Source organism: Equus quagga, chromosome 13, assembly GCF_021613505.1.
Source record: "Equus quagga isolate Etosha38 chromosome 13, UCLA_HA_Equagga_1.0, whole genome shotgun sequence".
In the NCBI taxonomy this organism is placed as follows: Eukaryota; Metazoa; Chordata; class Mammalia; order Perissodactyla; family Equidae; genus Equus; species Equus quagga.
In genome coordinates, this window is record NC_060279.1 from 9,019,404 (window position 1) to 9,091,492 (window position 72,089).

A 72,089-nucleotide genomic window follows, 5' to 3' on the forward strand; every position below is an offset into this window, starting at 1 on the left:
GAATTTTATTAGCAATATCAATGTTTTATCTCTGTACTTGCTAAGTTTCTGCAAGATTATTTATTTATTCACAAAAAAATATTTTCTGATCAACTTAATATGCTTAGCACTGTGCCAAATATAGAAACTCATCATTGTGGTGCTTGAGAAAAAGCTTGCATAAAATCACTACAATGAAAAATAAAAAATAATGTCATCAAAAATTATATGCAGTATAACGGGAATTCAAAGAAAGGAAAAGATTTTTTTTCTTCCTCGTGGAATTAAAGCCTGTATAGAGGAGCTATACAGCTCCTCTTTCTTTGAGCTGAGCCTTGGATGATGATTATACATTGACTTTATTCCACATTATACACTACACAGCTTCAGAAAAGCAATACTATATTACTGCCAACAAATAGTTACTAAGAACAATTTAAATCATATTTTTAATATAGCTTCCCTTTTCTCCCCTACCCATTTTAAAGTTACAATATACCTATGTAGCTATTATATACTATAATCTCTTCCTTTTAAGCTTTATTTTTTGAAAAACCAAATGTTTCATGATTACCACAAGTCCTTAGGTCAATGCCTCTCTAGTTATTTTAGTTGTCTGGAGCTCATTTTCTGATAGATTCTTCAGGAAGGGCTCATGGGAATAATATATCCTGAGTCCTTGAAAGTTGAAAACAATTTATGCCCATTATTCTTGAATGTCAGTTTTGCTGATGTGAAAACTTTGGCTAATATTTTTTTTCCTTCAGTATTTTAAATACGTTTTCCATTTTCTTCTAGCTTAAAGTGTTTGTGGTAGACGTCATAGTGTCCCCTCCCCCATCCATGTCCTAAAACCTAGAACCTGTAAATGTCAGCTTATACAGCAAAAGGGAATTTGCAATGTGATTAACTTAAAGATCTTGAGATAGGGAGGTTACCCTGGATTAGCCAGATGAGCACTAAATGTACTCACAAGTATCCTTATGAGAGAGAGGTAGAGGCAGATTTGACTACAGAAAAGGAAAGAAGGCAAGGTGATGATTGAAGCAAGGGGAGAAAATGCAAGGTGATATGGGGCTACTAACCAAGGAATGAGAAGGGCTTCTAGCAGCTGGAAAAGGCAAAGAAATGGATTCTCCCTGAGAGCCTCCAGAAGGAGACAGCCCTGCTGACATCTTGATTTTAGCCCTGTAAGACTCATTTTGGACTTCCGGACTCTAGAGCTGTAAGAGAATAAATTCCTGTTGTTTTAAGCCAATTAGTTTGCGGTAATTTCTTACAGCAGAAACAGGAAAATAATAGACTGTTAGTCTCAAAGAGTCTAGTGATAATATTTTTGCCAAGATGCTTATTGAATTCTTTCTCCTTTTTTTAATTTTTATTTTTATAGCAGTAACATTGGATTATAACATTATATAACTTTCAGATGTGCATCATAATATATTTCGAATTCTGTGTAGATTACGTCATGTTCACCACCCAAAGACTAATTACAATCCATCATCACACACTTGTGCCTAATTACCCCTTTCACCCTCCTCCCCCTCCTTTTCCCCTCTGATAATCATCAATCCAGACTCTATTGCTATGTGTGTGTTTGTCATTGTTTTTATCTTCTACTTATGAGTGAGATCATATGGTATTTGACTTTCTCCCTCTGATTTATTTCACTTAGCATAATACCCTCAAAGTCTATCCATCTTGTCACAAATGGCTGGATTTGATCATTTCTTATGCCTGAGTAGTATCCCATTGTGTATAAATACCACATCTTCTTTATCCACTCATCCCTTGATGGGCACCTAGGTTGCTTCCAAGTTTTGGCTATTGTGAATAATGCTAAGATGAACATAGGGGTGCATGTATCTTTATGCATTTGTGTTTTCAAGTTCTTTTGATAAATACCCAGCAGTGGGATACCTGGATCATATGGCAGATCCATTCTTAATTTTCTGAGGATACTCCATACTGTTTTCCATAGTGGCTGTACCAGTTTGCACTCCCACCAGCTGGGTATGAGGGTTCCCTTCTCCCCACATCCTCCCAAACACTTGTTTCCTATCTTGTTAATTATAGCCATTCTGACCAGAGTGAGTTGATATCTCATTGTAGTTTTCATTTGCATTTCCCTCATAGTTAATGATGTCGAACACGTTTTCATGTACCTGTTGGCCATCAGTATATCTTCTTTGGAGAAATCTCTGTTCAGATCTTTTGCCCATTTTTCAATTGGGTTGTTGGTATTTTTGTTGTTGAGACTTCTAAGTTCTTTGTATATTTTGGAAATTAACCTCTTATCTGATATATGGTTTGCAAATATCTTCTTCCAGTTATTAGTTTGTCTTTTTGTTTTGTTGATGGTTTCCTTTGCTGTGCAGAAGCTGTTTAGTTTGATGTAGTCCCATTTGTTCATTTTTTCTTTTGTTTCCCTTGCCCAGTCAGACATGGTGCTTGAAAATATGCGGCTAAGACCGATGTCAAAGAGTGTACTGCATATGTTTTCTTCTAGAAGTTTCATGGTTTGGGGTCTTACATTTAATTCTTTAATCCATTTTGAGTTGATTTTTGTGCATGGTGTAAGATAATGGTCTACTTTCATTCTTTTACACATGGCTGTCCAGTTTTCCCAACACCATTTATTGAAGATACTCTCCCTTCTCCATTGTATGCTCTTGGCTCCCTTGTCAAAAATTAGCTGTCCATACATGTGTGGGTTTGTTTCTGGGATCTCGATTCTGTTCCACTGATCTCTGTGTCTGTTTTTGTGCCAGTACCATGCTGTTTTGGTTACTATAGCTTTGTAGTATATTTTGGAATCAGGTAGTGTAATACCTCCAGCTGTGTTTTTTCCTCAGGATTCCTTTGGCTATATGGGGTCTTTTGTTGTTCCATAAAAATTTTAGGATTCTTTGTTCTATTTCTGTGAAAAATGTTATTGGAACTTTGATAGGGATTGCATTGAATCTATAGATTGCTTTAGGAAGTATGGACATTTAAACTATGTTAATTCTTCCAATCCAGGATCATGGAATAGCCTTCCATTTCTTTGTGTATTCTTCGATTTCTTTCAACAATGTTGTATAGTTTTTGTTGTACAGATCTTTCACCTCTTTGGTTAATTTTATTCCTAGGTATTTTATTCTTTTTGTTGCAATTGTAAATAGGATTGTATTCTTAATTTCTCCTTCTGCTACTTCATTGTTAGTGTATAGAAATGCAACTGATTTATGTATGTTGATTTTTTATCCTGAGACTTGACTGTATTCATTTATTATTTCTAAAAGATTTTTAGTGGATTCCTCAGGGTTTACTATATATAAAATCATGTCATCCACAAACAGTGATAGTTTCACTTCTTTTCCAATTTGGATCCCTTTTATTTCTTTTACTTGCCTGATTGCTCTGGCTAGGACTTCCAATACTATGTTAAATAAGAGTGGTGACAGTGGGCATCCTTGTCTGGTTCCTGTTCTTAGAAGGATAGCTTTCAGTTTTTCTCCATTGAGAATGATATTTGCTGTGGGTTTGTCATATATGGTCTTTATTATGTTGAGGTATTTTCCTTCTATACCCATTTTATTTAGAGTTTTTCTCATATCTGGATGTTGTATCTTGTCAAATACTTTCTCTGCATCTATTGAGATGATCATGTGATTTTTGTTCTTCATTTTGTTAACGTGGTGTATCACATTGATAGATTTGTGGATGTTGAACCATCCCTGCATCCCTGGAATAAAACCCATGTGATCATGCTGTATGATCTTTTTAATGTATTGCTGTATTTGATTTGCTAGTATTTTGTTGAGGGTTTTTGCATCAATATTTGCCAGTGATATGGGCCTGTAATTTCTATTTTTGTGTTGTCCTTGTCTGGTTTTGGTATCAGGATAATGTTGGCTTCATAGAATCAGTTAGGAAGGCTCCCATCTTCAATTTTTTTGAAGAGTTTGACAGGATGGGTTTTAAGTCTTCCTTGAATGTTTGGTAGAATTCACCAGGGAAGCCATCTGGTCCTGGACTTGTATTTTTTTGGAGGATTTTTATTACTGTTTTGATCTCCTTACTGGTGATTGATCTATTCAAATTCTCTACTCCTTTTTGTCCAAATTTGGAAGGTTGTATGATTCTAAGACTCTATCCATTTCTTCTAGATTATCCAATTTGTTGGCATTTACCTTTTCATAGTCTTCTCTTATAATCTTTTGCATTTCTGAGGTGTCTGTTATAATTTCTCCTCTTTCATTTCTGATTTTATTTATTTGAGCCTTCTCTCATTTTCTCTTGGTGAGTCTAGCTAAAGGTTTGTCAATTTTGTTTATCTTTTCAAAGAACTAGCTCTTGCTTTCATTGATTTTGTCTATTGTTTTTTTAGTCTCTATTTCAACTTATTTTTGCTCTAATTTTTATTATTTCCTCCCTTCTGCTAATTGTGGGCTTTGTTTGTTCTTTTTCCACTTCCTTTAGGTGCACTGTTAGATTGTCTATTTGGTCTTTTTCTTGTTTGTTGAGATATGCCTGAAGTGCCGTAAACTTTCCTCTTAGAACCACTTTTGCTGTATCCTATAGATTTTGGCATGTCATATTTTCATTTTTGTTTGTCTCCAGGTATTTTTTGATTTCTTCTTTGATTTCTTCATTGACCCAATCGTTGTTCAGTAGCATTTTGGTTAATCTCCACATTTTTGTGGCTTTTCTGATTTTTGTCCTGTAGTTGATTTCTAGTTTCATATCTTTGTGGTCAGAAAAGATTCTTGGTATTATTTAGATCTTCTTAACTTTATTGAGATTTGTTTTGTGGCCTAACATCCTGGGGAATGTCCCATGTGCATTTGAAAAGAATGTACAGTCTGCAGTTTTTGAATGAAATGTTCTATTTATATCTACTAAGTCCATCTGATCTACTGTGTTGTTTAAGGCCAATGTTTCCTTATTGATCTTCTGTTTGGATGATTTATCCATTGGTGTAAGTGGAATGTTAAATTCCCCTACTATTATTGTGTTACTATTTCTCCTTTTATGTCTGTTAGTAGTTGCTTCATATATTCAGGTGCTCCGATGTTGGGTGCATAACATTTACAAGTGTCATATCCTCTTGTTGGATTGTTCCCTTTATCATTATGTAGTGGCATTCTTTGTCTCTTGTAACAGTTTTTATTTTAATGTCTATTTTATCCAATATAAGTATTGCTACCCCCGCTTTCTTTTCTTTGCTATTTGCATGGAGTATCTTTTTCTATCCTTTCACTTTCAGTTTGTGAGTATCTTTAGGTCTGAAGTGCGTCTCTTGTATGCGGCATATATATGGGTCTCGTTTTTTCATCCAGTTGGCCACCACATGTCTTTTAATTGGAGCGTTTAGTCCATTGACATTTAAAGTAGCTATTGATAAAAATGTATTTACTTCCATTTTGTTACTTTTTTTTCTGTGTGTTTTAGTAGTTCTTCTCTGTTCCTTTCTTCTGGTTTGATGACTTTCTTTAGTAATGTGCTTGATTTCTTTCCTCTTACTTATTTGTTTACTTATTATAGATTTCTGGTTTGTGATTACCATGAGGTTTCTATATAATATTCTACATATATAGCAATCCATATTGAGTTGATAGTCTCTTTAGCTGGACCTCTTCCTAAAAACTCTACTTGTTTACTCCTGTCTTCCTACGTTTTTGAAATCATATCTAATCTCTTGTTTTTTGTGTCTTATCCATTATGCTCTTATCATTGTAATAGGTAATTTTAGTACTTTTGTCTTTTAACCTATATATCATCTTCATAGGTGGTTGATCTGCTACCTTTACTGTATTTTTGCCTTGTTACAAGTGATTTTATTGCCTGTTGTGGGGTTTTTTGATAATTTTCTTTACCCATATTTGTGGTCTTCTCTTTCCCACTTAAATAAGTCCCTTTAGCATTTCTTGTAGAACTGGTTTCTTGGTGATAAACTCCTTTAATTTTTGCTTCTCTGGGAAGCTCTTTATCTCTCCTTCCATTCTGAATGATAATCTTGCTGGATAGAGTATTCTTGGCTGTAGGTTTTTTTCCTTTCCACTGTCTTCTAGCCTGTAGGGTTTTGGCTGAGAAGTCCACTGATAGCCTTACGGGCTTTCCTTTGTATGTCACTTGTTGCCTTTCTCTTGTCGCTTTTAGGATTCTCTATTTATCTTTAATTTTGGACATTTTAATTATAATGTGTCCTGGTGTGGGCCTCTTGGTGTTCATCTTGTTTGGTCCTCTCTGTGCTTCCTGTACTTGAATGTCTGTTTCCTTCCTTAGATTAGGAAAGTTTTCAGCTATTATTTCTTCAAATATATTCTCTGCCCTTTTGTCTTTCTCTTCTCCTTCTGGGACACCTATAATATGAATGTTAGTGCTCTTTTTTTTTTTTTTTGAGGAAGATTAGCCCTGAGCTAACTACTGCCAGTCCTCCTCTTTTTGCTGAGGAAGACTGGCCCTGAGCTAACATCTGTGCCCATCTTCCTCTACTTTATATGTGGGATGACTACCACAGCATGGCATGCCAAGCGGTGCCATGGCCACACCCGGGATTCAAACCGGCGAACCCCGGGCCACCAAGAAGCAGAACATGCAAACTTAACTGCTGCACCACTGGGCCAGCCCTATGCTATTGATATTGTCCCAGAGTTCCCTTAGACTGTTCTCATTCTGTCTAATTCTCTTTTCTTTTATCTGTTCAGCTTGGGTGATTTCCTATAGCCTTCCTTCCAGCTCGCTGATCCATTCTTCTGTATCATCTACTCTGCTATTGAGTCCCTCTAGTGAATTTTTCATTTCCAGTATTGTATTTTTCATTTCAGATTTATTCTTTTTCGTATCTTCCAATTCTTTGTTGACATTCTCACTGTGTTCATCCAGTCTTCTCCCAACATCAGTGAGCATCCTTATGAGTTTTTGTTTGAACTCTTTGTCAGGTTAATTGCTTATTTCTGTTTCATTTAGTTCTTTTCCTGGGGTTTTGTCCTGTTCCCTTGCTTGGAATGTATTCCTTTGCCTCCTCGTTATGCCTCTTTCTCTGTGCTCATAGTTACAAATTTACTATGCCTCCTGAGCTTGGAGAAGTGGCCTTATGTATGAGATGCCTTTTGAGGCCCAGCAGTGTGCTTCCCTCTCGTCACCAGTCAAAATGATCTGGGAGTGACCCTTGTTTGGTCTACTTGTGTCCTTCTGCTTTGGCAGGATTCCCCTTTCTGCAGGTACCCAGGGAGTATAGTCTTTCCTCCCTGGAAAGCTTTTGTAAATTGGGTTTGGGGAACCCCAGCACCCTTGGCTGCAAGGTCTAAAGGCACACTTCTGTTGTAATTTTCCTGTTAATTGAGTATGTACCCAGTATAGCTGGTTGCTAGGCTCTGGAGCTTACAGCTGCTGCAGGCCTCAGGGCTGCAAGGCTGTTGTCAGCTCTCTTAGGATTGCAGCAGAGAGGGGCTGGCCCTAGGCATGGGAGCACCCAATTGTTTCAGGCTCCGGAAGGTGGAGCCAATCCTCTTTGTGGCTGATTGTGAAGCACAGGTCTGCTGCTGCTGAGAAGCCCCACCCCCCACAGGTCAAGACACACCATCAACACAGCCCTGGTCCATGCACACTTTCTGACTCCCTGGAGTGTATGCAGTTGCCCCACTGCAGAGGCCCCAACCTCTCCAGCAATGTTCGCCTACAATTCACCTGGTCCTCACATAGGCCCTGACTCACAGAGGTGGACACATTAGCCTGCCTGTAAAGGATCAAGGCTCCCAGTCTGCAGACTGACAAGCAGCCTGACGGCTTACTGTTGGGTGGGGCCATTCTCTAGGGTGTGCTGCCTGCCCTGGCTGACCTGGATTAAATCTGAGCTCTACTGGGTGTAGCAGACCCTTGGGCTATCAGGCTAGTGGAAGAACTTCAATGCCATCGGCTAGTATCTGTGTCAGCACACCTGTACTAGGTCACAACAATGTATGCCACCAAAGTCTCAGTCTCTGGAGAGGTCTCACTTCTCACCAAGATGCACCCAGAGCCTACCAGGTGAGTCTCTTTTCACCAAAGGACTGTGCAGCTGTCTTTTTGGTGATTTTTAGGTTGCTCTCTGAGATGGGTGAATTTATGTGTGGGCCCTGTAATAGCCAGGTTTTTATGGCTTTCTTCTGATAGCTTTTCTGGAGGTATCCCTGTTGCAGTTAATAGCTACCGAAGCCAGAGAGTAGGATACTCGTCTCAGTCGTGCTGAGTCTGAAGGATGTTTACAGTGATAATATGCCCCCACTAAGGTCCCCACTTCTCCAGGGAGGGCTGCATACCTTAGGGTGGCTCCCACCCAGTCAGCTGTGAAGGTCTGCTGCTCACGAAGGTGGCTTTTTTCCTCTTCAGAAGGAATTTCTCCTTCTACGTCAGTCAGGACTATCCCTTGTTGTGGGGGTTCTTTTTATCCAGTTTTCACTTTTCTTTCCAGGGTAATTTTCCCAAGAATAGTTGTAACCTGGTTGTGTTTGTGGGAAGAGGTGAATTCAGGGTCCGCATATGCCACCATCTTGATGAGATCCTCTCTCTTTCTCTTTTCTTTTTTTTTTTTTTTTTTTTTTGAGGATGATTAGCCCTGAGCTAACATCTGCCACCAATCCTTCTCTTTTTGGCTGAGGAAGACTGGCTGCGAGCTAACATCCATGCCCATCTTCCTCTACTTTATATGTATGACGCCTGCCACAGCCTGGCTTAACAAATGGTGCATATGTCCACACTGGGGATCCCAACCAGTGAACCCCAGGCCACCGAATTGGACTGTGTGAACTTAACCACTGCGCCACTGGGCCAGCCCCTCTTTTTGTTTAAGTTTAGTATTTTACTATAATATTTCTTGGTATTAGTCAGTCAGGGTCAGTGTTCCAAGTATGCACTATGCTTTTCAACAAGTGGTTTCCAATCTTTTTTATTTCAGAAGAGTTTTTTTAATTATAGCTTTTACATTTCTTCTGTTTTCTGTATTGGTTTTCTTCTTGAAGGACTCCTATTATTTTATATGTTGGATCTTCTTTGCCTAGTCTCAATACTAGCACTTCTCTTGAACGTTCGACCCATGAAGATAAGCTGGAACCATATCTGTCTCTGGACACCACCAGCTTTGAGAACACTGGTGGCTTGCAGGAGGAATTAGATCCCTTTACCACAGAACTGCACAAATGCCTAGCTCAAAGCTTGGAGAAGGAGCCAGGTGAGGTGTGGGTTTGGCTGTTGCCCCATAGCAACATGGTGAGCCAGCAGAGCAGCAACAATGGTTGTGAGTTGCCACAGTGCCTGGCCCTGTATTCCAACCTTTTGAGTACAAAAATGGGTGCTCCTTCATTTTTACCTTCTAAATCTTATGAAACTTCACCCTGTGACTATGCAGGAAAAAGTATTCTAGGAATTATACTTCTAGCCTACCTAATTTGTACTAGTATGGACCTCCCACAGTTCACCCCTTGCCAACTTGGCATCCTTTAATCATACTTAACTTCGAAATAAAAACAATAACAAAATTATGTTTCCCCTCAATGGTGCAGCCACCCCTGTACCACCAAAAACATGTTAGCTCTCTCCCCCAAATAATATACAAAGTTCATTTACCCACTTTTGGATGATGTTCATTCCTTTCCAACTGAATCACACTCTCTCTTTAATATTCCATAAGTTAAAATATAAGGTGTAAAGTTAACTATCGTAACACATATTATATTAGATAGCAGAGAAATGAGAGAGTGGAAGGAAAACATTAGTTAATATATGCATAAATATAGTCATATCAAAATAAGGAAGAAATACTCACAACTATTACAGTCCTCATTTCCGAAATTGTCACATGGTCATAGATGGTATTTTTAACTTCCTTTTTCCACTACTCTTTGCTACTTCGTTGGCCCCTGCCAACATTTCTGGTTTCAAATACAGTTGCTTTCTTCCAAATTTCAGATCTTGAGTTAAATGTCATCTCCTCAGTGAGGTCTCTTCTCAATTTAAAGTAGATAACCATTTTTTTTTCTCCTGACACTCTGGTTTTTTCTTTTCTTGTTTTTGCTTGTTGTTTCTTAGTTCTTTTTGACTCTCAAAACAACAATATTTTTTAATGAATGAGCAAATGAATTCCTCCTTTTATCTACCACTCTGATTTTGCCAATCACCAGGTCTTATTAGTTTTTTGTTCCTGATAGCTTCAGATCCATTCCTTTCTTTACAGTCATCAACATTCAGTTTCTTATCTGATAACTTGGTTTCCAGATTTTCCCCATTCCAGTTAATACTACACACTATACTCAGTACTTTTTGGAAGGAAACTATTACATATTTTTCTTTATAGTTCCAGTACCTAGTACAATAATCTCATGGGAACACACAGTAGAAATTCAATAATTATCTGGGGATGGATGGGGAAAATATCATTAATTACATAAGGAACATTATATAAGAAAACTACTGACTCTGTCTCTGGTCTCCTTATTTCATGAATTGAACAATCTAAGAATGAAAATTCAAAGGCAAAACTATTTTGGACTTTCAATTGTCTGCTTTTTCAAAAAGTGCTGTGTATTTGACCTCTAATAAAATGTGATTTAACTGTAAATAGAATGAAAATTGTCTATTACTCACCTAAAAGATAAAAATATTAAAATAAAATATTAAATATTTTATTTAATATTAAATATTAAAATAAAATAAAAATATTTGCATCAATTTTCAAGAGTTTAAAATAGCATGAACATGACTAAGGGGATAGAAATAGTATTAATGAAAAAATATAAAAATAATGTGGTACATTTTATCAATGCTTTTGATTGAATAGTATTTTGAAGTCATCTGGATAATGCCTGTGTGTTAGGGGTGGAATGGGCAATAGACATAACAACAGCAAGTATTTGAGGCTTGAGAGCAAATGATCAAGAATAACAGCTCATTTCCATTTCTCATGAGAAAAAAATGTGTCACTAAGTGACTAGCATAATGCTTGGCATATAATAGGAGTAGAACAAATTTATGTTGACTGCCTGATTATTGCTTGATTTATAATAGTAAATGAGATTTTTATAAATTGAAAGGCTCAAGTTGCCTTAAGGGATGGTCATAGGATTATAGAATGTTACCTTTTGAAACAGACTGTAAGGGGAAGATTGTCATATCCTAAAAATCACTAAGATGATGTATGTTCTTATTAATAAATAGTGCATCATAAGTAAAAGTAGAGAGCTTGGCTGAAATGACCTTTAGAGATTACATCTTGCTTATTACTTCTACAATATCAAGTCTTCCTATTGATTACCTCTTATTTTGTTATTGTTCTTCTTTTAACCTTAAACTTCAAAAACCAAATAAGGTCAAGACCGCATAAATCAGGAGGAAAATGAAGATCTATCAGCAATAAAGAGAATGTATATGAAAGTAAAAGTATTTTCTCAGCCTTGGCATGACTCCTAGGAAACCCAAATACAAAATCCGTGTTTCAGCTCCTAGCATCCCTCTGTTCCCTCCCCCAGACAGGCCATAGGAAGATGAACAAAGTCAGCCAATTTTATTAACCAAAATGCTGGTCAAGGCCCATGTTTAATCATGCTGCATGCACAGTGGCTCCAGATTTCTCAAGGTCTGTGGAAGAATAGTAGAATACCCTGGATGCTCAGCATCCTCTTCCTAAGACAATTCCCTGTCTGCTCCTGGATTGAATGCTACCCTAGTCGTACCCCAGCCATCAGTCAGAATTCAAGGCTTTACATCCCATGCCCTCAAGATTGAAATGAACAAACTGACCAGCTTTTCGTTGGAGTGGGGAGTGATGGTGGCAAAGCTTTAGTAGGCTTCATGTGTCAGCTCTCCTAAGTAGTATTTACATTTAAATTTTAACAATATCCTTCCACATCTTGATCCATGGATCACAGATTGGATGAGTGGCTATAACAGCCACCATGGCTAGTTACTAGAGACGCTGTTGGGAAAGGTTCTGGGCCACTCACATACTCTGAGAGGGGGGTTACTACAAGGGAAAGAAAATTATACATAGATGGATAGATAGGTAGATAGATAGATAGATAGATAGATAGGTAGATAGATAGATAGGCAGGCAATTCCAATGCACTGCCAAAAAGTTAATTTTATAATTAAGGGATTATTTTTCAGTGCTCATAACATCTCAGGTTGATATTTTAAAGTACTACTTTTTAAAAAATATTTAATTAATATTTTAAAAATCACCCAGTATGGTCTTTATTAAACATTCACCCTGAATTTAATAAGAAGCTCTCTATACATCTTTTGCCAAAAGTATTAAAAACTTGGTTTTTAATACATTTATTTTTCTTATTTTCTTCTAGTAAAAATAATTCAAACCTTTTCTTCAACTAACAGAAAATAAGGTATTCACATGAATTGGGTCAAAACAAAAAGTGATATTGTCAAGAACTTAGGCTCTTTCCCCAAATCATGATAAATTCTCCTTATTCAAAAACCTGCAGTGTCTCTCTTTGAAGAACAGGATCCAAAATTCTTAGCTGTGTCTTTAATGCCTCCAGTATTTTGTCCTCAAACTACTCATTAATCCTTATCTCCAACTCTAATCAAATACAAATTCCTGGATCATATGGTCAATCTATTCTTAATTTTCTGAGGATACTCCATACTGCTTTCCATAGTGGCTGTACCAGTTTGCACTCCTACCAGCAGTGTACAAAGGTTCCCTTCTCTCCATATCCTCTCAACACTTATTGTTTCCTGTCTTGTTAGTTATAGCCATTCTGACTGGAGTGAGGTGATACGTCATTGTAGTTTTGATTTGCATCTCCCTGATAGCTAATGATGTTGAGCATCTTTTCATATGCCTGATGGCCATCCATATATCTTCTTTAGAGAAATCTCTGTTCAGATCTTTTGCCCATTTTTTAATTGGGTTGTTGGTTTTTTTGTTGTTGAGATGTACTAGTTCTTTGTATATTTTGGATATTAACCCCTTATCTGATATATGGTTTGCAAACATCTTCTCCCAATTGTTAGGTTGTCTTTTTGTTTTGTTGATGATTTCCTTTGCTGTGCAGAAGCTGTTTAGTTTGATGTAGTCCCATTTGTTCATTTTTTCTTTTGTTTCCCTTGCCCAGTCAGACATGTGCTTGAAAATATGCGGCTAAGACCGATGTCAAAGAGCGTACTGCCTATGTTTTCTTCTAGAAGTTTCATGGTTTGGGGTCTTACATTTAATTCTTTAATCCATTTTGAGTTGATTTTTGTGCATGGTGTAAGGTAATAGTCTACTTTCATTCTTTTGCACGTGGCTGTCCAGTTTTCCCAACACCATTTATTGAAGGGACTCTCCTTTCTCCATTGTATGCTCTTGGCTCCCTTGTCGAAAATTAGCTGTCCATACATGTGTGGGTTTATTTCTGGGCTCTCGATTCTGTTCCATTGATCTGTGTATCTGTTTTTGTGCCAGTACCATCCTATTGATCTATCATATGATCCAGCTATTCCACTGCTGGGTATTTATCCAAAGAACTTGAAAATGCAAAAGCATAAAGATACATGCACCCCTATGTTCATTGAAGCATTATACACAATAGCCAAGACTTGGAAGCAACCTAGGTGCCCATCAAGGGATGAATGGATAAAGAAGATATGGTATTTATACAAAATAGAATACTACTCAGCCACAAGGAATGATGAAATCTGGCCATTTGTGACAACATGGATGGTCCTTGAGGGTATTATGTTGAGTGAAATTAGTCAGAGGGAGAAAGTCAATTACTGTATGATCTCACTCATAAGTAGAAGATAAAAACAATGACACACAAACACATAGCAATGGAGATCGGATTGATGGTTACCATGGTTGGGGAAAGGATAAAAGTGTTGATTAGGCTCACATATGTAGTGATGGACTATAATTAGTTTTTGGGTGGTGAACATGATGTAATCTACACAGAATTCGAAATATATTATGATGTACATCTGAAAGTTATATAATGCTATAATCCAATGTTACTGCAATTAAAAAATAAAAATTTGGGGGGCTGGCCCGGTGGCACAGCAGTTAAGTTCTCATGTTTCGCTTCTCAGCAGCCCGGGGTTTGAGGGTTCGGGTCCCGGGTGCAGACCTGGCACTGCTTGGCAAAAGACTATGCTGTGGTAGGCATCCCACATATAAAATAGAGGAAGATGGGCATGGATGTTAGCTCAGGGCCAGTCTTCCTCAACAAAAAGAGGAGGATTGGCAGTAGTTAGCTCAGGGCTAATCTTCCTCAAAAAAAATAAATAAATAAAAAATAAAAAATTTAATTAAAAAAAAAAGTACCTGGAAATACAAATTCCTATCTTGGAAAATAGAATATGCTTAAATAAAGGAATGAGTGAGTGAGTGCCATAAGCACAGTGGATGCTCCTTGTCCCCAGGAAATAGCATGAGATTTCCTAACCCTAGGCCTTTGCACATGCTGTTCTTCACCCTGCTATATTCTCCTTCTCTCCTCTTCTCAGTCTAACTGCAAAGCTCTTCCATTATGCTTCAGTGATTTCTCCATCCCCTAATTCTCACAACTATGTTATTCATTTGGCACTTACTCTCTGCCTTGTGAAGTAAGTAACTTTTGTAAGTTAATACTTACTAGGTATTGAGATCAACCATGTTCCAGGCAATATACTAGGTACTCTCATGTTTAAAATAACCGAGAAGGTATGTATAATATCCCCACTTTACAGATAAGGAAAGTAAGAGTTAGAGTGATTTTAAAAAAGAAAAACTCGCCAAGGTCATCCACTAGTGAATGACAGGGTCAGGATGTAAAACTAGGCTCCAAACACCATGAGCTTTCCACCATGGCATCCTGCTTCATTTCATTAATTCATTTCATTCTTTCTTTGAACTAGGGTGTATCCTCTTCTTAATATGACCAGAACTCACTGAGGCATGTAGACCTGGTGGGAGGTTACTGCAGTAGTCTGAAAGAGAGTTAATGAGGAGAAGCCATAGTCCAAGCGAAGCAATAGTCCACAGACTCATGGGTAGGGACAAGGAGAAGGAGGAATGTAGGACAACACTGGGGCTTCTGGCTTCAGGAATGGTTATGATGCCTTCAACCAACATCAAGAATCAGAAGGAGGACTGGCTTGGTGAGGAAGAAGACATTATATTGTGAGCATCCTGAGTAGAGGTGCCCATTACATCCACATGGAGCTGCCCAGAGGCAGGGTAGCAGTGGTTAAGAGCATGGTCTTTGGTGTCACCTATCCCTAGTCTTCAATCTGAGCTCCACCACTTGTTAGCTGCATGCTTTTGGGCAAGTTACTTTACCTCTCAGATTCTCAGGTTCTCATATGTAAAATAGGAATAATAATACCTACCTCAAAGTGTTGTTAGGAAGATAGAATTAAATGAATCATATAAAATGGCTAATATCATGCCTAGCATATCATAAGTACTTAGCAAATGGTATTTTATTACTAATAACACAGATGATTACAATAAGTGTGACACCAGAGTGGAAGACATCTGAGCTGGAGAATGGTTTTAGATATCATTGGTGAATGAACAGTGGTTGAAGGAATAAGAATCAAAGAAATTGGCAAGTGCATACAGCAGAGATCACAACTCAAACACCACATGGCCAGGCAGCAAATGATTGAAGTGGATTGGGATATGTGCATTTGCACATTGTCTGAATGGAGTGAACACTAGGGAAATGAAGAGTACACAGTCTTTCTAAAGAGGGAGGCTGCTACTCTGCTTGAGATGATTGTTGCCAGGCCAAAATTGGGCCCAGCATCCCCCAGATCTCCTATTTTGTTTTGTTTTGTTGAAAGAAGCTAAAAATTTCCCAGTGTTTAAATGTTGGCAAGTAAATTCAACTTAACAAATAAATTGAATTCATACCTAGGCCAGATTGTGGCTTGTTGGCTGCCAGACTGTGACCTCTGATGTAGAGAAAGAAGAGGGCTGAGGGTGGAGCCCTGAAGAACACCAGCATTAAGGGGTGAGGGGGAGGAAGGAGAGGGGTGAAGGAGGCAAAGAAAGGCAGAGAACAGAGGGAAAGAGAAGACCAGAAAGGGGCGAGGTCAATGAAGCCAGGGGAGAGGAGAATCTTCAGAAGAGAGGCACCAACAACATCACAGGTGGTCCAGGGACCATTGTGGCCAGACAGTGCACACAAACCCAGCAAGAGTTGGGACCTCTTCTTGAGACTGCAGATGTAATTACTCCAAGGGAGAAGGGACATAATATTCAAAGAGATCATCCCAGGGGTAGAAATGAGGTAAGAAGTCCTGAGGGAAAGAAGAACAGTACATAGTAGAATTCTATTTGAATCAGTCTCTTCAACACAAAGAGGAACCCTGAGCACTTCCAGTGAACGTCTTTTCAAAACCAAAGATGGACTTTGGCAGCTCACCCATCCCCTGGGCATAGTTCCAATGGCTGAAATTGGAGGCAGATAGGAAACCAGAACGTTTGTCCCATCCTCCCCTCATTAGGGAATTAGCTGATCAGAATGAGGAAGGGAAGAGAAGGATAAATAAAAACTCCAACACTCTAACCAGTAGTGAATTCTGAGATCTTTTATTTATTTCCATGTAAATATCAATATTATTATTAGCTATATTATTAATATCAATATTAATACTCTCTGAGAGCCAGGAAAGCACTAAATACAAAATTATGGCTTAAAATAGGGGACCTGCCCAATATGCTTAAGAACAAATTATGATGTGGATCAAGATTGGGATCCCTTAAGCCATTCCCTAAACAGGAAGTCACTGAGTAACAAGTGCTAACTACTTTTGAAGGAATCACCAAGAAGGTTGAGGGAAGATGTTAGCTTGTCCACAAAACCCAAAAAATCCATATGCTAAAAGAGAAAGTTTCACACCTTGACTCACAGCAACCAGTACATAGACATTTCATATGTACATTCACAGTTAGCACAATGAACATAAGATTCTAAACTGATCATTTAATGAGAGAAGAAAGCAGGATCTAAAAATGGGAAATTGTTTGCCCAAGGTCACTTGGCTAATTAGCGACTAGGTCAAAATTAGAATTCCAATCTCCTGACTTCTTATTCAGTTCTCTTTCCACAAAACTCCATTGTATCGAGAAGGGTTAATTATCCCTTTGAAGGAATGACTTAAAAGGGACACACATATTTTGATGAGAGGAAGGTAGGAGAGTGAGAGTGATGCATGGCAGAAATATCCCCATGTGGCTGAAGGAGGCCAGCACGGGAAGAGCTAGCCATGTGCACCCTAAGGGAGTGGGCAACTGTAAGAAGGGGCTGTGACACCAAAGGCAAACAACCCACAGAACAATTATGCTTAGGTCTTGAATGTGCATGTCCAGGAGAAATATAGTCAGAAATTCCAAACTTAAAAAAAGTAAACATATGTTTTCTTAAATATTACCTATAGTCATAAACATTTACTTATTAGATATCACTCACTGAGTAACTTTGACTTTGCAGACCACAGTTAATAACAAAGAAGTGTACATACGCAACACACACACATACACACACTCACACATATTTAAATCCTCTGAGTAGTCAAGACAGATATCACAGAATATCTTGCTCAGAACAATTCACGTAAAACGTTTAGCCCACAGTACTGGTCCACAGTGGGCCCTCCGTAAGTGTTTACCTATGATTACCATTACGTGAGTGCCTTGACTGCCACTCGGAGCTCAGTTACCCTTACCTTATGCACAATTTCTCTTACTTAGCTTCTTTTTATTTAGCTTCTCTCCATAACAGATTAAAAGAGAGGAGCAGGAACATAGCTTGAGATAGACAGGCACTTAAGAGGAGACGGAAAACTGTGTTAAAAAACAGACAGAAAAAAATCCAAATATAACTGAGACCCTTTAGTGTAGGGGCCAGCTGCCTCCCATATTCTGGAGATGCTGAGAATATCAGTGTTTTGCAGCACAATATAATTACTTTGATGATACAGGATCATCCAGAAAGATTCTATGATATGTTGTGCACTCTATTTAAAATGGAAGGGAAATATTTGCTACCATTTAAAAAAATTTTCTCAAAAATTTGAGAACTAACAAATCATCTAGAAATTTGACTTAGGAAAAATCACATTTGTCCACAATGCTGTAAGCCTGGTATATCAAGAAGGAGATTTAAACTAAACATAAGGGGATCTTCTTAGTCCCTTAAAAGCCTTGGTATTGGCTGATCGTTGGTCCTTCTAGTCAGTTATCAATGTAAGATCATATGTGATATTATGGTGTTTCTAGACAGAGTTGATTATTTTTCATAAGATACAATAGCTTCTCACTGTCTGTTGACATAAAGTTGCATTTGACAATAGAATCACTATTTTTTGAAACTAGCAATGTGGCATACGTGTGCAAGTCATGGGGCTAAGTATGTATGTCACCATAGCAGGAGGATGCACATGTGCTGATTTGCCTGTCAATGGCAAAGAATATGTTTTCCTCCCCAGACTGTTTAAATTCTTATTGACTTTTACCCTGAGAGGTCCAGTTTCATGGCTCTCTTGAGTGATGAAGATAACCCTCACAATAAATTACCTCACTCTCCCAGATTAGAAAAATCTCTCTCGGTTTTCCTTTAATCACTGAATAGTTTTTTCACAGCATCGCATCCCCAGGGAGTTTTTTTGGAGGGGAAATTTCTATTAAGAACACTTGGAGGCTGTGAAAGCAAAGTGGTAAAGAAAAAAAACCCAGAGCACAGAGTGTTCCTTAGCCGGCTACTTCATCAATTCCTGACAGCTGTTCAGAAGTTGATTTTCCTTTTGAACTCCACAAAATGAGAGAAGTATTTAGACAATATGCAAACAGCAACCAATTTCATCTTGGAGAGGCAGCTTTGGCTGCCAGGGGTTCGTCCACACCACCTTTGGCAGATTCATAGCCCCTCTCCTTGGTCCTCTTCATTTTGCCACTGCCAGATGTCAAATTTCCAGCAAATAGTAGTCAAATGTCTTTTTCAATAAAGAAAGTTTATTACGACAATTTCCTGACCAATAGAAACAATGTGTCTTAAGGAAGTGGCACCTAGTTTCTCATTCTCACAGAAGTCCCCACTATGCTTGAGGCAGTTGTGAGGGATAAGGGCTTGGCGATTTAGAAGACATGAGGATAAATAAAGTTAACTGGTGTGTACAATAAGTTTTAAATATCCCTGAGTGGGAGGGGAGAGGGGATCAGCTTCTGGTCACATCCCATGTGGCCAGATATGGGGGCTGAGCTGGGATGACTCCTCCACTCCCAAGGAAGAATCAGTGTTATGTCCAGCCCCAGCTCAGTGTTCATGCTGATGCCTGGCTTGGGTGTGGCCATCAGGTCCTCAGTAGGCACAGAATCCACCAGGATTTTGATGAATGAGAATCAATTCCCCACCATTCACCTGGATGTCATCGCAGGAGGTATTATGAGTGGTCACATTCAAGTAGACTTTGTCCTTGAAAGCCAGATAGGCCACCATGATGGAGTTGACAGACCTGACCTTGCTCAGGGAGGAGAGGGGTTCCCGACCCTTCCGGTAATGAAGGCTGAGGCTGAGCTCCTGGGAGAAGTAGCCCTTCAGGGAGATGAGATAAAACCCATCACAGTTGATGATGATTGAGTTGTCTTGCACCTTCATGATTTCATCCTGGTTTGGGGATGTGATGATGAAACCTTTCTCATTCTCACAACCTAGGGAGAGTAGAGCAAAAAGGAAAAAGAAAAAAGAATGATTCCTTAGCACAGCATTGGGCAACAACTTTCCAATATGTCTAGAAACATATGAAGAGGAAGTGAGAGGGAGAGATTTTGAGAAGAATGAAAGAAAGAGAGCACTGTGTTTCTACACATGGTTGGAATCTGCTTTACCTGTGGAATGGAAGAAGAGGCAAAGCTAATACTAGTGGCCAAGAGAGTTTCAGATGGGGCTGGGATTCGAGAGCTGAGAGATCATAGCAATTGGCAGCTGTCACAACAGACCTGTGGCAGGAAATGGAGCTTCAAGGTTTCCCTGATTTTTCAAAACCAGGAGGGGTTGGCAATTTCAGTGCTCCTTTTCTTGCTCAGTGGATAGACTAGGGCAAAGAGTGGCAGGAGAGCCCCTTGCCTGGGTCCTGCACTCCACCTCCAGTCAAAGCGATTGCTTTTAACTCTCCCCTATCCTCTTTCCACCTAACCAAGAAATGCAAATTTTTCACATGCCCCAGGCACTAGACTTACCAAGAGCATTTACCACTGGCTTTTGCCAGCAGTCGCTTGAGCTTAATAATGCAGCTATATACAGAATGTCCATGGGCTCAGGTTGGGCTCAGTAAAATGTAGGTGGACGAGCTCAAGAACACAAACCTGCTTCTCCCTTCTACTTTTTCTTTTTTTGTTTGTTTGGTTCTTTTAAAAAGATTGGCACCTGAGCTAACATCTGTTGCCAATCTTCTTTTTTTCTTCTTCTTCTCCTCAAACTCCCCAGTACATAGTTGTGTATTGTAGTTGTGAGTGCCTCTGGCTGTGCCATGTGGGACGCTGCCTCAACATGGCCTGACGAGCAGTGCCATGTCCACACCAAGGATCCGAACCAGCAAAACCCTGGGCCGCCGAAGTGGAGTGGACGAACTTAACCACTTGGCCATGGGGCCGGCCCCTCCCTTCTACTTTTTGTTGATAGTTTTCACTGGAAGCTGTCTTGGAAAGAGTTTCTGCTACAGAGGAAAGAAAAGAAAGAGGAGGAGAACAGAGAGTGATGGCTTTGGTAGTTTGTGTGGGGCCATTCCAAGTGTAAGCCAAAAAGTCTAAATTTCTTTTATTTCCACATCAGCCCCAATATCATCCTGAATGGCCAAGCAACTGCATCTCAGACTCTCCACTCAGGCCTGTGTCCTTTAGTGAAAGGAAAGAATACCTCCCCTTTGCTGGACACAATTCATTAATTCTTGCTTTGTACCAAGCCCCAGGGATCGTACTTTGACTTGAAAATGAGGACCACTTGTGGAGGGCAAGATATACTTCATTCAGGCTCAGGAGAACTTAATAAACAAATGAATATCCATATAGAAACTACTGGTGGTTGTCCAAGCATTAGTCATGGATACAAATAATGCTCCCCTAGTAGTTAAAGTATCAACTTGCCTTCATATCTGGGGCCTCCCCCAACTCTCATTAAAGTAAAATCTGGTCCTATAATAGAATTAGCTAGAGATGATGTGTCTTACAGTCAGACAGACTTGTAAGAAGTAAAGCCTTAGTTTCCTTACCTGAAAAATGAGAACAATTCCTACTCAAAGGGTTCCTGGGAGGATTAGTGAGGCATATAAAGTAATTAGTACAATGAAAAGCACATATTGGGTAACTAATCACTCCCCTTTTCTTCTTTATACACCTTTTTTGTCCTTAATGAAAATAATATGCAGGCTCCAACAATTCTAGGATTTAATGCTTCCCTAAGGAAAGGGAGACATCATGTGTTCTAGAGAAAATTAAGAGCCTAGAGAGAAGATTCTTTTAAAAATATGAAGCAGTTAAACTTTTAACAATACTTACTGGTAAACTGTACTCTGATACTTTGTATTGGAGGATACTGAGATGGTACCTGAAGGAAGAAAAAGGAGATATTTTTAGAAAAGAAAGTAAAGCAATGGAATCAACAAGTCATGTCCTGTGAAGCAGGAATGCAATAGCCTAAAGAGGAAACATCTTGACAAGAGACTTGTTTTTATTCCATGAAGATTAGACCCAGACCTCCTACCTGCCCTTTTTGGTTTTGTATAACATCTCTTAAGATAAGTTAAAAGTATTCTACTCTTTCATCAAGCATCTAAGATCTGTCCTCATTTCTGCCAAACTCCCCTTTGGCATGTTGTTTTGACTCACTGAGCCCAAATTTCCCATTTTGGATAACAGAGCATTAAATAATCATCTTGTTAAGAAACCCATTCAGCATAGAGATCCCATCATGGAGAAGGCTGTGACCAGTCAATCTATCATGGCCCCAGACTCCCAGAATGCACTGGGAGTGAATTCTGGAAGCTTCTTGACTGCTTTCTCTTTCACTGTAAAAGTGTCCTATTTTCAGGGCATGCAGGCAAGAAAAATTGGTCTAATCCTTTGGAGTTCAAGATTTGAGTGTAGTTTTTTTAACATTGAGTCTTTCCCTTCTCTTTAGCAGCTTGAAAAACCTAGCTAGAACCAAATGAGTATTCAATAGCAAGGAAGAAGTAAAGCAGTGAAGAAGGGAAGCCCCGTAGATAACATGTCTATAGTAATTGGGTGGTTAAAAGAACAAAGAAGTTCAATATAGAGCAAACTCCAAAATATACTAAGTGAAAAAAGCAAAAGGCAGAATCATGTACAAAGTGTATTGCCATTTGTGTTAAAAATAATCATAATGCTTGGATGGGCATTGGATTTATCTGAACGAATACCCAAGAAACTGTTCGCAAACATTGCCTCTGGAGAAAGGAATTGGAAGCCTGAGGTCGGGAGGGAGCGACACTTACTTTTCATAATCTGCTTTTTTTTATGTATTTTACACTTTGTACCATATGCTTCTATGTACCTACTAAAAAAGGAAACTGAAAAAAACAATGCCTATTGCGCCTGCCAAGAACAGCAGCTCTTCCTACAAGGTTATTTTTGGCAAGATGTCCCAATCAAAGTTGGGGGGAGAGATTTGTTTTCATGCCCTGGCAAGTGGAATCCCTGCTTCCCACTCTTCTGGCACACTAGTGGCTGTAGTCAAGTGGATTCCACTGGGGACTACCCACAGATGAGGAATCCCCTACTTTCCTTCTAAGTATTATCACAAGGCTTGCTAAGCTGAAACCAACAGGCAGCGTAAGGAAGAGACTTTCTGAGCCCTGCCTGTGGCTGGGCCTCAGGGGCAATATTAGTTCAGTGGTGAACACATGGAGAGTGGTGTTGCCTTGGGCTGACTTCAGTCTTTGACTGTCTCCCCTCTGTAAACTGATTGTGACAGCTGAATTAGTGTGCTTCGTGCTTAAGGCAGCGTTCTGGAAGAAGGCTCCTCAAAAGGCATATTATCCTGCCACCATAATCCCCTGGGTAAATAAATGCCCCCACTGCTCTCCAGGCCAGCTGGTCCCACCATGGATGGCCACCTTGTCAAAGTCAGCAGCAGCCTGTGGAGTAACACAAAGAGTGCAAGGCTCAGAATGCAGCAACCTGGGTTCTAATGCCAGCCAGGTAGGTTCCATGTCATCTTAGGTAAGTTTCTTAACTTCCCTAGATGTAAGTGTTCTCATCTTTAAAAGTTACTAGAAGATTACAGGCACCCCTTTCAGCACTAACCGTCCATGATTTAGATTGTAAAACCTGCAACTCTAAAGTCAATTTTAATAAAAGAGAAAAACATGAAGCCTTTCATCCCCAAATTTATGTCAAGCTCTCTGATCTAAAAGCCTTTGTGATTTGATTATTTGACTTGCTTTGCAAAATCTCCAAAAACTTCCTGTGAATCAAAGAAATTTCCCAACATTCTGAAGTGCCCTGATGAAGTAGGAGTGGTAGTGACAAAGAGGACATTCTCTGAGACCACAAGGCTGAGAGGCAGCAAGGAAAGCACACGTGACCTCCTCTCTTGGGTAAACCAACTGGAACTCCAGACTCAAGCTTTCTGTTCATTCTCCTGAAGGTCACCCAGTTTTAGAAATCTGCATATTCTCAAAGTCTCTTCCTAGCATTAATACCATCAAGCCTAGGCAATGTTGTGAAATAAAATAAGATGGTCCTTCCTCTTGCTCCCTGTCCTTACACAACTTTTCCCTTCATCCTCCATACATTATCACCCCATGCTGACTACCCAGCAGCTCAGAAATGCCCCTACAGTGCCCAATTCAAGGCCCTTCATGGCATGGCTCCAACGTCATCAAGCTTTATTGCCACTCATATCCCTTCTGTGTCTTATGCTCTAGCCAACCATTCTCCCTAATATCTTTGCCCTTGAATAGAGCCTCATAGGACAACACAGAGAGTATAGGCTTGGGAATTAGATTCAACTCAAACTGTAACTTCTCTAGTTTTGTGAATTTGGAAAACTTATATATAATTTCTGAGCATTAACTCTCATATCTGTGAAAATAAGGTATAATATTGTTATTGGAATGTTCCAGGAGATGACTGTGAAGTTTAAATAAGATAATATATGTGAAAGCACCCAGCAGTTTGCCTGGCACTTGGCAAGCATTTGAAAAACACTTGCTTCCTTTGTCTTCTCCATGAAGAATGTCCCTCCATCTATGTCTACTCATCAAAATATCACCACCTTCAAGGCCTAAATAAATCCCTGATTTTTGGTTTCTCTCCTCCCATAGCAAGTATCTAAAATCACTCTATTCACACAGATGTTAATAGGAGCTTTGCTCATTTTGTTCATTTTGCCAAAACTTGGAAGCAGCCAAGATGTCCTTCAGTAGGTTGGATGGATAAGTAGACTGTGGTACATTCAGACAATGGAATATTATTCATCACTAAAAAGAAATGAGCTATCAAGCCATGAAAAGATAGGAGGCACCTTAAATCTATATTACTAGGTGAAAGAAGCCAATCTGAAAAGGCTACATATTGTATGATTCTAGCTATATGACATTCTGAAAAAGGCGAACAGTTAAAGATCAGTGGTTGCCAGAGGTTAGAGAGGAGGGAGAGATGAATAGGTGGAGTACAGAAGATTTTTAGGGTAGTGAAACTATTCTGTATGATACTGTAATGGTTGGTACATGTCATCACTCATTTGTTAAAACCCACAAAATGTACAATGCCAAGAGTGAACCCTAATGTAAAAAAAGTCACTCTACTGACTTCCAGTGTACCACCATTGGATACAAGTCTCATCTCTTCTACAAGCCTACTTAGCTGTGTGGCCTCAGGAAAATAACATTACCTTGCCAATTTTCAGTTTCTTCATCTGTAAAATGGAAATAGTAAAATCTATATCTCAGAGGGTTGTTATGAAGATTGAATGAGATGATATATGTGAATTTTCAGCACTTAGCCTGGAACATTGTAAGAGGTTGATAAATGTCAGCTATTTTTCTTGATGAAAATGGAAGACAAGATCCATATTATGTTCTTGATTTATTCTACATAACACTATGATGCCCAGAGAAACAGTACAAAAGGATCTGGGCTTCATGAGAAAAGCTACCAGAAAACAGTCAGAAGATATTTATTTTACCCACATGCACAACATGGTCTTTTTTATAGCAAGAAAAGCAAAATCCTCAGATCTTCCCCAGATACTAAAAAAAAATGGAAAATGTCAATGATCCTGGAGGGTTTCCATGTAAGGACAAGCTATAGAATAAAGCTTCTTCAATCTGGAAAATCTGAAAAGCCCACGCCATCCTCAAAGGTGAAATGCAAACTCCTGGAAGTCTACACATTAGAATCAAAATACATCCTTGAAGTTTGAAGGAGATGATCTCAGAAACATAAGCATAAAAGAAGTCATCTTCTAATTGAACCTTATATTTTACAGATGACGAAACTAAGTCCCACAGAAGTGAAGGGATTCAACTTCTGCCCTCCAATACAATACAATTTTCATTATACCACACAAGTAGATTTTTTTCTCCCTGTACAAATTTGAAGTAAGGAGAAACTGCTATGAAGATTTCATTAATATTCCATTCCTTGTGTCCATTTCAGTGCCAAGCTTGGAGGAGAGAAGAAGTTGCCACACATAGCAGATTGGCAGGGTGGTGGTCTCACATGAGACCGCAAAGGGAGAGCCCAGAGTTTAGGCTTCCCTCCTGGGTTTGAGGGTTGCCCTAAGTGAAGCCAAGAAAACAGGAACAGAGTACTCAGTAGGCAGTTGATATATGGGCTACTTGACCAACTGACTAAATCATACTTGTGTGCCATGTCGAGGAACAGCTGATGATGCAAAGGGACGGTCTGCTAGTCCAGTGGTTCTCAAACTCTAATGTGCATAAGAATCACCTGGAAAATTTGTAAAAATGTGCAGATTGCCAGCTTACTCATAAAGACTCTGATTCAAAAGGTCTGGGAGGACCCAGGAATCTGCATTTTTACAAGCATCCAAGGTTCAAGATTTGAAAATAACTACACCAAACTGTGACCTTCTGAAGGCCAAACTCCAGAGAATGTATCTTCAACCACACCTTTGGCAAAAAGCATGCATCTCCCAAAGCTGGCACTCAAGAAATGTTTGCCCTACTGTAAGTATTATTCAGTAGTTGGTTGAATAATATGATTGTCATATTATTTGGTGGTTTGAAAGAGTATCAATAATTATTGAGTACCTGCTATGTGTCAAGCATTACATTCAACTCTGGAAACACAAAAGGATAGAGCATACAATCCTTATTTTTGACAAACTCATATGCCAATTGGGGAAATAGTCACTCTACATAAAAGCTTTGGGAGACACCAATAGTCAATGTATGCCATAAGGTTCCAGAAGACATAAAAATCATTGCAGGCTTTGGCAGCTCAAGAAGGAAAGACTTTGACTTAGGTTTTTAAAGAGAGAGGGAGACCTTGATAAGCAAAAGACATTCTATAGAAGAAAGGTCTAGAAATGAGACCATTCTTGATGTATTGAAGAAAAAGAATAAAAACTTATTGAGAACTTACAACATGCTGTGCATTATATTATTCTTTCTCAAATTCATTACCTTATTTGCTGCTCAAAATAATCGTATGAAGTAGCAATAATAATTACCTGTGCTTTACAGACAGGAAAATGAAAATCAGTGCTGTTAAGAACTTACTGAGGAATAAACAGGTATTAACTTGAGTTTGATTGAACCCTAAGTTCATGATAATATCCTTTTCTTTATCCTTCACTATCTTAAGAGTGAAGAGCCCTTAAGAAAGCATTTGTCTGAGGATCCAAGATTAATCTCAATTATTTTCATCATCAATACTGAACAAGATTACAATACTAGTTTTTAGATAGTTGTCAGAGTATTCTGATAAGTCCCAAAATACCCATAAGTTCTCTTCCAGAAAAGAGCTCCTCAACCACCTCTACAAGGTTGTCTCTGTAGTACACATTGGCAAAATCTTTAGCTGGGCTCTGATTAGGTGCAACTATCCTGGCGAGGAACAGTGGGCCTATGGACAAGTACAAAATAGGCAGCAAGCAGGTGCTGCAAAGAAGAGTCTTAATTAGGTCCTTTCCTGGCCTCTGTCAGCACCTGAATCACTGAGTTGTCTAAGAGGGGACAATAGAGGGGAAATGTCTGATGTCTAGTGTTTACCCTGCAGCCTGTACCCTGTTCCTAAAAAGGTGATGCTTGTTTCAAGAGTTCATCTTTGGAGAGTGTGAGTTTCTAATTCTGATTTACTGGGATGTGGCATGAGGCTGCCAATCTTATACTCATTTGGTATTCGTCCTGGGGGGTATCTGTGGTAGGAGGGAAGGATGCTCATCAAATATGAAACCAGGAAGTGGGCTCAGCATTCACTACATGGGCCTTGCCCTTCCTCACTTGATACCAGGGCACAATATCAAGATATTAGGTGGGCGTAGTGTGGGGTGTGAGCCAGTGGAAGTTGGTGGGGAAGGAGATCTGTGAGGGGACCCCCAGTTCACCATGCCACTTCCACTGAGATGTGAACATCTCCTCCCCTAACCTTGGGCTTCGTGTCAATCAGAGGAGACCTGAGAGATAATGAAAGCACGACCTCACAAGCACTCAGGGTGTGTCTCAAGGACCATTTGAAGGGGAGGATGGAATTTTCCATATTACCCATTCGTTACAGTAGGCTTGGAAGGTAGGCCCTCATCCTGATGGATTTAGTGTGTAATCTGTGGAAACAGCCTCCTTACAAAGGGAAAGGCCCCCCACTTCTGGTCCTAGGGAAGCTCAGAACCCCACTCAGAGAAAGGAATAGGAATAACAGGCAAAACCTGGTTCTTTGGCCCCAGAGTGTTCCACGTTCAGAAAACCTTATCCCAAGAGCTACATTTCTTAGAGACAAAAATGTGTGGCTTTGAAAAATTTGTTGAATAAAGAGTCTATTGTGATTACATGAACACAAACAAAAAGCATTTAAAGTCATCCAAAACCTTCTCTTTCTCCATTGCCACCCTTCACATCGCTGCCAGCACCTTTCCTTAGCAATCTCTTACCTTTCACTCCTCCTCTCTACTACACAGCCTATGTGATATCCTCACATTAGCCCGCACCCTCTAACCACTTCCACTCTTCTTGTCAAATTTACTTAGTAGTGGCCATCTCTCAGGGAGACTTCTGTTTACTAACCCTCTCTTCTCTATCTCAGAGAACAAGAATTGTGATTTCATTGTCCCAAATGTTTAGTAATTAACAGATTCCTAACAGGAATCTCAGGTATTCAGGTAAATAACCAAATGAACCAAAAGCATCCATGTGACATGAGCAAGGCTTCAAAATTATGTGATTGACTTAAGGCAGCCAACTCTTTATTGCCTCAGGGGAAGATTTTCTTATATCTGGGTTTCCCTTTCCACATTAACTCAAAGTTGTCAAAGTAGACTAACAAAAGGGTCTGCCAAAACATTTCTAAGAGCTCCCTTCCTCGAATCAGTGATTGGGTAAGTCTCCACCATAATACTCTTGTAGCAGCTTAGTCTCTAAGCAACTGGAATGGTCAGTTTACAATGTACTCACTGCATTACCATAAACCTTTCAAAGCCTCAAACATAATGGCATTCAGTAAATAAATACTTGCTATGCTAAGGTGGAACTTAGCTCCTTAGACTATGCCCAGACCTTAGCTAATGGTTGCATAATAACATAATATCTGACACTGGCTCTACCCAACACCGTACAGCATTGCTCAAGGTTTTTGAAATCGCTCCATTTACCTTTGAGTACAAAGGGAGTAGCACAGTTATTATAATCAGTGCTTTCTATTTGAAGACACTCCTTCCCCATCTCATTTGCTATATAAAAAGGAGGGACTATTGCCTTGGGAAGGCAACCTAGTAGAATAGACGAGGGGTTGAGACAGGAATAGGGACATCTTGGTTGTGGTCTGAGGCCAGAACAAGTCCTTCCCTCCCTCAGTTTCTAATTTCCTCATCTTGATGTCCAACTTCAATTTAGATGGTGAATAAGCAGTGTGGAATAAGCAGTGTCTAAGGATGCTTCCATATCAGAGATTATGTAAATCACAGCATCCAAAAGAGAATTCCCAAGGGATCAGGTGATAAGAAGGCCTTTTGAATAGAAGATCCTTTCAAAATGGTAAAGCCCTCTGCTGTAACACAAGCAGCAGGCCTCCTCCCCAAGCGGCTCCCTCCAAGGGTTAATGAGCAGTCAAGAGTATCTCTAGTGTTGTTTGTGCAATGAAGCCCTTAGACTCATTTGCATGAGTCTAAATAATTCTCGACCAGTACTCTGGTGTGAATTGAGATTGATGACTGGTAAAAATCATCACATAATGGCAGTGGGATGATGATGGTGGTAGTGACAGCAACAATGACATTTTAAACTAAAGCCTTCCTGTCAATTAATAGAAGAGAAATAAAGTGCCTAATGAAAAGAAAGTAAGTTTCCTCTATAATCCCAATCAAGAAAGTAGGTATTGGAGCTGGTAGATAGCTTTCTGTAGAACTTCTTACTGAAGAATTGTACCCTACTTTGTTATCCAGTACTTATCACACACTATGTTATTGCTTCTTTAACTGTCTTCTTTCTCCACTGGGTTGGAAACTATGGGAGCACAAGGAAGACCATGTCTTGCTCACCACTGTTTCCTCAGTGTCTGACAGGTAATTGATGCTCTGTAGATATTATTGAATAAGTAAATGAGTAAGTGGTTTGTGCTGAGTTGAATAGTGTCTCCCCAAAATTCATGTCCACCTGGAAACTCATTATGTGACTTTAATTGGAAATATCTTGGCAGACGTGTAGTCAAGGCAACATGAGGTCAACTAGATTAAGGTGGGCCCTAAATCCACTATGACTGGTGTCCTTAAAAGAAGAAGAGAGGACACAAAGACACACACAGGGAAGATGGTCGTGTGAAGGTGGAGGCGGAGCTTGGAGTGATGCAATTACAAGCCAAGGAATATCAAGGACTGGTGGGAGCCGCCAGAGCGAGAAAGCGAGGAACGACGCTTCCCTAGAGCCTTCAGAGGGAGCATGGCCCTGCCAACACTTCGATTTTGAACTTCTATCCTCTAGCACTATGAGAGGATAAATTTATTTTGTTTTAAGGCATTCAGTTTGCGGTAATTTGTTATGGCAGCTCTAGGAAACTAATACGTGGTTGAATAGGGATTTTTAAATAGTGTGCAAATCACACTATCATATCAAAGTAAATCTGTGAATCAGAGTCTCAGAGAACTAGAAGGGCCTGGGGACATTATACAGTCTAATCTCATTAGTGTTTAGGGGAAAAAAAAGACAGCGAGAAATAAGGCTCAGAGAGAATAAATGAGTCAGTGCCCGAATCAATGTCCCCTTTCTCCTCTATGAATATATCACACATCCAATGCTCTGTTTTATAAAAAATAACGTATAAGGTATTAAGTGATTGCTAAAGCTACACTCATCATGTTATCTACATTTGTGTAAGTATATTTAAATCCCTTTAAAAAAGGATCTTTCTTCCCTCTATACCAGATTATAGATCTTTCCCTCAATTTTCTTCAAAAACAACTAAACCCAGAAAAGAAAACAAATTTTTTAAAAGCCAGCGATAATTCTTAAAGCTTAGGGTCATTGAGTCATGGCCAAGTGTAATGGAAAGAGACAGGACTAGAATTTAGACCTAGTCTTCAGTTTTAACCCTGACCTTTCTATATGAACCTACGCAAGTCTCTAATGCCTCAAATTGCCTCAAAGTAAAACCGCACACAAATATCTATCTTCCTCCAAGGTCGTGGTGAAGCAGTGAGGACAAAAGTAGGGGAAAGATCTGCAAAAACGAGGGACTGTTCTTGCAAGTAGCACCAACAGTGAGACCCCTCAATTATCCCCCAAAAAGAGCTTCCAGTTCCCAGTTTTCATCAGACCACGTACAGGGCCAGATTAAGACTTTTAGGGACTTGGAAGCCAAAAGCATTAAGCACCCAACACACACTTAATTCAAAATATATTTTACGTTACCGAGCTGTAAAATACATGAGTTACAACTTACTTATAACCCAACAAGTTTTTCATGTTTTCCCTTAATGACTATTTTGATCCTTATTTATAGTTTTTTGTAATACTGTCATTTTCACCCTGACCTTTGACGGTTTCTCCGGTTCTCTAGGCTCAGGCTCTGGCTACCGACAGGGCAGCCCAGCCCAGAGGGCACATCATTCAAACTCACTGGACCCCTCAGTTCCCTACAAATACAATGCAACACTTTTGGAATGAAGGTTTTCTACCCACAAGTTCTTATTACATTAGTATTGGAGGAATTAAAGTTTGGGTCTATTTGGCTATTTTTCTGTCAGTAGAGTGTGTTCTGAAATGGCATTTACAAGTTATCAAAGGTAAACACATTTGTACAAATTAATAACCCACCTAAGGTGCATTTCAGAATGAGAGGTCTGCTGAAAAGAAAAAACAATTTTAATCATGCCAGTCATATCCCCAGTGTTCCCAGTATTCTCACGTGCCTCTTCCAAATGTAATTTTCCACCCTATTTGGCAGGCAGGTCGTTGGAGAATTGGATGAAACATATCAAAGTGAGAGGGAACGGAACCAGCCTGGGCCATGTGTGCTAAGTGTGTCATTGCAGATCTCTGAACCACTTTCAGACTACTGAACCTAAACGTAGTTTATACCCTCACAAATTCTCCCCGTCATTTCTCCTTTGTTCTCTAACGCAGCCATGAGCTCTTAATTAGAAATCTATGGGGGCTGGCGCCGTGGCCGAGCGGTTGAGTTCGCGAGCTCCGCTGCAGGCAGCCCAGTGTTTCGTTGGTTCGAATCCTGGGCACAGGCATGGCACTGCTCATCAAACCACGCTGAGGCAGCGTTCCATATGCCACAACTAGAAGGACCCACAACGAAGAATATACAACTATGTACCCGGGGGCTTTGGGGAGAAAAAGGAAAAAAAAATCTTTAAAAAAAAAAGAAATCTATGTTCATAAATGCTAGAATTATTCCCAGGGTGTTTTGTTTTTTTTTTTAATTCCAAGAATTGCAGCAGGGAAGTCAATGTCCATGGAGTTAAAGTTAACCTTAACTATGATATGCTTTCTGCAATTTGAGTCACGGGGTGTGTGTGTGTACATACTACAAGGTAAACATTTTAGTGGTAGTATACTTACCATTTTTATGAATAATCAACTCATTTCCAAAGCTCTGTAACACAACATTTTCTCCTTACAACAGCCAAATTCCAATTTTGGAAATGATTAAACTGACACTCAGGGAATTTACCCAGGGTCATGAAGTTAAGACTGAACTGAACCAGAATCTTCTAGTTCCTAGTCCGGCATACTCATTTCTACACCCTAGTAACTCCCCCAAAAGTTTGAGAAGAAGTTTTGTATATTTGTATAAGAAAGTGTTTTAATTCCTTCATTTGAAAACATATGGATATCAAAAGTATGAGTGGCTACAACCAAAATACACAAGCCGTAGGATGTCGGAGAACCGATTTCACCCTGATACTACCATATATTTTATCCGTGACTGTGGGAAATAAGCTTTCTACTCTGTAACTCCATTGTTTCTTTCCACTGGCAAAATAGCGATGACATTGTACATGGCTCCCCTAACCTAAATGACTCCAGAAGATTCACGTTCATTTTCCACGAATGGAGAATCCCTCAAGGTGGTGGAAAGCTGCAGGTCCTCTGAGAGTAAAGGGCACAAAAGTAGTTGTTCTTAAAAGAAAGAATTGGAAGGGCAGGATGGTCAGCCCTTAGGCAAGCCTGGGTCTACTCCGTGCTCCCAGCTAGGAGCTGAGGTAACAGAAAAGGAATTGGGAGATTGTATTCCTAGGTCTCTACCAAGAGCCTTTCTGCTCACTTTCCAACTCTGCTCTGTGTGTGTATATTTGTTTCTATATGTGTGTACATATGTGACATTTTCCAGCATGATCCCTATCCAAATTATTCTGTCCTATTTTGAGTACTTGGGTCAGAATTTATATCTAAATTTTTTATTTAGAAACATGATAATTGTATAAATAGTGAGCAATATGAGGCCCCCCTGATATTATTCATCCTCTTACATGTGGATCAGAACTTGGCTTCCTGAGAAAACTTTTCTAATTTTACCTCCTCGGGGAAAGAGAGTCAGCTCTCTTTAAGATATCCGAGACTGGTTAGTTTAACTGTGGTGCCCCCTAGTGCTCTAAGAGATTAGATTCACTTTCTATATTTGCCAATATGTGGACCACGTAAGAGAAGTGAAATTTGGAGAAGCAACCAATTTGGTAATTTTCCCTGTATTTTCTTCTGAATAGCGTGGAATGAAGCGCATTCCCTTAGCATGAGTCACAAGATCCTTTGTCATCTGCCCCCACCTGGATTTCCAGCCTCCTCTTCTGCCACTTTTCCCTGTGAACGCTCAACTTCAACCATTCTTAACAACTTGCTGTTCTACCTAGAAAGCTTTCTGCCCCTGCCCAACCGCCATCATCCCTCTTGCCTGTTTAAGGAATTTCACTTCTGCTTCTAATATCAGCTGAAGCATTACCTCCTTCCCCAGCGTTTACCCTTTCTGAGTTTGTTTTATCTGCAAATAGACTATGTCTAATGCCTGCTCAAAAATCCAACAATTTTATACATTTTTATTAGTATCTCCTTGACGAGCTTCAAAACACAAAGTGACAAATCAGCTCAACACTTCAGATGTTTCTTTTTAATTCCCATAGAATTTCTTATGAAATGCAAATTCAATTGCTTGAAAATCATTTATTTGCATGTCTGTCCTAAAAAAAGAATCTCTAAAAATCTTGTTCAATTACATGGGGACACATTTAAATTGAGCTCATCTGAGAGAAGATTTTTCAGGCAAAAATGCCTCTTTTTCTTCCCAATTGATACAAAAAAAGTCCAAATTATAGCCTAGAACTTCATCAAGAAACTGTGAATTCTGATTCTGGCCACCACTGACACAGATCTGGTCAACTCACTTTCCAAGTACCTCCACTTCTGCTCTTCCCAACAGTAAAAGTGATAAGACTGTAAACCTTTAACTGTGGGATTGGCTGAAAAATTGTCAGTAAGCCCCTCACATCTATCAAGTGCTATGCTAAAGGTGATACAAATCTTGGGAGAGCCCGGCTCCAACAGTCCTGAGACAGGGACACAATTTGCAAAAGCTTCTCACCTTATTGGTCGGCTTTTTTTCTGCCGTTGTTCCCAGCTGAAGTTACAGGTGTGACTGGAAGCCTGGTACTTTAAACAGCAACCCCAATCAATATCCATATAGTGTGTACTGTTTTTGGTAACAGAATCACTCAATTTTATAACTTGTATCATGGATATTCTCCTAGGGCATCCACTTCTTTCCCCTTTCTAAATTTGGCTAACCCAGAATAGGTTATTTAGATATGAACATAGTATAGAAATAAGTACAGATTACAAATATGTACACAAATTTTATTCCCTCAGCCTCATCTTAAGAACCAGGAAATCCATAAGCTTAGACACAAAAATTTGTTTACTTATATTTTATATTTCTCAAATCTTCATATCCATTGTAGGAATATATATAAACTACATACTCACAGGGTATTGAACTGGAAAAGATCTTTCTGATCATTTGATCCAATTGCCTCGTGACAGATGAGAAGGAAGTGAATTATATGAGGAGTGGGTAAGGTCTATCCTTTTTTCTGGCATCTCAAAAATGCAAACTTCTGCTTTTCACATAAGTAAATAAAACTTAACTGAGTGGTGAGAAAACAAACGTTACTAAATGAACTTGATGGAAGAGAAAGTTGAGTGTCAAATGGAGTTTAACGGTTACATCTGTGTTTTTTACAGAACCATCCATGTAGGCACTTATTTTATAAGGCTAAAACTTAAATCTAAGAAATAAGGGAAAATCATGATCATTCGCCAAGTATCTTTCTCCTACAATAAAATTTACCTGGGTAAATGATGAGCATCTCAGCTCTGTGTCACTCCCTATACACATCACCATAATATTACGTCTTACGAACGTAGAGGTTTGAATTACATCCGCACTTACCCCAACCTTCAACCAAAATTCCAAACAACCTTATCGATGAGTATAGAAAGGCTACCAATCTATGAACCTTTTTCAATAGCTACTCTACACTTTTCTCTCTCTCTCTCTCTCTCTCTCTCTCACACACACACACACACACACACACTACTGCCACCCCTGCCGCCACCACCATTTGATCAAGTTCCAGGGAGAACACACACAATCTAGCTATGATACCCTCCCTCCGAATAAACTATATGAGATTAACTGTAAGAACGCACTGTGCTGCCCTGGGTCCTATAGCAGTTAAGAAATTGTTAGCTAAAACAGTCTAGCTAAAAAGAAGAAAAAAAATTAAAGTTAATGTCAAGTGAAGAATTTCAAATATCTGTGCCAAAAGCATTCTGTATCCAGGGTATATGAGAGAATGTTCCTTGAGCAAACAGCTCTAACATACCTCCTATGTCTTTGCTTGCATTTCTGTGACAGGACCGGAGAAAGCTAATTCTCTCCCAGAGATCAGCTCAGCATGAATTCTAGTGTCCCGGAAACCCGCCCTCAGCTTTCCTTTCAAGCTCTGTCAGAGTTGCTGTGTGACTTGCCAGAAAGGACCCCTCTCCTTCTCAGCGTCCCCTGGGTATTGACAGTCCAGGCAGCCCCACCACCAGCTGACTATAGATCTGTTTTACCTTTTGCTCTGCCCTGCTCAGAGTCCGAGCGCAACTGTTGAGCCTTGACTGGGGCCATCTGTCCTGTCTTTTTTTCATCCCACAGTGTAAGGAAATATGTAACACTGTGGTTGTTTGAGAAAGCACTGTCAGGGCTCCCAGACCTGGTGAAGGCATTCAGCTGTTCTATTTTTGGTCACTCTCATTGTTTTCTTCTCGGAAGAGCCTAATTCCGGTCTGCGTCTTGGGCATCCTGCCATGGACACATTGCTCCTCCCCCGCACCTTCTCCCCAAATCGCCTACTCTAATTTCACCCAAAGGGTTCTGCACAGAGAAGGAAGCATGCGGCATGATGAGGAGAGGGCGAGTGCGTTTTTGTGCTCACTGGTCTGCAGACGAGAGCATGAGAACAACTACACTCCTAGAATTTGGGGACATTAGCCCTCTCTGTGGGACAGTGATCACGACCGCACTCCCACCAGCCTCGGTGCACCAAAAACCCCCATTTCCTGTAGGCAAAGACAAGCCCAGGCATTGGTTAGGACTTGGCTCATCTTATCCCTGTCTACTTTGAGGTACCCAGTCCCTGACATGGCCATTAGAAATAAAAGTTCCTATTGTCTGACCTTTACCAGGGAGAGACTTTTCCAACACAAAGCAAACCGCCGGGGAAACAAGAATTAATCACACTAGCCGCAACAAGGGAACATGGCAAGACTATATACTTATTTTCTTTTCAATGGAATCTCCTGCAGTCAAGAACATCCTAAAAGACCTTATAATGTTTGTAGATATGAGCAAGTAAATAAGAAAAAATAACATAAAAGGGACCAGAATAAAGAGAAGGAAAAATGGAAAAAGTATCTTCATTAAGTTAGGGAAATGCTAGAAGGATGATTATCCATTACATAATGTATTGGACAAAGTGAAAAAAGAGACAAAGGATGTCTATACGTTGTGATTGGTAGAGAAAGACTGTGAGAAACAACATCTGATTAAGTTGGGGTAAACGTTTGGCCGTGTGCACATTTGCACGTGAACACACACATCTCTGCCCTTAAAATACACAAGTTAGCTATTTGAAAGAACTTAATATTGATACTTTCCGCATTCTTCTAAAAGCAAATCTCCTTGAGTGTCTATGGGGCTTATGAACACAACGGGAAAGTGAACTGGTCTCTTTCTTGTTTCTTTTTTACATTAATCAAAGGCTTACAAGCAGAATGGGTAAACCAAGTATATCAGTGACTCACAGCTTCAGAGTGACAGCTCATAAAGGAATACGAGGATTCTTGCATTGCAAAGAAAAGGAGAAACATCCAGAAGCAGCACCCTTCCCCTACCTCTCCTGTGCCCCACCACTACCCCTGCTAAAAAGAAGGAAGGAAAAGAGAGGCAGGAGGGTGTGTGACCACAGGTTACAATTGTTGGGGGGGGGGGTGGGGAACGCAACAATTTTGGCATCAGATTATTTGCAAGTCATTGTTTGCAGCTGTTGGAGCTGCCATCAGCATGAGCTGGAGGAAACAGAGAACCCAGTGGTGCATCTTACCTGAGAAGTATAAAAATGCAGGCAGACGTAGGTGAGACACAGGAGCAGCCCCAACCCCTGAATGATGGAGGTCACCAGCAATAGCTTGTTCCTCTGGAATCTCCGCCCGGGTGTGTTTCCCACATTCTCCTCCAGGGGTTGGACCCCTTCCATCTTCACAATCTGGATGCAGGGAAGATGAAGACTAGCAGAGGGGAATCTGAGGGAGGACTGACCTCTTCCCCACAAAGAAGGAGTTGAAGGCAAAACAGAGTGTAATAATTAGAAAATACAGAGGTCCCAGAACCAGAGACAAGAGGCGATTGAAAGAGCAGAGCGGACTCTCTCAGTTTTAACGCTGCAGCTTTTGCAGGCAGGCGGGGGAACTTCTTTGTGACTAATCTGAATTTCCCCTTTACTTTCTTTCTTTTTTTTCTCTCTGGGCTAACAGGGAGTTGTTTTTGTGGCATTCCAGTTCTGATTTGAGTGACTGTGAAATGACAGTCATAAAAGTGTGCTATTTTCTTAATTTCTCATTGCACTGGTAACCAAATTGTGGGTCACTTGATAAAGATAAAAATCATCATCCGTTGATGTAGCAGCTCAGCTATCCCATCCCCAAGGTGTCTTAAATCATAGAAGAGATTTAAGGAAAGTGCTGGCCTTAAGTTCTTATTGACTTTATTAGGTAACTAAGCATTGAACCCATTCACAGATTCAGAAAAAAAAGGCACACACACATCATTCTTGGGATGAAAAAGAGAAAAGAAGAAAATAGGATGGTGGGTCACGTAGAAATAAAGAAGTGAGATCCTCTAGTTTTAGTCCATTATATTATAACAAATAAACTAGTATATATTGGGCAAGGACTAAGTGTTAGACACAGTATAGACAGCCTTACAATCTTTTTCTCACTTAATCCTTTGAGGCAAATTTAGTAAACACCTGTATGATTAACTTTACACATAGTAGAAAAAGAGCAGAAGAGTGTACTGACTTTTCCCCCTTTGCGCCACTTGACATTTGCCCCATACTTGATTTTTGCATGAGTGAACAAATGGATAGAGCCAAATAAGCTTTGAAGGTCATTCCTTTCTTTGAGGTCAGGGGTGGACTCAACCTGGAAAGTAAAAGTATTCTACCAATAGACAGACACTGCTTACCCTCTACCACTGAAATAAGTGATAAAATGAAATAAATGATAAAATTATTTATAATGTCGAGTTCAAATTGACAAATATTTACTGAGTACATAGTAAGCCCAACACTGTACTGGGTGACATAGGGATGGTGGGAGGGGCAGTTTAAGGTAGAATTCTGTCTCTTCTGTGCACAAACATGCCTCTCTGAGCTCCCCATCAGCCACTCAACAGATATTTAAAGAAAGAACGGAGGGAGGAATATTTTGATATCGACAATATGAGATGTTATATGCAACTTAATTTTATCTAAAATGCCTATGAGACATATTCAAAAGAAAAAGTTTATGAGAAATGGAAAGTACATTTATTATTATAGTATTAATCGATTAAAACGTGAATTAATATCCTCATTATAATCATTATGCCTTGCATTTGGGGAACATATTGGTCTTTAGAAGTTCAAGTTTTTGTCTGAAAGAAAAGGTAACTGAGACTCTGTATTATAGACTCCAAGCCTAAACTAGAAATCATTTCATCTAAATTTATCTCAGAATAGTTATTCCTCTGAGCAAAGTATGTGTAACATGCAGGGTGTGGAGAAAAACCACTAAGAGAAAAATCAGTGTGTAGAGCCCAATTCTTGTGTCATAGTTAATAGTCATAAATAAATATTAAAATTGGTAACTGCTTACACTCTTATTTTCAAAAACTGACTAAACAAGTCCCAGCAAAAAAGCCTAAAATAATATTGGAAACTGAAAAGACCAGCTGAAAAGGAAATAGTTAAAACTATTAATGCTGAAATTCATAGAAAATATTTTTAAATGACTGCCAAAGGGATGAAAAAGATAAACAGAGTGCATAGTTGTGCTCTGAACAGGGTGTCTTCTCACTGTTAACATCATGGCTTCTATGAAGAAAAGTTGACAATTACTGTTTTTCCTTATAGACAATAAGAACTATACAACAGGGTGAGTTTCCATTTTTTGTGTTGTCCCAGGAAAGCGCAGTGTCAATATACCAACATTTAGGCCTGCACAGCTAAGGCACACCTCTCATCTCCCTTGTCAGTTTCCTACTGCCAGATTTTGCCTAGTTGTGATTTTTTGTTGAAGTTTAAGAGATGTTTTGCATCTAATTTTTTCTTTTCTTTTTTTTTTTTTGAGGAAGATTAGCCCCCTGAGCTAACACCCACCACCAATCCTCCTCTTTTTGCCGAGGAAGATTGGCCCTGAGCTAATATCATGCCCATCTGCCTCTATTTTATATGTGGGATGCCTGTCACAGCATGGCTTGATAAGCCGTGCATAGGTCCATGCCTGGGATCCGTATAGGTGAACCCTGGGTCACTGAAGTAGAGTGCGCAAACTTAACCACTACACTACTGGGCCAGCCCCTACTTTTTTCATTTTTTATTGAACACATTCTCACAGCTTATGCACGTTTTCTGTGGGACAAGGGGGAATATACACAGAAAAATCAATTAGCCTGGAAGTTCCAGGCAAGGTCTTTTGATAGACTATGTAAGCATTTCAAAGTTCATCACTGAAATGGTCCAGCATTTGGAACAAGTGAAACCACCATCAGAGATATTACTGATGGCATTTTAATCTCAAACAGATGGACAGAGTCCTCCATCTTCAAAGTTGACATGTTTTTAAAGAGGTCAAGTGTGTTACCTGAATCTACAGGCAATTTTTTTTAAACATCTCACAAAGGTCAAACACATAGACACACCAGAGCAAACCAGCCTTCAAATAAGAGCCTCAGACTTCATTCCAAGCAATTATCTTCCCATGGATCTTTAAACTGTAAATGAATAGCCATTTCAAGACTACAGAAAGGTGCACAAAATAAAAAGCCTTTGACAATTGACGGAATACTCATGTTTAGAAAGCTGCAAAAACTTTTTTTGACTTTTTGGCTTTTGTGGGGGTTCTTTGTTGTTTTGTTTTGTTCGTTTGATTGGGGTTTTTTCGCAGGGGTTGGCAGGGGCTGGGTTAGAGGGGTTGTTGGAGGTAAAATCTGCACTTTTCATTTATTTCTAAGTCATATGTCCATTCAACAAGCATGAGCCAGGTGTCTACATACTGGTGCTGGGGGAAAAAGGAATGAACAAAACACATTCTTCATCCTCCAGGAGGTCACAGACAGGAAGTCAGGACAATCACAGCCAGCAAAGTGTTGGGTCCTGGGTGGCTGTGCAGGAAGGAAGGGTGTGTGGGGGTGGGTTCTGGTTCAGATCGGAGTTAAGATGAGAACAACTTGAGATGAGTCAAGTAAATCCTGGAGAAACCAGAAGCTGCTGGCCATCTGGGGGAGAAGGGATGGGCAGTAATTGCCGGGCAGGGAGTAAGGGAAATGCAGTCTGGGCGAAGCCTACTAGTGCACTGCCCACTCGGGGAACTGCGACTGGAGAGGAGGATGGAGGAGAATCGCCCAGGGAAGAGGCTGAGAAGCTGTCATAAATGGACTTTTGTTACGAGTTAAGAACTTTGAACTTTATCCTGAGGGCACTGGGCAAACAGAAAGGTTTGAAGCAGAATGTGATCTGATTACATTTTAGAAAAAAATCACTCTGAGTGAAATAGAAATGGCAGGATGGGATCGAGGAGACCAGCTGGGGGTCGTTTCCAGGGTGCCCTGTACCAGCTGAGGAGATGAGTAGGATCTAACACCCACCTCTGCAGTCAGCTCTCCAAGCCCTCCATCCTGGAGCGGGAAGTTTTGTCCTACGGGAAGGGGAGATTTTGTCTTCCAAGAAAAGTGTGCTCTGCTTCCCAAGCCCTGAACAAAGGGCTGCATCCAGCCAGATAAAGGCCCTGTTTTCTAATTTATAAACTCATAGAGGAAAGCTTGTTCTAATTCACACAAAGATAGCAGTATGAGCTGGGGCGGTCCTTGGGTTTGCGATTATTCAAGGGAGAAATAATAAGGTCTTAAACTAAAGCAGAGAGGAGAAGGCACTTACAGGGGCTATTCATTCACCAAACGTTTTAAGAGCCTGCTCTGTGTCAATCTCTGAGCACACCAAGAAAGTCATTATCAAGCTCTGCCCTGGCATAGGTGACAGAGTGAGATGGGAGGTGATGGGAACAAATGCATTGCAAATGTCAAAAACCTGATTTGCATCTGCCTTCTCAACCTGTTTTTGATCCTAATGTCCCCATTCTGGTGAATGTTTTCAGCACTCTGGGATCTCAAGACCCTAGAATCAGCTTTGACTCCTCCTTGCCTTCAATCTGTCAAGCTTTGTAGAGCTATGCCTGTAATATGGCTCATACTTTCCTCTGCTTTGCCATTCCGACTGCTTCTGACCCAAGTCCTTATTACTCCTCACTTGAACTCTTGAATGAAAGGTCCAGATGTTCTCCCTGCCTTCATTCTCTTGATCTCCAATCCATTCTGCTTTGGCAGGCTCTTTAAACCCAGTGATGACCAAGATCCTGTCAAGGGCCTGTACCTCATAGAAGATAAAGTTGAGATTCTTTAGCTTGATATTCAGGTTATTCCACAATGGAACCCCAAGTGTCTTTTCCAAACTTATCTCCCTCTATTTCCTGATTATTTCTGATAGCACTTTGCCTCAAATATCTTTACACTCCATCTCCGACAATCAAACTCCTACACGCTCCACAATTTCCATGAAAGGCTGGCTGCCTTGTGAGGTAGTGAGCTTTCAGTGTTCCAGAAGAGGCTAAACAGAAACTGTGAAAGGGACTGCCCCATGGGCTAGTGGTTAGAGTTCCCTGCACTCCGCTTCGATAGACTGGGGTTCACATATTCAGATCCTGGTGAGGACCTGCTCCACTCATCAGCCATGCTGTGGAGGCATCCCACAAGCAAAAAATACAGGAGGATTGGCACAGATGTTAGCTCAGGGCTAATCTTGCTCAAGGGAAAAAGAAGAGGATGGGCAATGGATGTTAGCTCAGGGCGAACCTTCCTCGGAAAAAAAACAAAAGCAAAAACCCAGAAGGAATACTGTTCAGGGGATCCTCACATGGAGAAGGGGATTTGTAAGATCGGTAGGACCCAAAGCCCAGTTGATCATCAGAATCACTAGGAAAGCTTTTGAAAGATGCAGATTCCTAATTCTCTCACTCTAAAAATTCTGATTAGAGAAGTTTGGAGTAGTGCCTTGTGAATCTGTATTTCTAAAAGCTTCCAGAAAAGCCAGATTTGTGCATCTCCCCAAATGGCCTCATAAAATCTCTTCACTGTTACATTTCTATAAGGAAAAGCCTTCCCTGGACCCCCCAGAAGAATGCAGTTGTCTCCACCCCTGCACTGAGAGCATTTATCATGCTCTGTCTTGTCGTATAACTACTTAAATTTATTTCAGTCTTCGCCGTGATGTCACAGGGTCCTGAGGTCACAAGTTCTGTATTGCACTCACTCAGATAGAGTCTTTCTATAAAGATTTGCCAAATTCAATTGAATTTGCTTGCAGTAGATCTGAAGCATACTATTTTCAGGACCAGAAATGAATGAGAGTCTAAACAAAACTGAAAATGGCACTATTAAATACAGAAGTCTCCTGACCACTGGACTTTGATCTCAGACGTGAAAGATTAGCAAACCTGAAATGTGTACTTTTCATTGAAACCGGATGTACACCATTAGTTCAAATGCAAATGTGAACTCGTGTAATAATATTCCATTCAAGTTTCAGACGCATTAGCCCCTCTTATCAACCCCTTTTCTTCCGGTGCTGATTTTCCCCTTCATTCTTCATGTTTGCCACTTTGCTTTATCTGGAATTGACCGCTGGAAGTTATTTTAGGGTGTGATGATAGATTCTAAAACTTCGTGGCACAAAACAGCCACAACAGTTTTTCTCTCTGCGGAAATATGGCCATGAAGTACTATTTCACTATGGAAAGCAAATATCTAGACAGGTTTTTCACACTCACAAAATTGCATTTTAAGTCGTGTATTTAAAATATGTATGCAATGCCAAGAATATATAAAAATTTGTAAGTAGATCTTTCAATTCATAGCAGAATATAGAGAATTTTCTTTTTAAAAGATCAACTTTATTGAAACATAATTACAGACAATAAACTGTATCTATTTAAAGTGAACAGTTAGATGAATTTTGACAGTTGTATACACTCATGAAATCACCATCACATACAGAACCTTTACTCATCCCCCAAAGATAATTTTCATTAAATAGTAATCATTCCAAAAGCAAATCTAAATTGAGTACATAAGAGATTCCTTCCTCTTTCTAAAATATATTTAGTTGGGTATAAATTGGAATTAGTATAAACCCAGTGACTCTCAACTAGGGGCAATTTTGCCCCTGAGGACTCATTTGGTAATGTCTAGAGACATTTTTGGTTGACTGAATTTGGGGTGTCGTGCTACTGGTATCTAGTGGGTAGAGACTGGGATGCTAATAAGCATCCTACAAGGCATGGGACAATCCCACTACAACAAAGGATTATCAGTCTAGAATATCAATAGTGCTGAGGTTGAGAAACCCTCGTGTAGATGTCCACATTCATAATTGACCGTGAATGAGGCAATATGATGTTCACTCTCTCAGTCTTTGCATTTCTTGTTGTCCTGCCTGAAATGCCTCTCCACTGCCCGACAACTAATCTATGAGGAGAGTACTATTCTTCTCCCCATTCTATAATTGAGAGAAATTGAGGCTTGGAGAGGAACTAACTTGGCTAAGGTCACACAATTAGTACATGATAGAGCTGGGATCTGAATGCAGGTCCTTCTACTCTGGAGCCTATTCTTAAACTCGATGTGATACTATTGATTTTTTAAATGAAAATATAAGCTCTCTGTCTTGCCTGGGCACTTAGTAAACAATCAATATATCTAACAGATATTAAACATGCCAAATGCACGTAGTCACTAATTCAATAGGAGAGAATAATTTCTTCCTATCAATTAGATCTTATTTTTTTCGAAATGATTGGTGAATGGGAATATATCATATATTTTTTGCTCCTTCTGTGTACCAGACATAAAAGCCTGTTTTCATTCAGTCCTCCTGGGAACACTGCACATGGTTATTACTAACCACATGTTTAACATGAGGAACCAGAATCTCAGAGTAACGTAACCACAATAGTGTTGAGATTTAAACCAAAATCATCTGAGTTTTTCTGTTTGTTTAACTGTAACAAACCTTCAATAGCTGGTGTTATAGACTAATATCTGAGTCCCTCCAAAATTCATATCTTGAAGCCCTAACTCCCAATATGATGGTATTTGGAGATGGGGCCTTTGGGAAGTAATTAGGTCATGAGAGTGGGGCCCTAGTCTGATGGGATAAGTGTCCTTATAAGAAGATCCCACCATAGAGCTTGCTCTCTCTCTGTATTTGCCAAGTGAAGATACAGTGAGAACGCAGCCCTCTGCAAGACAGAAAGGGAGCCCTCACCACAACCTGACCTTGCTGGCTCCTTGAGCTCGGCCTTCCAGCCTCCAAACTCTGAAAAAATTAATTTCTGTTGTTTACCTACTCAGTCTATGGTATTTTGTTATGGCAGCCAAAGCAGACTAAGACAGCTAGAAATTATAAAAATTGTACCGAAAGAGCATTGTTTCTTAAACTCTCTCTTGTTCTTACCTTCAGATATGTACATCTGATATATATATCTGAAGGTAGATATGTATATATATCTACATCTTGTAAATACATCTTGTTATCAAGATAAAACTCTTGTTATGATCATTTTCAACATCCTTCTAAGGAACTCTTTTATTAATACACTTCTTATTTTGGAGCTAGAGTGAAATAATCTATATGATACACTGAGCAACAATGTGTCTAGACAGAGTGGGCCCTTAACAGGTGTTATTGTTTTGTGTTTTCTTAAACCCCGTACAGGCTTTTCAGTGTTTATTCTTTCACTAACATGTTACATTAACCACCTTTTAAAGCTTTCTGGAGGTCTAGTCAACAGTCTCTCTCTTTTTGAAGGGAGTATTCCCTTATCTCCCTACCCCCAATACCACTGTATATCATTCGTCCACTCATTTCTGCCTCCCTAAGCTGTACTAATAAGTCCTTGGGGTACGTCCCTTCTGCAAAACTCACACACACAAAAAACCCTACCGCGTTATGCAAATTGGCTTAGGGAACTCCTCTAGGCCTCCCGTTCCTACTTTCTGCTGTGTTCCTGGGTACTTTCTGCAGTCCCTGCTCTTTTTCCTTCATATGCTGGCTCAAACTTCTCAACTTGTCTTGGTTAAACTTGGAAACTAGATCTCAATTTCCTGTTTCATCACTGACCCAGAAGTCCCAAAGGATGACCTGGGAGGAATTGCTCAGGCTCCAGTGCCCCCAAATCCCTCTGCCCCAGTGTGGTATTCTCCACCACACCACCTTCCTTCTGCTCTAAGCTCAGTCTAGGGGAAAAGGATTAGGCTCTTCCCGTAGCACAGATCACAGTCTGCCCTGTGCCAGAGTTCTGCATGTACGTGCCTATCTCCCCATGGGGGAGAGACTCTAGGTTCCATCCATCTTCATGTCACCACTCCCCCAGCACCAGGCCATGGCTGTGCTCAATACAGGAGCTGAATTAGATTGGATCAATGGCTGTAGTTTTATTCTAGTTCTTCAGAGCTTCCATCCTTCTTTCTTTCTACACCTTTGCTCCTTGATTCCCCACCCTTCTTTGATACCACTTTGCTTTTATTCTTGACACTCTGGGTAAGTCAGAAGACCTGTCTGCAAATCAAGCTGTGCTATTTACCACTGGACGAGTTATTTAACCTCTCAGCCTTCCTTTAGTCATCTACTATAGATGATAGATAGATAGATAGATAGATAGATAGGTCAAGATTATATATAGAGAAAGAAAGAGAGAAACAAATAGTGTCTGATATATGGTAGCCCTCAGTAATTGTTAGTTGTCATTATTATTATCATTATTGTAGCTTGAAATTGACCATGGTGAGAGTATTTACACTGTGCAAATTGGTAAACACCACAAATTGGAACTTTTTTTTTTGCTGCTGTACCAGCACACCACTAGGCTAGTGCCACATATTGAAGGGATAATATTTTGGATCTATTAGGTCAAATGAAACATTATTAAAATTAATTACACCTATTTCTTTTTACTTTTTTATATGGCTACTAAAAAATTTTAGATTACATTGTCATGTTTCTATTGGATAGTGCTGGGCTACATAGACCTTAATCTACATGGTAGCTTGACCCTATCTCACCCCACAGTGTGGTCCTCAGGTGTTTCTGGGCATGCCAGGGAGAGCACAGATCCTCCAAAAATTGGTGCAGGTTGATGCTTGTCACCTTTGTCAGCAGTTCTGTCTTTGAACCATTGTTTTTCCTGAGTCTTCAGGACCCTTGCATGGACTAATCACCTTGACATTTCAGACTGACCTCTTTACATCTCTGTTCCTATTTGCTGTGGGTTAGATCCCCTCCACAGCTACTAGAAATGTCTACTAAAGCAACAAGGAGCCCAAAATCTCTATCTCAAGGGTCCCTACCGACTTCATCACAGTTTCCAGGTGGCAAGGGAAGAGCCAATTCAATGCCCACCAATGAAAAAATTCTAGGGATTCTTATACATAGAAGCCCCCTCTTCTTACACTCTCCAGTTACTAAGACCTCATCTTCCATCCCTGGACAAAATTCTATGAAGGAAAAAATTCGTCTAACTTACAAAAAACCTACCTTTGATGTTTCCTAGCTGCCTCCACCTCTAACTTATACGTTATATTAAAGCCCCTTCATAATGTGTAAAATGTGAGATTCTGTTATTACAAGGTTAGTAAAAAATATTTTTCACTGGTCTTTTAGTTACTACTCAGAAAAATAAAAGAGAGAAAAGTTTACTTGTTTGCTTTCTTTTTTTTAACCTGTGTAGAAGATTGACTAATACTAACAACTTATGTAAGCAGTAACACTCAATAGTCCAGGCAAGAATGTAAAGTACCGTGGCTACTAGAGTTGTGGCAATAGAGATGGTGACAAATGGTCAGACTTGGGACATGCTTTGGAGGTAGAGCAATAAGACTCTCTGGGTTAGATATGATTAGTGAAGGAAATCAAGGAACAGAAGGTGACTTCCGAGTGGTTTGGCTGAGTAACTGTATAGTGGTGCCACTAACTGAGCTAACAGGAAGAGCAAGGAGGAGCAGATGAGGGGAGGCAGTTTGCAAATCAAGAGCTCAGTGTTGGACAGCTCCTCACTTAAGCAGCACAGATGTGCTTCAAATGACTCCAAGTCATTTTAATCTCCCCATTTTACCCATTTTACAGATGAGGAAACTAAGCACAGAGAGGTTATGTAACTTGGCCAAGGTCATTTGGCTAATTCACTCCGTGTGATATTTTCCTTTACACAGCAGTACAGAGGTTAAGATTGTGAGTTCTAATCTCAGGACCACCATTTACTAGTTGTGTGACCCTTTGGCAAGGCACTTAATTTCTCTCAGCTTTGATTTTGTGCTCTTGAAAATGGAAAGTTTCCTGCTCAGAGTTTGTATAAGGGTTAAGTGAAACAAGACAGGCAATGTGCACGACATAGCATATAATAAATGTTCAGTGAACGTTAGCTAATGTTATAGTTGGTCACCTCCGAAGCTCAGAATATTGTAGGATTATGATCCTGGATTTACTCCAACTGAAAGAACTCATCTAAAAGGTATATTTTCTCCCTCCAATTGGCCTTAGGCTTTGGTCCTAGCTTCATTTCTCATTGTTAAAACTACATACTAGAATGAAAGCTGCTTGCCTATGATGGATATTCTCAGATGTCTAAAAATTAAGGAGTGGGAGGAGGAATAATAAGTAAACCTGAAATAAATCCTGACTAAGTAAAGGAAACATCAGAGGCAAAAGACAAGACACAAAAACTCCACTGAAAGGGTCTGAAATGACCAAAGAGAAAAAGTCCCAATCTTAATCAGGGGAAGTTAGTTGCATCAGTGAAAAAACATAACCACACATGATGCAATCAGGTCGTAGAGATCTTGATACCAGAAAGCCAAAGGTGAGGTTATTCAAGAGCATTGCCCCTTCAGGAAGAACTAGTTCATAATCAGCAAGATTGAGAAATTTTAGCTTAAATCCCTGGAAAATTCCTTTCTTGAGCCCACCCAGGTGCAGCAGCCTCCTCCAGCATCCCAGGGCACACTCTCATGTCAGAACGCCTTTGGTGATATTCTCCCTTCTCTATCATGGTATGCCCTTTGGCCAGAAGAAACTGCAGTAAAAAATCAGTGCCAACCGGATGGGGGGGAGGGAACTCTTCTGAACAGTCACCAAAATGGTGTCTTTTCAATAACTTTCCAAGGTAAAAGGAGGACGTGATCATTAAGACGGGTATGAAAAGATATCAGAGGAAGCATGTCACAAGCCAAACCACGGAGAGACAAGTAGAAGTGGCTAAAGTTTTGTGGCTTTTTTCAGAAGTGTCGGGGTACTCTACCCAAAATTCAGACTACCCCAGGCAGGCTTTCTCCAGTTTGGATCCTGGCTCCACCTGTGGGGTGGGGTCCTCAGTTCCTGCAGTCTGAGGAGACAGTCTAGTATAACTGAGCAAGAGTTCTGGAGACGAGCTGCTTTTTCAGTCATAATGGAATAATTATCGGAGTAACTGAGCAAATTTTTTATTTTTTTTAAGCCTAGGTTTCCTCATTAATAAATGTGGGAAAGAATATGATGATCATGTCTAGACCCTAACTTCACAGGGTTGCTGTGAGATGTCTGTGAGATAATGCACGTAAAGTACCTGGCACATAGATTTTAGTAAGTGTTTACTCTTATTACATTATTATCTGGAGTTTCATTCTGATTAGACCAGAATGTCTCAGTGGGAATAAGTCTTTAAAAAACACTGTCAGGAATTTGCGCCTTTTCAGTCCATTTTTGTGGCTTGCCACCACTCTACAAAAGAATATTTATTGAGCACCCACTAGGTTCCCCCAAAACTTACTTAAACAAAATAGTGGAGAAACCATTCCATAAAGTCCCAAGAATATAAAAGGAGGCACGAGAAGACTAGACAAAGGTGGATTTCATGAGTTCAATGGAAGAGATAAATCACTGAGGAGGGCTAAGACCAGCTTTCACATGCCCACGAAGGTTAGGACCATTTCTGATCTGTTGTAGAGTTGTAATTTCCTCTTGGACATTATTTTCATTCCTCTTCTTCCTTTTCCCAAACACTTCGTAGAAATCCAGACAACCAGAAAAACGATTGGCTGGAAACAAATAGGAAATGGGAGGGGAGAAACTCTATTGTGTATCTCTATCTCAATTCTGTAAAAGCTCCACGAAAAGAGAAACCCCAGGGGAAAGAATATGTGGCCATTTAACCCTGGGGACCCGACAATGAAGAACACACAAATGAGGGGGTTGCCTGGGGGGATGCCTGTCTACTCCACAGCAACTGTGGTGCAATAGGCCTCGGCCCAAAGCCCCCAGGTGATTTCCTCCTCAGAAAAGGCAGCCTGAGATCATGACTAGAATGCTAGACAGGAGGGCAGAAAGCTGAAGGTGGTACGAGAGTAATTTATTACCAAACCAGGGCACTTTATGAGTGAAAGGGAAGACTATTCAAAATAACGCTGAGTCGACAGCATGCACCAGAACTGTCCAGGCAAGCTAAGACATGACCACTCTAGTCATTGTCCATTGACCCACTCTATGCACAAACACATAACTAGAAGACTGGAAGATGTCTGCTGGGGAGAAAAGACAAAAAGAATGGAAAAGTGATGGGGAAGGAAGCATGTTTTAAAAGCACTACTGGTATACCAGGCCTATGCAGAGCACTTTATAATCATGATCTCATGTAATCCCTGCAGATTGGGAATTAGAGAGGAAGTGGTGTAGCTGGAATGTGAACTCAGGACTGTCTGAAGCTAAAGCACTTCATCCTTTCTGGCCTATGCTCCCACCCAGGTCCCGGCACTCATCACCTCATTGGTAGGCCATAATGGTGATAGACGCTCTCTGCAGTACTTTGAAAACTCTGTTGGATACCTTTGTACATGGTGGCTCATTACAATCATCAAAACTCTGTAAGGCAATGAGGAAACTGAGGTTCAGAGAGGTTCAGTAATTTCTCCAAGTTCACGTACCGGTAAATAGTAGAGCCACAATTCAAACTCATGTCTATCTGGCTTCAAAGCCAGTGTTCTCACTCATGAGGCTTTAGAGAAGAGTCATGAGATTAAACTGAGTGTGTGGCAGTGGGTTTGAACAGATGGAGAGAGCATGGCCACAGTAGCAAACTTTCCCACGCAAATCTGGGCTCCAGCCAGGCCTATCCTCCCTGTCACCTAGACCTCTGCCCACTATTATGTTTCTTGCCACCCTTTTGCAATTAATGCACCACACTGTTCTCCCGTCTTATAATCATCTTCCCCTCCTCTCTGCCTATCTATAAACTACCTTTCTTCATGGTTATGCTTTATTTCCGCCACAGTATTTTATTAGTAAAGTTCTATTTCCTGCTTGTCCTGGCTGTAATTTTTCTTTGACTAGAGACTCTAAGCAACTTTCAGAACTGTGGCTCATACTCCCTTTGTTATCCCACAGCAAACTAGAAAGTTACAGTCCTGTGGTAAGAGGTGTGTTAAACCATATGCATTAGGTTGCATATTTATAGCGGTCTCCTTCCCTCCAACCCAACATCAAAAGAGGAATTCCCCAGGAGAAACAGAAGTCACTCTTTCTCACATATACATTTCTCTAAGTCGTTTCTGACTGCAAATTTCACCCTCACTCAATTTTCATAGATCATGGTGGAATGAAAATCCATTGAAAATGGAAAATCATAAGTAATCCCCAGATTTCCATTTGGTCATTTTCTTCCTCCTCACTTTGAGCCAGTCTTTTAAATTGACTTCTCCCTCTAACAAGCGTGCATGCTTGACCATGCCCTTGGCCAGAATTCTTCACAATGCACCAAAATTCCCAAGACTACATGTTCCATAAGAGAAGGGATTGAAGTGTTTCTCAGTGCCTGGCAACTGTAGGTGTTTTAATTATTTTTTGAATGAATGAGGCCCGGATGGATGATAGCTGTGCCAGCAAATGTCAGGCTAGATGGAGCCCCAATAATTTCTGGGTGCTGTGTAAGCTCTTAGAACTTAGCTGCAACCTGAGTAAAAAGAGGAACCACAAATTGAAATCAAATTACCATTCTTGGGCCAAAATAGCGAGAGGTTAAAAATAGAAAAATAGAAATTAGTTGGTTACAATTCTTGAACACAGAGATTGTAGAGCAGAATCATACCAGATACAGATGTGGAGGAGAAATAAGAATTTTCTAGTCATTTTACTAGAAAATAAAAGAACAAAACAAAGACTATTAAGTACCTAGTAATCTAGTAAACTCTCCTTTGTTTATTTTTTAAAATGTTTATTTTATCTAATCCACAAAATGTGAGTAATAATGATATGTGTGATCATTTTTAAGTTAAAGAATGAGTCAGGTATCGATTTGGGTGGGCATAATTCATCTTACCTAATTAGAGGTACATCACTCTTTACGTCATGTTTTTTCAGAGCATGATCAGAGAGTCAATTTTGTACAAATATTCGTGGGGCAGATTACTAGTTGTCCCCCAAAAATCTACTCTCCTCTTATTCTTAGGCCCTTTGTCTTCCAGGGAGAGACTACATTTCCCAGGTTCACTAGCAGGTGTGGTCATGTGATTTAGTTCTCTCCGGTGGAACGTGAGAGGACGTTTTATATAAATATCTTCTTAATCACTCACTCAAAAGGAAATTGCTTGCCCTAGACTTCCTCTCTTTCCTCCTCCTTTAAACTGAAATATGGATATGCCACATGATTTAGCTTTGACTACATAGATGAGCATTGCTCCCTAGAAGAAGGAAGAGCAACAGGATGGAAGGGCCTGACCTCACAGAGCTAGACTGTCATATGAGAGAGACATGACTTCTGTCTTCTTTAAGTTATTGTATTTCAGGGTCCCTTGTTCAGCATCTTAGCTTTTTCCATAATTAGTACAATTAGAGAGAGATTCCTCAGTTTTCTCAAGGGCCTTCTTAATCTCTGTGTATCAAATCATTCTCCTTTGAATCATCCAATTACGTTATCATCTTTGTTGATTCTCTCTTCTTCCATTGTCAATTGATCTGAATCTGCCTCACGCTCCTTTTTCAAAAAGTTTGTGTGATTCTCCAATTGTACTTTCACACACTCCTTAATACATCTTGATTCTTTTGCAAGATTTGTGCCACTCAATTTAGTTTGTATTCAAATCTTCACAACCATAGACTTACAGAAGAGAGAGAAGGATATTTACATGGGGACTAATTTCATTACTAGCCAACTCATTAGTGAATATTTTATGTTGTAAAAAACTTTTGCTTCTCCTTGTGTCTTAACTGTTGGGGCTTGGACAATGCTACTTCAGTGCCAATCCTCGTACTTGAGAAGAATTTCAAAAGGAGTTCAGGAAAGGGAAAGCTTGTTGTGTCTACTCTTTTAGTGGTTAACCTAGATTTCTCAGCATACATACTTAACAAACTCTAAATTTCACAAATATTTTTACCTTCCTCTTAGACACTACACAGATCTTAGAATGTTTTAACTCCAATCAGCATCACTCCCTGAACTTAAATGCCACAGCTGTCTAGTATTTTGGTTCTATCTTGTTTTGATTTGTCCTATCAATTAGGCATTATCATCACTACTGTTATTGCATATGGTCAATATTTGTTTTTATTTAACCACATATTTAATTACATATTTGCTCACCATTTCTTTTTGCAACTCAGACTTTCCATTCAGGCTTAAACCCCAGAGAGGACTGGCTTGTGGTTATAAATTCTTAGGGGAGATTTATTTTTCCTATACTCAAACTAAGGCCAAACCAGACAAGTTGCCTTGTTGTCCCATTCTACAGAGCAATTCATTTTCAATTTAGCCTTAAATTGAAGACATGACTCTTTGGTGTCCTAGCCTCTTGTGTAGGTTTCCTGAGATCCCCACCTTAGGCCAACCTTAGGCTTTATTCCTTGTCTCCTAAGTCCTATGCATCCATTAAAACAAAACTTCAAGGTCATCAAGGTTTATCAGACAACTGCAAATGAAATATGCCTTGATGATCATTTGCCCTCAAGGGTCCCATTTCCACTTAATTTTTAACATCTGTGGATGTCTTCCTTTCTTTCTGGCTCAGAGATGCATTTCTTAAATATTCTTTATATTCTATCTATTTCTTTTGGTTGTTTTCGACAGGAAGGTAATTCAGGATACTTAAACCCCTTGCTGCTGGAGCTGGCAGCCTGAAATTCCTCATTTTAAACAATTAACGTATTCCTAAACAAGGACTCTGCCACAGTGTACTAATAATAATAACAACAGATATTCACTGAGCATTACTATAATCTGGGTACTGTTAAATGTATTTTACTTATATTAAATCATCTGATCCTCACAATACCGCTAGAAGGTCAAACCCAGATAGTATGACTCCAGAACCCATGTAATTAATTACTACACATTCTGTGTCTACAGGGCATGGATAACAAAAGAAGGTTCAATTTCATATGCATAGGAGGAAAAATATGCAAATCTTTCCTAATTAATTCAACCAATGAAAACTCCACAGACATGCCAGGAGTTGTTTTTCCAGGACTGGGAATGAGTCATATACAGTCTCTGTGTCTGAGAGACTCACACCTGTTGCACAGATGGGGTTACAGGTATAACATAAAGTCAGGATGGTAATAAGGTTTCATCATAGATGCCACATCCTTTATGTGGAGTGACTATACAGGACCCAGCCTTAAGAAGGAGACTGAGGCTGTCTCTAAGCTCAGTCAGAAAGTGTGTTTTGACCAATTCTCAGTGCCTCTCATGGACCAGGATGTGGAAGAGCCACCTCTGGGATATTCCTTACCTAAGGACATGGAACAGGGCAAAGTCCAGTCTTGGGTCAAATCTTCCTGCCACCTACCCTAGCCAACTGAGCCAACCTTCCCCAGACTCCCAAGTTCTGCCTTCTCTCCTCTTCCTACTTAGCAGTAAGTGGAAAGCCTTGCCCAGAAAGGTCTAAGTTATCCTCTCTGCACAGTTCCTTTCTCCTGGCTGTGTTTTATGTAACTTTATGAAAAGCAGGTTTGCAGATAAACTGGTCCATGTTTACAGAACTAAGAAAGAACAGTGAATAGAATAAAAGTGAGCATAGAAAATTCTGTTCTAAGTGGGAGAGAGGGAAGGGACTGTGCTGAGTGTTCAGAGCTTTCTTTTTTAAAAAATTATTTTACTGAGGTCATATTGTCTTACAGCATCATTTAAATTTCAGGTGTACATTATTATATATCAGTTTCTGTATAGACAGCATTGTGTTCACCACCAATAGTCTGGTCTATCCATCACCATACGTATGCGCCCCTTTACCCCTTTTGCCTTCTCCCCACTCCTTTCCCCTCTGGTAAACACTAATCTATTCTCTTTGTCCATGTGTTTGTTTATCTTCCACATATGAGTGTTTTTCTTTCTCTGTCTGGCTTATTTCACTTGCATAATACCCTCAAGGTCCATCCATGTTGTCGCAAATGGTACAATTTTGTCTTTTTTTATTGCTGAGTAGTATTTCATTGCATACATATGCTACATCTTCTTTATCCATTCATCCATTGATGGACACTTAAGTTGCTTCCACATCTTGGCTATTGTGAATAATGCTGTGATGAACATAGGGATGCATAGATCTCTCTGAATTATTGATTTCATGTTCTTTGGATAAATACCCAGTAGTGGAATAGCTGAATCATATGGTTTTTCCATTTTTAATTTTTTGAGAAATCTCTATACTGTTTTCTATAGTGACTGCACAAGTTTGCATTCCCACCAGCAGTATATGAGGGTTCCCTTTTCTCCAAATTCTCTCCAACATTTGTTATTTATTGTCTTGTTAATTATAGTCATTCTGACTGGTGTGAGGTGATATTTCATTGTAGTTTTGATTTGCATTTCCCTAACAATTAGAGATGTTGAACTTCTTTTCATGTGCCCATTGGTTATCTTTATATCTTCTTTGGAAAACTGTCTGTTCATATCCTTGGCCCATTTTTTGATTGGTTGTTCATTTTTTTGTTGTTGAGTTGTGTGAGTTCTTTAGATATTTTGAAAATTAACTCCTTGTCGGATTTATGATTTGCAAATATTTTCTCCCACTTGGTGGGTTGTCTTTTCATTTTGTTCATGGTTTCCATTGCCTTGCAGAAGCTTTTTAGTCTGATGTAGTTCCACTTGTTTATTTTTTCTTTTGTTTCCCTTGCCTGAGCAGACATGGTATTTGAAAAGATACTGCTAAGACTGATGTCATAGAGTTTACTGCCTGTGTATTCTTATAGGACTTTTATGGTTTCAGGTCTTACACTTAAGTCTTTAATCCATTTTGAGTTAATTCTTCTGTATAGTGTAAGATAATAGTCTATTTTCATTCTTTTGCAGGTGGTTGTCCAGTATTGAAGAGATTTTCCTTTCTCCAGTGTGTTTTCTTGGCTGCTTTGTCAAAGATTAGCTGTCCATAGATGTGTGGTTTTATTCTTGGGCTTTCAATTCCATTCCATTGATCTGTGTGTTTGTTTTTGTGCCAGTATCATGCTGCTTTGATTACTATAGCTTTGTAGTATATTTTGAAGTCAGAGTTTGTGATGCCTCCAGCTTTGTTCTTCTTTCTCAGGATTGCTTTGGCTTCTTGGGGTCTTTTGTTGTTCCATATAAATTTTAGGATTCTTTGTTCTATTTCCGTGAAGAATGCCATTGAAATTCTGATTGGGATGGCATTGAATCTGTAGATTGCTTCAGGTAATATGGACATTTTAAGTATGTTTATTCTTCCAATCCACATGCATGGAATATCTTTCCATTTCTTTATGTCTTCTTTGATTTCTTTCATAACGTCTTATAGTTTACAGTGTATAAGACTTTCACCTTCTTGGTTAAATGCTAGGTGTTTTTTTCCTTTTGTTGCAATTGTAAATGGAATTGTATTCTTGACTTCTCTTTCTGCTAGTTCATTCTTAGTGTGTAGAAATGCAACTGATTTTCATAAATTGATTTTGTACCCTACAACGTTGCAGTAGTTGTTGATTATTTCTAATAGTTTTCTGGTGGATTCTTTAGGGTTCTCTATATATGGAATCATGTCATCTGCAAACATTGAGAGTTTTACTTCCTTTCCCATTTGGATCCCTTTGTCTGTATTTCTTGCGTAATTGCTCTGGCCAAAACGTCCAGTACTATGTTGAATAGGAGCGGTGGGAGTGGGCAGCCTTGTCTTCTTCTTTTTCTCAGAGGAATGGCTTTCAGTTTTTCAGTGTTAAGTATGATGTTGGCTGTGGGTTTGTCATATGTGGCTTTTATTATGTTGAGGTACTTTCCTTTCATTTCCATTTTATTGAGAGTTTTTATCATAAACGGATGTTGGATTTATCAAATGGTTTCTCTGCATGTTTTGAGATGATTGTATGATTTTTATTCCTCATTTTGTTAATGTGGTATATCACATTAACTGATTTGCAGATGTTGAACCATCCCTGCATCCCTGGAATAAATCCCATTTGATCATGGTGTATGATCCTTTTAAGGTATTGTTGTATTCGATTTGCTAATTTTTTGGAGGACTTTTCCAACTATGTTCATCAGCGATCTTGGCCTATAATTTTGAGCTTTTTAAATCAAGAAACATGGAAGACATTTTTAGTGGTAACAAGTGTAAGTTCTGGAGCCATTCTGCTGGAGTTTGAATCTTAGCTCTACAACCCACAAGCTATTAGACTTTGGGCAAGTTAGTTACTATCTCTAAGCCTTTGTTCCATCATCTGTAAAATGGGGATAATAATTAAACCTATATCATAGAATAGATGTAGAGCAACAATTCTCAAAGATCATACTTGACAACTACCCTTATAAGACAAGGTATCAGAGAACTTTTTCTGTAAAGGGCCAGATAGTAAATATTTTTGACTTTGCAGGCTGTACAGTCTTTACCACAACTACTCAACCCCGCCACTGTAGCGCAAAAGTAGCGATAGGAAATATGTAAACAAATGAACATGACTGTGTTCCCATAAAACTTTATTTACAAAAACAGGTAGCAGACAGGAGTTGGTCCCAGGCCATAGTTTAACTCCTGGTATAGATCAAATGAATAATGAATAAAAAGTACTTACCACAGTACCTGGCCTATAATTTAATTATGGCAAGTACTGAGCTATGATGACAGATTTTTTAGCTTTCTATCACAAACATAGACACACACACACACACACACACACACATCCCACACAGCAAGATTGGCAAGACTTAACAATACAATACTGCCTTCTGCTTTCTGCCTTTTATCACAAATTGAATAATCAAATTAACCCAACTGACTACTGAAATGATAGATTCAAATTAGTTAAAGAAATAATAAGGAGGTATTAATAGAAGTTCAGTAAAAAGGTATTAAATTAAGAGTTTTAAGAGTTTGAAAATACACTTCACAGCAAGGAATGGTTTATTGGACAAGCATAGGTCCAACTATTTGGAGCTCTGAGTCCCACTTCCAGATCTGTCATTAACTAACGTGTAACCTTAGACTTCTCTGGGCTAAGTCTCTAAAAGTTCAAAATCTAAGACATTTAGTTAGTGTGTCAATTTCCTATTGCTACAATAATGCTATGTAATAAACAACTACCAAATATCAGTGGTACATAACAATAAGCAGATATTCAGCTAAGGAATTTGTGTATCAGCTGCCAGTCAACTGACTGAGGCTTAATTTGGTTGGGCCGTACTGCTCCAGGTGTCCTCAATTCTCTTCCTGTGACCAGTGGAAGAATCTGGGCATTTTCTTCTCATGGCAATGATAGAGGCACAAGAAGGCAAAACAGAAACACATAAGGCCTCTTAGTTCTCAGGCTTACAAGAGGCATACCAGCACCTCAGCCTCACTCTATTGACCAAAGCAAGTCATATGGCCAAAACAAAGTCAAAGAGTGGGGAAATACATGTCTGCCTTTTCAGGGAGTGGAGCATCACAGTCTCAGGGCAAAGACGGTGGTTACAGGGATGAGCAGAGCCATTAATGACATATACTACAATCTGTATCTAAGATCATTTCCATCTCTGATAAAAATTGTAGCATATTTCAAATTAAAAGGCTTACCTATGTGGTTTTTAAAGACATTAAGACCCCTGTTTACTTATATGATTTCTTTAAATTCACGTGGCCCGATAAAGAAAATGAAAGAGGGACAGGGAGGGGCAAAGATAAAATTATGGGAATGAGAAGGAAGAGTGGCAAGGGGGTGGGGCTGTGAAGAAAGAGAGAAGGAGGAAGGGGGAAGAAAGAAGAGAAGGAGGGAGGGAAGAAGGGAGATGTGAGAGAGAAAGGAAACGTAAGGGGATGAGAACAGGATGTGAAATGGAAGAAATTAATGACTAAACTTATTCTTGGAGAACCCCATCAAAATGTAACCTGAACCAGCAAAGTTATTAGAAGCCCGTTAGAAAAACATTTAGCTCATTCTTAGGAACTAGGCTTAAAAAAGATATCTATTATGATTCCACCCAGAATGAGCTGCATGGAAAATGTGGTTATCTAATATACACTTTATTTTTAATCTTTCTGTAAAGCTGATTTAGCATAAATCATGTCTAATTATTTTAAACTTGTAAAGCTTTTATTATAGAACAAATCAAATTTCACAGAAAAGTATCCGTGACTAAGAACTGAAAGTGAGATTTTAAATCGTACTTTTTTAATTATTGGGCTTATTTTCTACCACAGTTTCAGATCATATTCATAGCTTTACCTCATCTTTTCATAACATTTACTGATTGGTGTTGGCACTTTCAGACTATAAGTCTCTGATTTGATACTAAGTTTGATCTTAAAGTGTTTCCAGCATTATGTTCTGTCGTTTTCATCCCTTATTTTTACATGTCTTCTTTATTAAATGTTTTCTACAATATAATTTTAGGCCTACAAACAAAGAAAATTTTGAGGTTACCTAATTTAGTAAGAAAGAAAAAATATCTCCAAATGTTTGTTTTTATTAAGGTGTTATTATGACAAAGGTTAAGACATGTTTATAACTAAAGAATTAGAAAGCTGGAATCAGCCAAGAATCTGAAACCATAATGATTAACATTTTCCATCTGTAGAGCCTCTAAACTCTGAAACCAGTGTGAACCAATTCTTGTTTGGAGGCAAGTGAAGTGTAGGAGGCAAGTGCACAGAGCATCTCTCAAGCATCTAAGTTCCAGCCCAACTCTGCTACTAATTACTGGGCAAGTGACCCAACCTGCCTGTACCAACTTGCCTTATCCACAACAGGAGGAGGTCAGAAAACCAAAGACCTTGACGTTTTCTCCCAGCAAACATGACTTACAAAACATTCTTGTCAATTTTCTCTGAGTTTTTTCTTCCTATTGCCAGATAACCCATTGAAAGCATTGAGTTTTCTGGTTTTAGGTTCTTTTGGCCACTTGTTATCATCAGATACCAACTTAATTATCTCTCAGTAGTACAGATCCTGAAGCATCCATTAGATAAACATTTTAAAGGAATCATTTAGAACTAGGAAAGGAAAAATGGTGAGTCCTGAATGCATCTGATGTGACAGGCATGGTGCTAGATGTATTGTTGTCTGTCATTTCATCTTTAATCTTTTGAGGGAGATTTATTTAACCTTGTTTAACATAAAGAAGAAATTGAGGCTCAGAGAAAGTTACTAAACTTTTCAAAGTCACGAATTCACTCATTTATTCATCCATTTAATAAATGTGTATTGAGTGTGTGTTCTATGGCAGCTATTATTCTAATGGAAGAATAGACAATTAAAGATTACTCAGACAAAAAACCAACAAAACAAACAAATAAGTATCATAAGAATTATGAAAAAAACTAAGCAGGGTAGGAAGCTAGCAAGTTTACAGAGACCTGCATGATATAAAGGAGCTATCCATGCAAAGATCTGGAAAGAAGAAACAGCAAGGACAACAACCCTGAGACAGAAACATGGCCACTAAATAATGGAGCTGGCATTCAAAATCAGGTCTGCCTGACACACAAAGTTCGTCTTTCTATCATGACCAAAAAACAAAGGTGCATTTAATTGATTTCTGTGAAACGCTGTGAGGATAAAACCTCCAAATATCTTCAGGAAAAAAAAAATGATACACCATCTTTACCAAAAACAACAATCTAGAAAAAGTGGCTTCAAGGGTTTCTGGTTAGAAGTGAGGAAAACTTTTCCAGAAAGCGGTGTAGAGAAAGCCCGCATCTTCTGTTGAAAGAAATTTCAAAGTATAATTCATATAAGGTGTGGGTGAGCAAGAATGTGCTCCACCCCTTGTGGCTTTGAGACTCATAATTTAGTGGCAAAATCCATCTTTTCCAGGAAACTTATTATTGAAAAGAATACAGAATGAATACAATGGCAAGCATGAGGTATTACAGAACAGGGCTATCATAGGGCCTCTATATTCTTACTCACTTTTTAACTTCTACTTTTAGATTCATAGGACCACATCACTACAGGTTCAGAAAGAACTTTTTCCTATGATGCATCCCATTAGAACCCATCTACCATCCATCAACCATACCACCACCCCTCCGCAAAGGACCACTCAGACTCACAATGTCATTCAATAATTTCAGAATCAATCTGCTAAACTCTGATGCATATTACAGACTTAACAATGGCAAGTCTACAAACCTGCTAGCCAGCTCCCAAATGCAGAGGCAGAACACTGATCACCTCCCTCCCTATAAGTCACCCTTCCTGAATGTATACAGCTGTCCATCCATGTCCGTTTGCTCCGGGTCTCGCCATGGTTCTTTCTATGTTGATCCTTCATCTCTAACCCTTCACATGGCTTACCTTGTTCTATAATGTTATCTGCCCTTCTTGTAAATGTGTGATTTGTCTCATACCCACATCCTCTTTCCCAGACCATCCCCACATCCCACTTCTGTTCAAGAGCAACTTCCACTCCCCAGGAACTTGTATCTCATCTATTTCTCCTGATCGGGGAGGCCAGCAGATTTTTACATAGTAACTAGAATCTCATGTGCTCCTGAAAAAGACCCTGAATTAAAGGGAAAAGGGAGGATGAGATGGATGAGGCCTCTTCTAATAAGGTAGAGTCTACAGCCTTGGGGCAAGAGGCATAGAACAATCATTTGTTGCTTCTTGGCATTTTCAAGCCCTTTTAAAGGAAATAAGATTTACATAAACTACAGAATGGCTTGTTGGGACCTGTAGATGCTGTTGATACATACATTTATTTTTCTTCCAAAGAGCCATTTCTTTTCTATGTAATTTAAGTTCAGATCAAAAATTAATTACAAGCCATAGAGTCAGTCATTGACCAACCATCCACCCCTAGTCCCTATTATGTTTGAGTCACCTTTAAATATTCCCACCAAGGAACTCCCAGTCTCAGATTCAACAAACTCACTGGTCAGGGCTCACCATCTTCTTGGAGAATCAATTCCTTCCTTACATGCCTTCAAATTCAGCTTTTGGTCCTTGGTTCCCTCATATTTCTAGATTGAGTGCCTAAAAATTCCCAGCCACAAGTGCATTCTGAGGCTGTCTCTATGCCGCAGCAGATAATTCCAAAAAGAAGGCATACTGCAGGCTGTGGTGGTGAAACAGGTGGCAAAAGAGCTGGAACAAAAGACGTTAAGAAATGTCTTCAAGCAAAGAAAGTATCACTTGATTTTTTTTTTTTTTTTGAGGAAGATTAGCCCTGAGCTAACTACTGTCAATCCCCCTCTTTTTTCTGATGAAGGCTGGCCCTGAGCTAACATCTGTGCCCATCTTCCTCTACTTGATATGTGGGACGCCTACCACAGCATGGCGTGCCACTCGGTGCCATGTTCGCACCTGGGATCCAAACCGGCGAACCCCGGGTCGCTCACTTGATTTTTATGATCATAGCTAGATCATGTATAATCTAAGTTTGTAAACATGGGAGCATAAAACAGTGGAAAATAGTGGGATTCAGAGCACCAGATTCCAACCTCAATTTTGCCATCAACTAGCATATGACCTAGGAGAACACAGGTAATCTCTGAGGACCTCAGTTTTTTCATCTGAAAATACAGGGAAGGGTGGTGGAGGAGGAGTAGGATACCAAATGATCTCCAAGACCCCTTGGGGGTATAGAACAAACTAATGGACTTCAGCTCAATCAGACACAAACTCAACTTCTGTCACTTTGTGTGTGACACTGTGCATCACTGAGCACATACTTAGCCTCCCTAAGCCTGTCATTTGTCTCCCTCATGAGACTATTGTATAATTAAATGATGTTTCCAAGATCAAATCTTGGCACTCAAGAAATGCAACATCCCTTCCTTCCTTCTTTCAGCGATCCACTCCTGGAAACTAAGATGCCGAGTTCACTCAGGAGCCAAGTTTGCCCTCACATCCTAGAACAGAAATCTGCCAGCCCAAGGATCTAACTGCGGACATCTAAAATTAACAGCATTAACTTGGGAGGAAGGAAGGAAGAAAGAGAGGGAGAACAGGAGGGAGGGAAGAGAGGAAGTAAATAAACTAGGCTGGGAGGGCAGTTAAGAGAAATTCCCTTAGATTTGGTTTTTGTCCTCTTGATCTTTCGGGCGAACAAAGACCCTGGCAAGTTCAGGGCATAGTAAACTTAATTTTACTTTCCTTCTCTCAACTAGAATCATCCGTTCACCCCCAGTCTTGCAATAGACATATCATCTGATATTTATGAAAAGCTTTTAACATTTTCTGCGACATCTCATAAATTTCATCCTCATGAGGACCCTGCATGGTGGGTAGAGCAGGGCCTGTTATTCCCCATCTAACAGAAATGTCTGTGCCCTACCAAAGATTATTCAACCAGCTTGTGACAGCTGAAGAAAGGTGCAAGTTTCTTGTCTTCCACTCCAAGTTCCTTCCTGCTGAACCAGGATGCCTTCATGTCTGTTTGTCCTCACTAGGAGGAGTCCAAAGTGGCTACAAGAGAATTGGCTCAGTGGTTGGAAACCCACTCCCCAAAAGTCAGCTTCTTATAATCTGGCCCCCACATGTTGCCTCTTCTTTCCTTTCTTTTTTCTTTCCTTCCTTCATCCCTTTCTTCCTTTATGCCTTTCTTCCTTCCTTCCTTCCTTCCTTCATTCATTCCTTTCTTTCTTCCTTTCTTATTTCTTTGGAATCAGGTATACAGAATTGAGGTAATCATAACTCTCATTTTGTGGACACCACTATTTCAATTAGGAGAAGGCCCCTCATGTGTTGTATCTTACTTTATTATTTTTCATCCTCATCCCCCATCCACAGTTTCATTCCCCTCCCCTGCTCTGATGACAAATACTCTTTCCAATCCACCTTTCATACATTTACTTAGAGATACATGTATTTTTAAAACATATGGCATATTTTGCGTTTGGTATGTAATTTAAATAAAAGGGATTATCTATAAGTGTCACCTGTTTTTGAGTTATTTTTAATTCAATATTATGTTTTTACGTCTACCAATGTTGCTAAATGTAAATCTAAATTATTATTTTTGACTGACGCTAAGAATCTGATCTTCTCATACATTTTATTTATCCAATGTCTTGGAAATCAATGGTCACTTAGTTTGCTTACAGTTCTTTGCTACCACAAATACCACTTGGCTGAACACCCTCATAAATGTTTCCCTGAGGACTCCTCCAGGATATATTCCTAAGAGCAGAAGTGCTAGTCACAGAGTACAGGCAAGCTTGATTTCACTGATTACATCAGATTGTGCTCTGGAATAGCTACACAAGTTTACACTGTCCCCAGGAGTACATGAGGATCTCGGTTTCCCCACATCCTCACTAGCACTTGCTATTATCTGACTTTCTAATTTTGCCAAATGATGAATGTAAAGTAGTACTGTTGTTTTAATTTGCATTTCCTTGATTATTGGTGAGATTTAGCATCTCTTCAAATATTTATTAGCCATTAGGATTTCCCTTCCTGCCAATTGCCTAGCCACATCTTTGCCAGTTTTTTTCTATTAGAGTTCCCATCTTTTTCTTGTTGCTTTGTAGGAGTTCCTTCTGTATTCTAGACATCAATCTCTTCTCAGTGTAGATCTTGCTGTTACTCACATACTTTCTATTTCTGCAAAAGTCAAGACAAAAAGATTTGTTGGGAAAGTGAGATGGAATGGGGCTTTGTCTTGCCAAGAACTAATCCCTCCCCAACACATTCTGGTGTCTATTCACTTAGTGCCTGAAAGGTCGTGGTACACTCAAAGAAGCTAGTGAGCTTTGTGTGAAACCAATTTCTTTATGTTCTGTCCTCTATCACATTTCAGCAGTGTTACTGGAACCTCTTAGAAAAATTCTGAGAGCCACTAATCTCATTATGTATTGACTTTTTTCCCTTTCCTATGAGAAAGACTGGGCCTGTGGTTCTTGGTAAGGGCCTGGGAGCACTCAAGTATCTCTTTCCAGAGCATAGACCAAATATTTTGCAATAAGGAAAGCAACCATGTTCCAATCACTTCCTCTTCACCCAGTTGGTGAAGGAGGAATTCACTGTCCTAAATAGCACAAGATGGCCGAACTCATGACATGTGACACAGGACAGATGAGATTGGCAGCAGTGGAAAGAGGACACCACACACCATGCAGGGCCCACTGGGATGGCACTTGGGCACAGAGTGAATCAGGAGGGACTGTGGGAGGCAGGCTTTGCAGTAACAAGAGAATGAGGTGAACCCTGGTTCCTGTGGGAGGATGTGATTCGCTTGTTTGAATAGTTGTATGGGCTGGCAGGAAGGTGAAGCCCATCAGGTTGAGGACTAGGTGAGATGCAGCAGGTCTGGTTGAAATGGGAACCAGTCACATGGAGAGCCTTTCCTGCTAGCAAAAGCAAGAGCATCTGGCAAGAACAGGTGAACTCATGGCTGGGCCTTTGGGGTCCTGTGAGGCTCAAGGATATCAAAGCAAACACTTAACATTTTAGTCTTACAATATGCAACTCTTACAGTGTCACAATGAGAAATCCCTTTTCTCTACTAATCATGCTTGTTTGATTTTATATTCAAGAAAAGAAAAAAATGTAGCCATCACAGTCTGAAACGAGACGAGAGTGTTGTAATTAGATAGGACCACAGGCCACTAAGTCTTCCCTGAGGAATTGAGAGTAGTCAAAATACTCATTCTCCTTTTGAAATAATATGGTTATGCTGACAGAAGGCTGTTTCCTAACTACAAGTGCTCCTGCTTTGTAATCCACCCTCCAAACACCAAGAAACTCAGCCAGTCCTGGGGCCCAGGACCATTCAGATATCTAGAGAATCCCATTGAAAGACAGGGTAGAAAAAGTATAGATAATGCTTAGCAATGAATTTTATAGGAAAGAGAGAGAGAAAAGAATCCTTTGGGCTGGTATTAGTATCCTCTTTTCATTTTGATTTAAAAAACTAGAGTAAACCAGAGAAGGGAATATCCTGTGGGTAGGAAGAATAATGGCCTGTGAGAACAGTGCCTTACATGGCAAAAGGGATCTTGCAGATGTGATTAAATTAAGGACCTTGAGTTGCCAGCCCAGTGGCATAGTGGTTAATTTCTCACACTCCGCTTTGGTGGCCCAGGGTTCACAGGTTCTGATTGCGGGTGCAGATCTAGCTCGACTTGTCAAGCCATGCTGTGGTGGCATCCCATATAAAATAGAAGAAGACTGGCACAGATCTTAGCTCAGTGACAATCTTCCTCAAGCAAAAACAGGAGGATTGGCAACAGATGTTAGCTCAGGGCTAATCTTCCCCACAAAAAAGAAAAGAAGAAAAAGAAGGACCTTGAGAGATTATAATGGACTATCTCTGTGGGTCTAATTTAATCACATGAGTCCTTAAAAATCAGAAGACCATTCTAGAGGGAGATGTGAATATGGAATAATGGTCAGAGAGAGATGAAACATTGCTGGCTTTGAAGACAGAGGAAGGTGGCCAGGAGCCAATGAGTGTGGGCAGCCTCTAGAAGCTAGAAAAGGAAAGGAAATGGATTCTCTCCAAGATCCTCCAGAAAGAATACAGTCCTGCTGACACCTTGATTTTAGCCTAATGAGACTCATGTCAGACTTCTGACCTACAGAACTGTAAAATAATAAATTTGTGTTGTTTTAAGCCACTAAGTTTCTGGTAATTTGTTACAGCAGCAGTAGAAAACTAGTACACATCTCTAATTTTGGCAAATCTGAAACTAAAAAGCATCTGCCATCCCCAAAACAGAATATAAAAAGTCAAAGATAAAAATCTTTCCATTTCCTTATGACTTCCCCTTTTATATCATCACCCTCCAGTTGCCTGCCCTCTCCCCCTACATTCTCACCCTTACTCATCAACTCACAGCGGTGGCATCTCCGTCTCTTCTCTCCTTCCATCCCACCTTCCAGGACATGCCCAGACCTGCCCGTGCTTTCTGTATCCCTGTCTTCACCATCCCACTGGTTTATGGTGAGGCTGTTTTACAGTCCTCGCTTTTATGTCTCTGCTTTTATGTTTGTCCCCTTCTCTGTCACAACAGTTTTAATCCACTCTCTCCTCTTAGAGTTCACTGGGCAAAGTTTGTCTTGATAAGTCATTGGGAGGAGTTTTCCAGAACTTGGAGTGCCACTTGTAATTTCAAAATTATGTGAGTGCACTAATCTTTTGACCAGCCCTGTCAAAGGTACCCCTTTTTCCCTGATCTTATAAGTGTTTACATATTAAGGAATAAATATTAAACATTTAAATCATAAAGTTCAAACTATAAAAATGATGCATTTGGCAGAATAAAATTATCTATCATTTCAAGAGTTACAATTCTAGACTCAAACAAAGACATTCCAAATGAAGTGGATTATTTATGTCTTGGGGCTGGAGTTCCATATCTGGAGTGACATGGGGGGAAGGAGGGAAAGTGTCAGCTAGCCAGTGCAACAGTTCATAAATCCAGTTAATCCCATAGAAGCAAAAGTTTTGAACCAGAACTGATTATGAAAACACAGGATCTGGAATTAGTAAAAGTCTTGAGGAGCACATGGAACTTTCCATAAAGGTAAAGTAGACCCCAGCTGCCCAGGTGACATTTGGATATGTATACACAAATACATTTGTTACTTTGTACTATGTAGCATAGCTTGCTCTACATATGTTTTTGCAGAGATGTCTCTATCACCATGGGTGTTTATATGTGTGTGTGTGTCTATAAGTCATATGTGCTTATACAATGTGTTACTTCTTAGTTCTCCTGTGTAATTGAATCTTTTCTTGCCTATGCTATGTTAGAAGGGCATCTGAGATAGTGTGATAAATCTGGCATGATCTTAACTTTACCTGTGTGATGATGGGTTACACTAATTAGTAATTTTCAAACTAAATTCCAAAGAACACTCAGTTCCCAAAACTGAAGGGAGGAGGAAACAAGTGGAAGGAACTTAGAGGGTCCCACCCCAACTTCAATCAAATCAATTTGTTTTTAACTGTTTTCTATTTAGTTTGGCATGATATCTCCTTTAAAAAGCAGTAACAAAACTGGACATCAAATTTTTTTAAAAAAATTTTAAAGCCACTGGACTAAGTGATCAATAAAGGCTCTCATCCATGGTGGTGTAGATAGAAACCATTTTCGTTGGTGATATAGCATTTTTTATTATTTATTATTTTCACAGTACTTCATTTCTCATGGAGATAATCTTTGATTTGGAGAGATAATTCTGGGTTCCCTTGTTTTCCTCATCGTTCAGAATGTTCAATTTATTACAAACAAAATGACAAATTCTTAACAAGAACTTCTTAAGAAAAGCTGAAATAAATTTCTTTAATATTTTTAGCAGTAGTGTTGACATGAAACATTTTAATCCATTATAAACACACGTACTGAAGTATAAATTACAAAAATCTTTTTTTCTCTTAGAACCCACTTGCCACTCACAATAAAGTATGTGCAAATAATAACAATAATACAACTTTGCAACCGTTGTTCCTTCCTGCTCTCCCAGCCACCAACACACACACGCTACCACCACCACGACCTATCAGTGTTAGTCTTTCTGAGTCTTCTGTCCTCCAAGCATTCTTTCTCTTTTCAAGCATTCTCAAGTCTAAGCAAAGAACTTGGTAACTTGACAGTAGCTCCACTTTCCTGAAAGAGCCAGGTCTCCATTTTTGTACCTTTTCCCTATTTCTATAAGACCTCTTTCTAACCTCCTTTTCCCAAGCATCTCAATGCCTTACATGTTATCTCCTCTTACCCCCTACCAAACCTGGTCTCAGAAAAAGATGGAGAGACTCCCTCAAAGTTTACATTGGCAGTGATGTCAAATGTCTCCTCCCTCCCAGGAATGGGTGCCCTTTCAACTGGGGCTTCTGACCCATTAGTACTATCTGTATGGGCTTTCTCTGGAGATAGGGAGTTCCTCATCACCGAATATCTAGTGCCACTAGTCCTGGATAACTCTTGACAAGAAAATGAAACAGAGAAATTAAAGTATAGGATAGTGAGGTAGACTAGATATTGTCTGAGGTTTCTTCCAAACCTGTGATTCAATGGCTCCATGATAAAGAAGAACATAGGGTGTGTACTGGAGGAGGAGGGAGGGAAAGCTTACCACTGAGGTGAGTTTTAATGAGTTACAAAGATTAATAGGAAAAATTGCAAATTCTAGTGGAAACTGGCCTACCAAGATTCTCAGTTGAGAACACTGGGCAGAAAGGAGCAAAATTGGGACCTCAGCCACCTGACAGTAGGGACCACTGAATTCATCTTTTCTCCGTTTCACAGTTTTACCTAGAGATAAACCAAGGTTTCAGACCCTCCTGACACTGTTTGGGATTTTTATTTTTTGCTTTTTAAAACCGATAAGAGAAGCAAAGGATGGTAGAGGTAAAAATGCTCTTCACAAGTTTTCAGTGACTTAGGAAGGTGCAAGATTCTATAATACTTGCCCCTACTTAAGTCTTTCATTAAATTAATTAATTAGCTATTTATTTTGCCCCTACTATGTGCCAAACTCTGTGATACACTTATAAAGAACTGAATATGGCCTCTGCCATCTCCAGCTTACAGTCTAGCAGACAATTAAACAAGAATTTAAAACAAAGTGAATAAGTGTTATCTTAGAGAGTTCTACCCTTCACACTTTCCTTCAGGTAGAAGAATAGAAAGTTTGCTGGAGAAGGGAATATTTAAGCTGAGGCCAGAATTGCATGGCAATTGAGGGGAGATTGTTTCAGATAGAGAGAACAGCATATAAAAGGCCCAGATGGGAGACAGCATGTGGCCCTTTCAAGAAGCAAAAACAACTTCATCATAATGGGAGTATAAGTGGTCAGAGACACACAGGAGGGGCAGGTGTTAGCCAGTCATGGAGCATCTTATAAGCCACACTATGAAATTTGGAGCCTATGCTAATAGCAATTGAAAGATGTTAGAGAGTGTTTACGTAAGAACGTGAGATAATAACAAGTTTTAGAAGAATCACTTTGACAACAACATGAGTAAAAGAGGAGAGAGTAGCAAATAAGAAGCAAAGAAGACGGGAAGGGTAGATGCAGTGAGATGGGAAAAGAGTGGATGATCTTTTAGGAAGTTGAGTGGACAAGACTTGATTAATTAGATTGGGTGAGGTATAGGGAGGAAAGCAGAGTGAAGGATGGGTTTCTGGCTTGGACAATTGTGTGCATGGTGGGCCATTCTTCAAGGTGGGGAACACTAGAGGAGCTTGGCACATGTTTGCAGGGGCTGAAAGATGATAAGTTTCGTTTTGTACATATCAAAATTAGATACATTTTAAAGCAGCAAGAGGACTTGTGACTGCTGAAAGTTGACCTAGATATCAAGCAAAAGGCCTTTGTTATCTCTGAGGACATCCCTCACATTATCAAAATGCAAGGTTGAGGGAAATATCCAAAGATAAAATTGTCCATTCAATTTCTCCAAAATGGCCTACCAAGGGGGAGCTGGACTCTTAGTGTCTTTGGATGGACTGCATGTCCTGTTCCTTGTGATGTCACTCTTTTATCAATGCCACATCCTGCAAACCAAGGGGTGGGAGGGCACAAACAAAGGTCACAGCTCAGCTAGGTTTTAAAGTCAGTGGGAAGACTTGGGCAGAGCACTTGTGACTGCTGGGAAGTAGCCTGGGTCTACCCACTCATTTCACAACATACTACCTCCCGAGAAGTCAAAACTTGTGCACCTGGGCACCAAAGTTTCCTGCCTTTAACAATAACAACAATAGTTAGTACCAACACTTAGTGTTAAATATTTCTAAGCCTTAGTATAATGGAGATAATAACACTTTCTGCTTCCCAGATTTTGTGAGGAGTAAAAGATAGTGCATAATTAACGTTAAGCATAGTGCCTGACACATTGTAAGTGCTCAATAAATGTTGGGTGGTTGTGGCAGTGGCAGTGGTGGTCACACTGATGACTCATAGGCATTATATGATCCTGAAACTCCTAAATCATCAAATCATTTCATCCTAATGTATCTTTCAAAAAAATTAATGCCAAATATTCTTAATTGTATTCTGAGCATTTAAAAATTGAGGATCAATATATGTCAACTCCTTGTTCATCAACACAGGTGGTAAGCCATTCAATATCTAACTATTCTGTGTATATGGCATCTAAGGGATAAACTGAAATCTTTATTTCAATTTGCCTGATTAGTGTTTTGTATTTCTTTGTTTTATGAAAACTTTTAAAATATTTAATTAATTTTGATCATTTTAGCACATTAATAAAACTTAGATGAATTTTAAGTTTGATTTTTGATTTAGCTAATCGTCTTGAAACAAACTTTCAACATTAATGAGATTATGCCTATTTCAAATTTTTAATGGATTACATTGAAAGTTAATATGGGGATAGATGTTAAGAGTTAGAAATTTTTGTCTTACTTATAGAAAACTTCCAGCCATTAGGTCTTATTCACTTCAGTATCTGCAGGTTCTTAACACAGATCTCAAAAACTATTTTTTGAAGGATGGAAAGGAGAGAAGTAGAGTGAGATCTGAGATTTTAAGATCAAAAGTCTATTGACAAATAAGTTCATTACGGATCCCACTAGAAAGAATTATTTCATAATATAACTAGGATGGCTAAAATTATGCATAGATGATCTAAGAAGGATTTTCAAAGTGTGACCTCCTACACCAGTACCATCCAAATTACCAGGGAACTTTTCAGAAATACAAATTCTGAGGCTTCACCTAAGACTCACTGAATCAGAAACTCTAGGGTGGGGCTGAGCAAGCTTTTTTAACAGATTCTCCAGGTGATTCTGATGTGCACTCAGGTTTGGAAACCATTAAGAAAGAAAGCACAAAGTGGGTCTATAGACTTTATAGAGTTGCTGGGTGTTTAAAACCACAAATAGTAGGCAGATGTGTAGATCTTGGTCAAAATAAAAACATCTTTTTTCCCAGAATTCTACATTCACCTGGCACACTTCACACCATTTAAGTTAACTACAGAATCCATACGGGCATCTTAGTTTCCACTTCTGGTTAATTGCCCAACAAAGAGATCTGAAAAGGAATTTTGTTATAAAATGAAGTGGGAAGAAGCTATATTAATCTATAAACTCCTTGAGGTCAGAGACAAATGTTGTTCATTATTGGACCCCCATTTTCTATGAGAGCGCTTGGCACATAGAAGGTATTCAATACTTATTTGTTGAATGAATGGAGAT

At 39.5% G+C, this 72,089-nt stretch overlaps 1 protein-coding gene across 3 annotated transcripts; it reads right to left on the reverse strand.

Annotated features, from left to right (window-relative positions):
- Positions 1-16,500: 16,500 nt before the first annotated feature.
- TNFSF4 (TNF superfamily member 4) lies at positions 16,501-37,464 on the reverse strand. 3 transcript variants are annotated; one of them, XM_046680232.1, is made up of 3 exons: positions 37,269-37,464; positions 21,479-21,527; positions 16,501-19,636 (listed from the first exon to the last, which is right to left on the reverse strand). In XM_046680232.1, exons 1-3 carry the CDS (start codon positions 37,419-37,421, stop codon positions 19,287-19,289), a joined length of 552 nt encoding a protein of 183 aa, XP_046536188.1. In that variant the 5' UTR covers positions 37,422-37,464; the 3' UTR covers positions 16,501-19,286. The 3 variants fall into 3 exon arrangements, 2 of the variants coding, with proteins under 2 accessions (XP_046536188.1, XP_046536189.1); XM_046680233.1 differs by lacking the exon at positions 37,269-37,464 and adding an exon at positions 35,737-35,843; XR_006891358.1 differs by lacking the exon at positions 37,269-37,464 and adding an exon at positions 35,505-35,666 and having other exon boundaries at positions 19,550-19,636.
- Positions 37,465-72,089: the final 34,625 nt, after the last annotated feature.

Excerpts from the sequence above, each read along its gene's own strand:
- TNFSF4 (XM_046680232.1), bottom strand. The coding sequence starts at position 37,421 with ATGGAAGGGGTCCAACCCCTGGAGGAGAATGTGGGAAACACACCCGGG. Across the intron at positions 21,528-37,268 it reads TGCATTTTTATACTTCTCAG|GTACCATCTCAGTATCCTCC; the intron begins GTAAGATGCACC and ends TTCTTCCTTCAG. Across the intron at positions 19,637-21,478 it reads TATCAGAGTACAGTTTACCA|GTTGTGAGAATGAGAAAGGT; the intron begins GTAAGTATTGTT and ends TACTCTCCCTAG.